At 37.6% G+C, this 72,089-nt stretch overlaps 3 protein-coding genes across 3 annotated transcripts; all 3 read left to right on the forward strand.

The window, feature by feature from the left end:
• Nucleotides 1–3,399: 3,399 nt before the first annotated feature.
• Nucleotides 3,400–6,348, forward strand: LOC149181000 (histone H2A variant 1-like). The gene is made up of 2 exons (XM_089416398.1): nt 3,400–3,678; nt 4,788–6,348. The coding sequence occupies exons 1-2, from the start codon at nt 3,667–3,669 to the stop codon at nt 5,085–5,087; spliced, it is 312 nt and encodes a 103-aa protein (XP_089272524.1). The 5' UTR covers nt 3,400–3,666; the 3' UTR covers nt 5,088–6,348.
• On the forward strand, nt 5,261–5,785 carry LOC149181001 (brassinosteroid LRR receptor kinase BRL1-like). The gene has a single exon (XM_089414059.1). The coding sequence runs from the start codon at nt 5,261–5,263 to the stop codon at nt 5,783–5,785; it is 525 nt and encodes a 174-aa protein (XP_089270185.1).
• A 12,655-nt stretch (nt 6,349–19,003) lies between the features above and the next one.
• Nucleotides 19,004–20,127, forward strand: LOC149181002 (MLP-like protein 43). The gene is made up of 2 exons (XM_089416399.1): nt 19,004–19,459; nt 19,597–20,127. Exons 1-2 carry the CDS (start codon nt 19,288–19,290, stop codon nt 19,902–19,904), a joined length of 480 nt encoding a protein of 159 aa, XP_089272525.1. The 5' UTR covers nt 19,004–19,287; the 3' UTR covers nt 19,905–20,127.
• The last annotated feature ends 51,962 nt before the right edge of the window (nt 20,128–72,089 follow it).

Below are 72,089 nucleotides of genomic sequence, written 5' to 3' on the forward strand. Positions count from 1 at the left end.
ATTTTTTTAATAAATAATCGAGTTGACCTACCGACCTCTGCATCGACAGACTGTAAAACTACCCAACCAGATGAGTTCACCCGACTATGGTCTACTCCTAGTAACGATAGAATAAACGAACGATAAAACAAAATAAAAAATGATTAATTGTCCGGCCTCCCGACCGTACATTCAGCTCACAAAAAAAAAAAAAAAAACTCATGGCAAACCCAACAATAATCTTATGCTTTTCATACCTTTAGAACTAGTTACTGAAAGTCAAGTCTCCTTTATTTGTTTGTTTTGCAATTTTTTCTTTTGTTCATCACAAAATGCATAAAACAAAATCCTTAAACAATTTTTTTTTTAATTAAGTTGCAAGTTTGATCCAGAAACATTTTGTAGAAAAGAAGGACGACCTTTTGACTATGCAACCTTCCAACCACATGACTACCAATATGGAGTGACTACGAATTTTTTTTTTTAAATAATCGGTCGGACCTCAGACTTCAACATTGTCGACTCTCAAACTACCCTAGTTCCCAACTTGAGCAATGCCCGACTGTGAAACTACCAACCTAATGATACCACCAGCCTATCAAATGACCCGACCTTCCGACCAGCCGACTTAAAACCCTAAGTGACTACGAATTTTATAAATAATCGCCTGAACTCCCGCCCTCAGTATTTCTCAATTGTCAAATTGCTCGACCTCCAAACCTCGGCATTGCCTAACTATCAAGCTACCAGACTTTCCGACCTCAACATTTTCTGACTTTGAACTACCGACCTAATGAAACTGCCCGAGTATGGTATAGTTAGGCCCACGATAGAATAAGTGTCATAAAACAGAAAAACAGTTGATTATTTAACCTCCTAACTGTGCAATCGGCCCAATACTAAGTCAGACATCGAATCCAAAAAGATTTTGAAAAAAATATAACCTCCCAACCACGCGACTAGAAACTCAGAGTCACTACAAATGAATATGGCCTAACCTCCTAACCTTGAACTAAATGGCTTTCGGCATTACTTTTCTTATGTTGTTATGCAATTATTACTCCATCCTCCCAACTCTCCATTACCCACCTCGTTGCTTGAATCGTGCAGATAATCCATGTGCGATCTGCAATCGTACAACAGGAGAATCGTGTAAGACCAATCACAAGTTTTCCCACCCATGGTCCTAACTGCAACAGGATAAGCCTTATCCAATTATTTCTATAAATTCAACATTTTTCCCCTTTGCTCCACACTGAACATCCTTTCTTATTTTCCAAGAATGGTTGTTCCATGGCCCTTTAGCTCTACACCATACAATCTTTAGTCAACATTTTTGCATTGTCCTCAAAGACCAAGTTTGTTGTTGCATGAACTACCTCCAGCGAATGCTCTTGATTGGGGGTTGCTCCTACGAATTCATTCTGCGCGTAGATCTAAGTGAGCATCTCACCGCTCTGTCGAAGACATACTACGACATTCCATGGCGTTACCCCTTCTGAACTTGGGTGATAGCTACATTGAGGGATTACTATCCAGTGGTGCTTCTTTGCCTTTGGGTAGTGAATTCCTCGCATGGTGGCACAGGCACTTCTGCATTTCTTATCTGACAGAATCTTGGAGCCACCTTACATCAAGCTTCCATCTCACCTGCCACACACCAACTATTCTAGAATGCTCGCGAACTCTTTTAGAAGCTCCTCGACACCGCTCATGAGTTACCGAGGCATTTGACTATTGGCATGGACTTTTGATCCTCATTGCAAAGCTCGTTGTGGCAGGAATGGAGGCTCGTGCACAATAAAGGCTAAAGTCTGTAAAATCACTATAGCGGGACATAATCGACTTGAGTACATTCGTTTGATCTTTCGCAACAGTGTTGTGTAAATAGATATCTTAACGTACACATTGAGCGTCTCTGCTATAGATTTGTACATTAATACAAAGAATCTCAGAACCCAATTGTTCTAACTGAACTTGTTTTGCAATTTGAATAGATCGTTGAGGTTCTTAACTTCATTTATTGATTTTTTTATGATATCATTAAGCATTTACGAAAAACTGTTATGGGATTCTTCCTCAATCTGAACTTCAAACACTCTACAATTACTATTGTTTACTATATTAACTTATTTACTTTTTCATGAAACCATAGGACACATGTGCCCATGCATAATCATAACCACAATCAATATACAAATTAGGAAAATATCAGTTCACAGTTGCATTGCAGATATATTCAAATCAACACATATTCCACTTGTTATTTATCCATATTTATCACAATGACAACGCAACATAACCCATTAATTGCAAATTGTAATCATACAATATTTATCTTTTTTGTTTGCAGTAAAATTGAATCTTTCCCTCTATCAACATTGTCTCTTCCAAATGCTTGTTTTTCTTTTGGAGCAAGTTTCTTGTCCCTCCCTTACAACTGCATCCTTGGTCTTGCAATCAATGCATAAATTATGTTACCTTTTGCTCCTTGTATTATTTCAGACAAGCATGGGCATGAATATTTTCCTAAGGCCATTTAATTTCACGAACCATCTCCTTTACTTCATGGAGCACTAAGCCTTTAATTCCTATCGTCAAGTTCAAGTTTCTTCTTTGCACAATAAATTGTATCATCCCTACCAGGAATTCTCCATTCTTAGCTCTACAATCCATGTCGTCAAACTCAGTCACCTCTTTGTTTTGTTATTCCAAATATTACAACATATGTACATTATTTTTACAATGCAGCTCATACTAGAACCTTTGGTGAGACTATGACATAGACAACAAAACTTCTAAAAACTAATAACTAGCAAATATCATTTTCTACTGTCTATTCTTGTTTGTTGATATTATGCAAAGTGAAGCAAATGTCAAACTATTGTAGTTGTTTACTTATTTGTTTTAGAAAATTAGCAAATGTCAAATGTCAAACTAATAACTGTAAATATCAGTACACAATTAAACCAAAAAAACAACAACACAAATGTCATTTTGCAAAAAGATAGCTAAAAGTAATTCTTGCAAAAAAAATTGTTTTCTCATTCCATGTAAATATACACCAATAAAAATAGAATGAGCTCAAGAAAAAAAAATGATATTATCAAAACACCATGTTTTTCTTCAATTAACAACAATTAATAAAAGTACACTTAGAAATTAAGATTCAATACTTTGAGATTAGAAACTAAAATGGAATAATTTGGTTTTAGTTTCAATTTTTTTTTTAGCAATTACTTAGGTCTAAACATTCCTTGTTAGGCCGATAGGCCTTCCTATGAGTGAGACTTTCGTCGTCTTTTTCCTTCAGAGGTTGACACCTGGCGTCCTTCAGTGACGAGAGTATGTCTGACATCTGTGCACAATGTTTTATTTCTGAGGTTGACACCTGGTCTGTGCGCAGTGTTTTAGGGCCACCCTTATGCTCTGTACTGACATCTGTGCACATTTTCCTGATATTCATCATGGTCTTCCTCCTTCAGTTACTCGTCATGGCCCCGGAACATGGCGGAACATGGCCTTCATTTCTGTTATGGGCGGAGGGTTGTTATGGAAGTAAGGGGTTCATAATTATGCTTTCCATATTTTGATGTATTCCCAAACATGGTGGCAGGGACCAACCCACGTTCTCATCACGACTGAGTCTTTGCGATTTGTTTATGAGCATCCTGGAACTCTGCCGCAATGGTTAGCCAGGTAGGTTTTGTTCAATCTTGGATGCTGTTTAGCAGTTAAACCAGGTAGGTTTTGTTCAATGTTGGATGCTGTTTAACAGTTAAGCAGGTAGGTTTTGTTCAATGTTGGATGTTGTTTTTGAAAAAGAGAGTGGGGACCGAGATTGCAGTGTTTGCTTCAGAAAAAAAGGCGTTGTCTTCAGCTTGCTTGGTACGGATGGAGTGTAGAATGTGGGATGCTTGTGAATGAATGTACCGCTGTTCTACTGTTTAGTCAGTGATTTTGGGTTACGGAATGAATATGGGTTTGCGTGTTTTGTGTTTTTGGAGTAATGTTGTTAGGTCCTCATGAAATGTATTTGGGATTTTCCTGGTTTTTCTTCAATGCCGGTGGATTAGAGCCTGGTAAAGCTGGGATTATGCATGGGGGACTTTTCGGTTCAGTGGAGGGAAATGCAGAGTTAGGTTTGTAACATCTTCAAAGCTGAGAGAATGAGAGTAAATGCGTTTTCTTAGTTCGGGCCTGTTGTTGAGATGAATTTTTGACGTGGGTTTTCGCTTTTCTTGATCGATTTCTGTCAAATAGAATGTCTGCTATTTATGAGAGATGAAAGATGCTGCTGGTTTGTGATGCATCGTGAGATGGTTTTGTTGAGTATCGGGGTTACACAAACACATTTACTCGAGGTTTTGATTTTTGGAGAAATGGAAGATTTTTGTTTCTGTTAAATTTTTGAACTTGGAATTCCACAAATCTTTCCCTTTTTACATGTCCTTGTAAATCGTTGAGAAGTAAATTTATAGAAACATCTTCAATGAAGCTTTGTAATAGTTCAAATACTCCTTGAGAAAGAACTCCATAAGGTTTCTGTAATATCTTGAATTCTGTGAGACTCTGTTTTATGTTGAACTCTCTGGGACTCTGTTTTTGGTTGTTTGACTTACAGTTGTATCTATTTATTTTCTATAAATTTTCTTGTTAAAATCTTGAATCAACTGAAGTAATTCTAGCTTCTTTTTTCTCGGGAGAAACATCTTCATTGAAGCTTTGGAACAGTTCAGAATTCGTGTGAGCAAGAACTCCATAAGATTCCTGTAATAGGTGGACTGAATTGTTTGTTCTTGTTGTAGTTTCCTGTGGGACGGATCCACTGTCTGTTGAAGTCTCGAGTATCTGCAAATGGAAGGGTGGGAGCAACTGGAGCTGTTTATTCTGCAATCATTCTGGAGTATCTCACTACAGAGGTTTTAGAACTTGCAGGAAATGCCAGTAAAGATCTCAAGGTTAAGCATATCACCCCAAGGCATTTGCAGCTCGCTATTAGAGGAGACGAAGAACTTGATACTTTGATCAAAGGTACCATAGCAGGTGGAGGTGTCATCCCTCACATCCACAAGTCACTTATTAACAAATCCACAAAAAAAGATTAGTTCTTTGTGTGGGGATTGTGTCAAGCGTTTTATTTATTGTAGGATGTGGGCTGAAATGTTTAGCTCAACGGAGTGCTGGGATCAGTACATGTGGATTTAGGAGTGCACTATATTCTGCAAGAGGATTAGCATTTCTTCACCACAGTTGCATTCCCCATATCATTCACAGGGACATGAAGTCAAGTAATGTCCTTCTGGATGAGAATATGGAGGCTAGAGTTTCTGACTTTGGAATGGCCAGACTCATGAATGCACTGGATACTCATTTAAGTGTCAGCACTCTGGCTGGCACTCCTGGTTATGTGCCACCAGAGTACTATCAGAGTTTTCGCTGCACAACAAAAGGAGATGTTTACAGCTACGGGGTTATTTTGCTGGAACTTCTCTCAGGGAGAAGACCTATAGACCCTGTTGAGTTTGGGGACAACAATCTAGTTGGATGGATGAAACAAAATGTGAAGTTAAAGAAAGCTTCAGATATATTTGATCCAGTGCTAATAAAAGACAAACACATAGAGATGGATCTGTATCAACATCTTCGAATCGCCTGCGAATGCCTTGATGACCGTCCATGGAGAAGACCCACAATGATCCAAGTCTTGGCCATGTTCAGAGAGCTTCAAACAGATGGGGAAGCCGAACTAGATGGATTCACTCTCCCGGAGGATGTGGATATCCATGAAGAAAAATCATCCTGATTGGTTCTCCATCTATTCTAAGCTCCTTGTCTTATTTATTTTTCTGTATAATGCATTGCATTCCTATCTTCTCATTGTTTTGTTGAGTGGATGTGTAAATAATATAATAGAGAAATGAAACAGACATCTGCTAATCCTGATAATTGCATCCATGCCCCAGCACTTGTCTTGTTTGTTGAAAAATGCAGGAGATATGCAGAAGAAAATACACTTTGACTACCACCATCCATGAATTATTTATGGGTGGAATGTTGGGCAGAAGAGGAATGTGCACAACAAAAGGAGATTGATTGACAGCAGATACCAGGCTATGATGCTTTGGATTCTCTGATTAATAGTGGTGAGAATGATATTGGTAGCTTACTGTCCATGCGAAAATTTTGGATTGGGAAGGCATTGGTTACTCAATTCATGAAAATTAAAAATGAAGATGGTTATTATACTATGTATATGATGAGGCAAAACATATACAATGTATATGTATCAGTCTTTCTTCCCATTGAATACAAGTCAATGTAATAAGAATGCATTTAGTTCTGTTATATTCAGTATATATTCAGACACGAGAAGATGTGCTTATGTCCAAATATTAACATTTATTTCTCACGTGGAATCAATTTGTACAATTATAGCAGAAGTAAATGATTACAGAATATATAAATGAAGAATATAAGGATGGAGGATCCATCGATTTACCTCCAATTTATTAATGGGTGAATGGATTTACATTGCATAATTTTCTTATGTTTCTATCATTTATTATGTTGGATTGGTTAAATAAAGTTCTTAAATGTAATTCTATGTTTTAGGTAATATATAAGCATATCCACGTTCTCTCTTTGGGTGGGAAGCTTAAAGTGTCTATATGGCTTTGGAGGGTTACTGACCATTTACAAATTGTCTCTGGGACTTGGAAGTTGTTGCTTGCTGCTTATAAATTGTATCTCTGGTTTGTGTCTCTGCTTGTAGATTGTGTCTCTCGTTTCGATGGCTGCCTTTATGGCTTAGGAGGTCCACATTAACCACCTTTGTAGCTTGCGAGGTCTTCATCAATTGCCTTTGTGGCTATGGTGGTCTGCACCATTACTAGAATATCAGTAGTCATGTGACTTTTACCATGTACTGTAATATAATTGAAGATAATATACTTTCCAGATTGTATTTTTGATATTGATAAGTTGTTTGCAAATGAATTTTCTATTATGTGTTTCTTTGATTGTATAACTGATGGCTGCCTTTATGGCTTAGGAAGTCCACATTAACCATCTTTGTAGCTTGCGAGGTCTTCATCAATTGCCTTTGTGGCTATGGTGGTCTGCACCATTACTAGACTATCAGTAGTCATGACTTACCGGAAAGCTAAAGCTGAACCACTGTTTTTAAGTCATAAAGCACAACTTATTCCTTTTAATTGCTTCTGGGCAAGTAAGTTGTGATGCTGGATTGATCAACCTCTGTGAAACTTCCTGCCTCGTAGATAGCACTGTTGGGCAGTGGAGGAATTACTGTTGGGCAGTGGAGGAATTACATTGTAAAGGTAGAGGAGACAACAACTGATAATCCCCTGAACCAATATAAAGCCAAGTCTCTGTTCAGCCAGAAGGAAAGATTATTGCAGACGTTCATTGTTGAACATTGGAATTAGTGTAGGAAAGAAAAACACTACTAGAAAAGAATATAGAATGCATGAATGAACTGGGTAACCTTCCCCTTGAACCTGCAAATTATTTGACCAAAATCGGTCTTCGCAATTGTTTTGATGCTGTTTATTTGATTAGCATTTTTTAATCATTAAAGATTCTCCAATTGTGTAGCATTGATGATTTCGGAGCATTGATGATTTTGGTTATTTGATTCCCATTTCTTAATTATTAAAAATTAGTCCAATTGGAGAGGACCGCTCACTTCCCACGTATTTGAATGAGATTTTCATACACATGAAAACTTGCATTTTTATGAAGTATATTTATACCAAGAATGAGATTTTGATACACATGAAAACTTGGATTTTTATCAAGTATATTTATATCAAGAAAACTTTTAACTTTCGCATGTGTGCTTCAAAATATCCATTAAGATCTCACATTTGTTTCCAAATGTGATGTGTGTTTCAGATCTCACATTTGTTTCCAAATGTGATGTGTGTTTCAAAGATGTGTGTTTCAAAATATCCATTAAGATTTCACATTTGGAAACCAATGTACGAATGGGTTCTTTGTCCAATTTAAAAAATCTTTAGAATTTTTCTGATTTAAAAAACATCCATTAACTTCTCACTCTCACAGTCGGAAACCAAAACCAATGTACAAATGCGGTCCTTGTCCAATTTAAAAAACAACCTATCGGTATGTTTTGCACTTTTTGGAGCAAGGGCAATTGCAAGCAATAATTAGTCATGCCGGTTTACCCTTTGTTGCTGATTACATCTTGTCAATGTTACCTATCGGTATGTTTTGCACTTTTTGGAGCAAGGGCAATTGCAAGCAATAATTAGTCATGCCGGTTTACCCTTTGTTGCTGATTACATCTGTCAATGTCATTGTGTTACATCTCTCAGTTCATCGTGTACCTTAAACAATCAATTATTATAATATAATGGATTAATTTGAATTAAAATTTACAATTTTATATTTATTTTATTTGATTTGATGAAAAAAAACATTTTTATAACTTATTATTATAATGGATTAATTTCAATTAAAATTTACAATTTTATATGTAAATTTTAATTTATTATATTTGATGGAAAAAAAAAAACATTTTTATTACTTATAATTATAATGAGTTAATTTCAATTAAAAATTACAATTTTATATTTATTATATTGATGAAAAACACATTTTTTAAATAAAATTATAAATTAATATATAATTATAAAAATAAATATCATATAATTCAATATAAAAAATTAAATTTCTTTAAAAAATAATATATTTAAATTAATTTGAAATATATATTATTATATATAATACTAACATAATAATAATATCTAAAAATATATTATAAAAATATAATAACATTTATTATATTCAAACATTTAATTTTTTTTATTTTTTTAATGGATAGTTCAACTTATGATTTTCAATTTAAAATTAAAGATTTTAATTTCATACAATGAAATGCAAATGTTTGAGTTCATGTTTTATTGATGATGATGGTTAAGGTCCACTGAAACCAAACTTTCCATAAAACTTTCCATTACACACCTCGCAAATGCCAATGAGGATGTTAGACTTTAAGCTTCTCAATATTATTGAAGTGAGGCTTCTGTGATCCATAATAGTTGTAATAAGAACTTCGGCGTAAATCAAAGGTCTTTCTACATGTGATTTACGCCGAAGTTCTTATTACAACTTCTCAATATTGTCAACTAACATCTCCCATGCCACATCTTATCTAACTTCTCAATATTGTCAACTAACATCTCCCATGCCACATCTTATCTATAAAGCATGGCCGGCTAATTATTCTATGTTTTTCATTTGATTTGGTTGTGTTGCTGGATTTTTTTTGAAGTAAGATGTTTAAGAAAAGTAGGGTTTCTTTTTAGCTTATTTTTTTATTTTATTTAACATGTCTCTAAAATTAGATTCTTATTTTTATACAGTTTATTAAAAAAAATTATTTAAATTTAAAAATATATAAATGATTAATATTAATATTTTCTTTTCTTTTCTTTATTTATAAATATTAATATAAAAAAAATAATTTGATATATCAATTTGAATAGTTAAATATTATAAATTATAAATAAAATCTTCCTATTGTAACTAAATTCTAAGTATAATAAGTAATTTAATACTATTTATTTATATTTAAATAATTTAGGGTTAATAATAAATATAGGTTATTTAATAAATTCGAAGATATAATGACCATTATATTTAAAACAATAAATTTATTATATTATTAAATTAACTTCTATTAATAATAAAATCAGTGGTTTGACTTTGATCCTCAGGTCAAATTTAGCCGTTGTAATATAACCGTTGGAGTCTCTGCACACTCTATTTAATCAGCTAAGCCAGATCAGTTCTTCAACTTGTCCTGACGATGAACCACACTGGTTGGTTCTAAACGCGTCGACAAAAGATTGATCATGTGATTTTGCCGAAGATTATCTAGACAATGTTATGGATCACAGAAGTCTAAATTCCTTAAAATCTTCCACTGTTTAGCAAGTTCTTTTCTTTTTAATGTTGACATTTCCAATGTTTGATTTATTATTAAAAATAATTTTAATTTGGGTGAAAAAAATGTGTTCCTATTATCTTAAAATTTCCACTGCTTAATCATAAATAGTAATTTTTAATTTCAGTGGTTTTAGATTTATTTAAATCAATTAGAATTTTTTACTTTTTTTTTGTAACATATAAATATATATTTTTTTATTGGGTTATACATATATATTCCCAAATAATTTTTGATTAGTTGGGATTTAATTTGGGAAATTTATTGATTTGATTTATTTTAAATGATTGATTGGATTTTATTATATAAATAATGGAGAGAAAAGAAGAATAATAACTTGTATAATTTTGATTAAAGATTTATTTTATTTTGGGCAATTTATTGATTAGGTTTAGTTTGAATGATTGAATTATTATAACATTTATTATTTTAAACCAAAATACAATTATTTCAATTTAACACTACTATCGGCCTCTCTTTGCACCTTTTGGGGCAATTGCTAGTATATCTGAACTAGAGCTATAAATTCATCGTCTCCTTCAAACATAACATCATAACTAAATGAACTAAAAACTAGATGCACATGAATCATGTATATAAATAAGCAGTGACATGCCACCACAGGTGGATCTTGTTAACAATGCGACCAAAAACAATTCATGTGGTTTTTACGCCACTATTCAACGACGGTTTTATCACGAGTCCAGAAATTAAAGTAATGAATTTAAAAACTCTTGATTAACCCTTCTGCGCGTAATTACAAATCCATTTTCAAATGAGGTAAATTTGCTCATGTAACTCAAACTAGAATTTTCCAAATGTATAGCATATTGATCATCTTTGATGAATGACACAAATAATTTCAAATGGTATTATAGTTGGTCAAAGTCTGTTGATTAAATTCAGGATTTATGGTCACTTTGCTTGTTATGGTTGGTATTAAACTCATAAAAATAACTCCAAAGTCACACAGGTAAGATATATTGTGTTGTAACAATTTGCCACAATACAATGTGTCAACGCAGGATTATGAGTACTTTTTGCAGCATCTTCATCAAACCAAATTCCACAAATCTGCCAAACAAATGCCAAGAATTCATTACGTTTCAACCAAGTGGAGACTAGCACAATTTCAACAAAAGGCGGCAAGTGAAGACAGTAGCCACGAAGAGTCGCAAAGCTTCAAGATATCAAGCAACAACGCTCAATATTTTCGACTTCTACACTTTTCCACACCCATCTCGACCAATTTCAAGTTTCCCAAAAACAAAGCAACGTCAGTGACAGAGCCACGACCTACGACCTACTCAATCTGAAGTTCTAAGTAAATCGGCGAGTTTTTCTATAAATATACCCTGGAACTTTGGCCTAAATGTGTGTAAATATGGTGCACAAATGTCAAGCGCAGAGGTGGCGTGAAAATGTGTGCATGTGTCACTCGGAGAGAAGAGAAGAAGGGTAGATGAAAAAGTTTCGTGTACTGATTTAAAAGAAAAGCCTATCGGTGTAATTATATTAGTGGTACGAGTGGTTATGCATCTGCAACTTATAAATATCCAAAAAAATGTGATAGAGTCGATAACATGCATTCCTCTTTCTTGTTTTACTTATCTCTCATATTTATCTCCTTCATAATAAAGCATATTTTGCATTTATCAGTCCGATGAGTGTTATGTTTAACATTATGATATGCATTCCTCTTTCTTGTTTTACTTATCTCTCATATTTATCTCCTTCATAATAAAGCATATTTTGCATTTATCAGTCCGATGAGTGTTATGTTTAACATTATGATATGCAATGAAATTAAATGAAAAATAAATATGACTACAGAATATGATATGATTTGGAGGGAATAAATTTGCAGTGGATAAATGGGAAGGTTTTTTTTACTGGAGGGAATAAATTTGGAGTGGATAAATGGGAAAGGGTATTTTTCTATTATATTATTATTGTAACATAACTATAAGTGTAATAATTATTATTATAAATTTATTTTAAATATGGATTTAGTATGCGTTGAGAGGGATGAAATCTCTTCACATGTAAACTTTTTTTAGAGTGCAAAATTTGAATAAAAAAAATTGCATTCCTCTCATTACTTATAAATCACAATAAATAGTGGTTCTCTATCTCTATATATAATATATCTTCATTATTTAAATTGTATTTTTAATGTAATATAGAGTATATAATTTAAACTTGTGCATCCTTCGAGGTAGGCGTTCCATTTACTTTCAAAGGGGCATCTTTGGACCCTTCCTTGAGTCTATTTTTGTCTAGTTATTCATAAACTCAAAATCCAATTTTTTAACTATTGTTTTAGGGTCAACCTGATCCTCTACTGTTAAGGAGAGGAAATCTTAAAGTGCAAGCCCAAAAGATTTTTGTTGGATTTCAGGGAAAATTGACCCAAAATACTATATCTAAAAAAACCAAAATGTAAAATATTGAGACTACTTCAAATTTTTTAACCACAAACTTTTTTTATTTTTTTTAAACAATATGTAATATATACATAAATTGTTTTATATGATATATACATAATTTTTTTAATCAATATATAATATATACATAGTTGACATCAAAATATTTCACACAACATGTGCATTGAGACTTTTATTTACTAACTACATTGTTCATATTAAAATGGTTTTTTTTTAATATTTTTTTTATTAATATATTTTTAAGCATATGTAAATATTTTTTTTGGTAGGTAAGCACCCACGGGGGATTTGAACCAGTGACCTATCACAAGGAGTGCCTATCACAAGGAGTGCCTTAACAGTGCAGCCATCCACCATCAATCCAAAGCCCCGTGGGCAAGTATATGCAAATATTACTTAATCCTACATACTAAAATATTTTATTCATACACACTTCGAAATTTCTTATTAGAAAATACTTTGATATTTCTTATTTTATTTTTAGCCTTCATTTACCTTTTTTTGTTACATCAAATATTTTATTATATATAACATTAAAATATTTATTATTAACATTTTCTTTCTATATATTACATATAACATGTGGATTGAGACATTTTATCTATGGACAATATTGTTCACACTAAAATGGTTTTTTTGTTATTAATAGATTTTTTAAGTTTATCTAAATATTACTTAATCTTGTATATTAAAATATTTTATTGATGACACACTTTAAAAAAATATATTATTATGAATATTTTTAAATGTCACATGTTAATTTTATATTAACAATTGAATGAATTACACGTCTCCCTTGTTATTTTTATTAAAAAATACTTTAATATTTCTTATTTTATTTTTAACTCTCAATTACAACATTAAATATTTCCTTTTAACATTTTCTATATATATATATATATATATATATATATATATATATATATAAAGTTGAAATCGAGATAAATTAGTTAACATATATCTTCAAATAATGTATTTAAATCCTCTAATGAAATATTTTTGAAAAATATGAGGTTTAAACTGACTTTTTTTACTTCTAATTATTGATATGAAATTATATGACATCAAAATATAATAATTATGCAACTCAAATATTTAATTAAAACTAACTAACTAACTATATATATATATATATATATATATATATATTGCTTTTTAATTATATCCAACATTGCTTTTCTATTTCGAGAATAATATAAGAGGACAAGTGTCAACTCTCGTTGAGCATCACCCTCATATTGAGTTGTAGGATGCTCTTCTATACACAATAATCTTTGTAAAAATTTAATATATTTGTTTTAAACATGTCATGATAATTATAATAAATGAAAGGCCAATAAGAAATCATACTAACATGGAATAAGAGCATGACATAGGGAAATGAAGCGAGAAAACATTTCAAAATATGGAAGCAACATTATCACTAGTATAACAAGAATAATTTCAAACATACACATACATGCACGTGAGCAACAACACATGCATGCACACATGTTTTTTTCCAAAGGGTACCCTCATAGGAAGCTCCTTTGAATATTCAAATGGAGGGTAGCTCAATAGCCAACCATAATAACTAGTAACTCAATGAGACTTAGTCAAACTTAACCTTAGTGAGTAGAAATATAGACCTCATAGTGAAGTCCATCTTGAAACAATCCATTCAAAGAAATAAAACTCACTCACTCTGACCTTTTCAAGCATAAACCTCATGGGATCTCTCCCTTTCCCATAATATCTACATGGAAGGTGATGCCTAGAAAAAATTAAGGAAGTGATATAACATCTTAATTGCTAAAAAAAAATTATGTAAGCATGGCGGGATCAGGGTTGGAATTTCAAAATAGACGCACCCATCAAATTTGACGGTTTTCACACATTTCCGGCTTGTTTCCGCAATTTCAACAAAGAACCTTGACGGGCAAATCACCCCATGACGGGCAATTTGCCCGTCAAATTCCATCCCTGGGCGGGACCTTTTCATTCATATTCTTCAAAAAGCAAGTTACAACCATAATTCAATTACTTCAGTGGCTTCACCCGGTTCACTATGTAGGTTAGTCGTGGAAAGGATATAACACAACCCAACATTCTCCCACTTGTTGTTTTCTTTCCACAGGGGGCCACAGGAGAGCTTAGTCATTTTTCTAGCCCTGAAACGCCCATTGTTTCTCTACACCAGGAGAACTTCTCAGAGCTCACAGATTTTGTTGGCCACCGAACAACATTATAAGCCATCCAAAAACATAAAAGTTTAAGTTTGTCTAACAGTGCCTTATATGTTCAAATTTCTAAGTTTGACACGTTAGAAACCCTTCATACACTTTACTGATTTATTCCTACCTAATTGTTCTATTGGTTAACAAACTATTTACCATGTAAATACTGAAAATAAACACAAGTACATGCTCAACGCATTACAGATCATCAACTGAAGGAAACAGAAACAAGCACACAAATGACACCGTTATTTTTGGACTAATGTCCCTGGAAAAAACCAATGCGGGAAAACCGGTGCAACTATCTGAGGGTTTGATTTATTAAGTAGTTTCAGAATACAATATGGGTGCCAATTCCGGCTCACCCAATAGACAAAAATCTCGGCAGTAGTACCTCTCCTTCGGAGACAGATGCTCCGGCTGAAAACCCCGAATAAACACTCCAGCAACTCCTTGGTTGCAATCTGCCCCACAAAAAACCTCAACGTCAGCCTCTTCTGCCCTTTGCGTCAGCCTCTTCTTCCCTTTGTGTCAGCTTTCCCAGCAGTTCCGGCGGTTCTGACTTTTGCCCTCTGCGTCAGCGTTCCCAGCAGCTCCAGCAGTTCTGACTTCTGCCCTCTGCGTCAGCTTTCCCATCAGCTCCGACAGTTCCCGGTAGTTCTGGTTGTTCTCGACAGTTCCGGCTTCTGCCCTCTGCGTCAGCTTTCCCGATGTTTCAGCAATTCCCGGCAATTCCAGATGTTCCCGACAGTTCCGATTTCTACCCTCTGCGTCAGCTTTCCTGGCTGTTCCAGCAGTTCCGGCTATTCCCGGCAGTTTCGGCTTCTGCCCTCTGCGTCAGCTTTCCCGGATGTTGCGTTGATCCTCCTGACACTATCTCTACCTCTCTGCTTCTGTATTCACTGCCCCTCAACTGCAACTCCATATCTCTCTCAACTTTCTCAGCAAACCCAACCCCAGAAAGTTAAAATCTTGATCTCTTGGTGTGTTCTCCAAGTGACCCTCAAGCCTTCTCTTATACTTTTCTCGTTGACAAATCAACGGCCGAGATTAAGTCCCTAATCAACGGCTAAGATTAGAACTGGCTTGATCCATGACTTTTGGACCATTCTAACACAGTTTTATATTAATTCACATTAATATTTTAATTTCCCTAAGTTTAGACTTAGGGACTCCATTAAAAATATTAATTATTTTGATATCTCCCAAAATGTTTAGAATCTGCCCAAACCCTTTTTGGGTATTGGAGATCTCATGTGCCTTAGCCTCTCCACCAATTTTTGTGGCTAGAACACATCCGATGCTACCCCAAATCAACATTATATCACTGAATGCCTTGAATCCTTCTAAGATCTAAGTAGCTTAAACATAATATCATAGCCAACAGATTTACTATATAGTGTTAATCAAAAATTGAAATAGAAACAAAGCCAAGCATATTGTTATTCATCAAAGGAATCCATGGGCGTTGGATCTTTCGCACTCAAACCAGGTAATTCAAATTGGGGAGACGGAATGTGTTTCTCAATGTGACTGAGGTGAACATTCTGTTGTTGGATTTGAAACTGAGTAAGTTGAAATTTCTTTTGAATTTCCTGAAGACCATGATCAGACTTAGAAGAGCCAATTGGAGGGTTCATTATGACTTTGGCCACAATGTTTTTCATTAACCAGTAGAGGTGAACAGTCTGCTTGTATTGAGAAATACGACCTCTGGAGTGGCCAGGGTTGGGAACCAGGTCTCTCCAATCTTCCAATTGAATCTCAGCATCCACCTATTGGTTAAGTTATGTCTCCCAATTTGAGATAAGTTGACGAACCTGTGATGGGGTACCTGTCTGATAGGACTAGGTAGAGTTGCGGATTAGCCTTGAGGCAAATTTGCGGCCCCTACCCCTCAACTAGCATGGTTGGGCTTGATTATTTTCACCTCGCCTCCCAACATTTCTTCCACGACCTTGACCACCTCTCGCTGAAGAGCCAAAACCGAAGGAAGGACGAACCATTTTGCCACTTGAAAAACCTGTATCAAAATAGAAAACCCTATAATAAACCTCCCAGACCTCAAGTTTGAAGCAGCTAGACAACTTGAGGTCTCAGGAATTACACTGTAAGTTGATACCTGGCAATTTATCACAACATAAAGGCATAGACTACTTAGCATTAGGCCTGAACTCAGCAATTGACTTGAGTATGAGATGGGTCTGCTAGAAACAACATACCCAGGCTCTCCAAGCCCTCTTAAAACCAGACACAAAAAGTAAAACAATACGAACCATACGCAAGAAAACCTGAATCTTACAAACTTTCATAGACAACGAATAGACCAAACAAGAAGCACAGACATCCACACACGCGACATGCAAAAATATCTATGCCAAAGAAATACAATGCATCCCCATGCGAGATAGTAATATTCCAAAGAAAATAGAAACAGTTATATAGTAAGTAGACAACTCATAATAAAACCCAGAGTGATCCTTCCAGAATTCTTGACAGAGTTTCCAATTGCTTGTAGGCTCCATATTATATAAACTTCCCCATCGAATTGACACAGGAGTATAGGTCGCAAGGAGTGAGCGATAAGAAGGGCAAAGAGAAATAACATACCTGATGACTTTAGACATGTAGCAAGAGGAACCGGCAACACCAGGGTGACCAACCATGAAAGCTCCCTCTCGAACAACATCGAGCAACCTAGGAACACTAAACCAGTACCAGAACCCAGAACAAGGTAACAATCGCTTGAGAATGAAGAATGGTCATCACCAAACGTCCACGATAATGTGTCGCTTCGGCCAATCCTTCATGCATTAACTAGTTGCATGCACAATGTCGCATTACCACCCTTACCAAACGTGTGAGGGTTATGGTTAAGACGCCCTCTACCCTTATGACTTTAACCTCACTCATGACCCAGATCCTCATAGAACCTATCTACTAACACACCCCAGTCGAGGAATCTTAATTGCTAATTTTATATGCATTTTTAAATTATTATTTTTATAAAACTATTATTATTAATATTAGTACTAATTTGGTCAACTTTTATCACTAAATTTGTTGAGTGAAAAAAACCTTTATCAAGTCTGAAATTTGATAATTATGTAAATAAAACCCAATTTAAAATAATGTATAACATCCATGCTAACACATTGAAGATGTCATAAATACTTTGCTAAAAGTTGTTACGTGATGAAAATCAAATTCAAATAGGAATAAATATTGGTGGACAAATTTATCCAATGTCTCACTGGTCACCATTCAAGATTCTAGACGTTTATCATAAATTAAGATTTTTTTATACATATATCTCACTTTGTAAGATTTTATGGATTATACCCGGTTCATAAGATATTTATTTGAAAGTTGTGATTTTGAAAGAATAAACATCTCCACAAAATCTTTCAAAAGTAAATTAATATTTTAATTTAAATATACTTATATTCAAAATTATGATTAATTAAATAAGTAAAAAGTATATTTTACAATAATATTATTATATTATTTATTTAATTATATATTAAAATAAATCACATAATATTTATTTTTCTATCAACTAGTTGTAATATTAAAATTGTATAAATATTTTTCATATAAAATAAAAATAAGTTTATTCACTTTCCTTTCTTAAAATTATATAATTTTTATTTTCTAATTAATTAATTAATTTAAATATTTAAAGATATATATTAATTTTTATGGCGATCAGATAATAAAATAATAAAATACAAGTTAAGATAATAAAATATGGCGATCAGATTGAAAGCAAATACGTCCATCCAGGGACGCCTTGACAACTACTATAGGGGTTGCTACTATTATTTCTAGAAAAGATGTTTTTTTTTTACATTTAGGTTTAGTTTAATGAGTCCCTGAAAATTATATTAGTTACGTTAAATTTAGAAATTTCTCTTCTAAATATTATCCTTATTCTCAATCAGTCCTCATTAATTTGAATCTAAAATTGATAAAAAAAACTAAACCCACATCAACTAATTCTTCAAAAACTTTATACTAATTTGCTAATTACAACGAAGCCAGTAATACGGCCATGGTTTTGGTTTTGTTTACCTAGTTCAGAGAAAAACGAACCAGAATTTCTTTCACATAGATAAATTCATTGACGTGATATGCTGCATGCAGTCTTTTCATTAAAAAAAACTGATTCCATCCTTCATTTTTTCTTTGTAATTCAATTTTTCTTTGTAATTGTATAAGAAAGCATCTATTGTTATTGTCTACGCTACCTATATTAAAAACGATATTATGCATTCTGAATAAGCAATAGGTGGGTTGGTATCTCCTTTTTATGCCCAGGAATTTGCACATGAGCAAAACTATTTGGCCAGCCCCAGAAAAAATTGCATGAAACAGAGACTTCGCCACTGTTACAACACAAGGGCAAATCAGAATCTGATCTAACTTTTTCAGTACCGCCAGCCTGCAGACAGCATATTTCTGTAGTCCTATAGCTTTGAGTGGCTATAAAATTCCAACCATTATTCCCTCCACATTCATTACAACCATTTCTTCTGGTTCCAGCCTGTTGATATTTGTTATTCGGAGTGAGGAGAAAAGACATTCATTACAACCATTTCTTCTGGTTCCAGCCTGTTGGTATTTGTTATTCGGAGTGAGGAGAAAAATGGGAGTAATGGATGGAAAAGTGGAGCTCAATGTTCCTGCAAGTAAAGCATGGGAAATATTCAAAACCAACGAGCTCATCAAAAAAGTGAACCCTAATCTCCTTGCCAATGCCGAATATGTTGAAGGGGACGGGCGCCCAGGTAGTATCAGATTGTTCAAACTCGGACCAGGTAAGGAGATTTATTTTTTCATCGTTGTTTTTGTTTGTGCTTCTGAACTTTGGAAACCTTCTCTCTAGACTTATACCCAACAATTTTTGTGTTTAGTTATATGTTGTTAGATAAAATTGGGGAGTGGGTGATGGCAGGTGTAAAGACATATGTGAGTGAATCAAAGCAGAGGATAGAGGAGGTGAAGGGCGGGCCTGGGAGTGATGTATTGCAGATGAAATACAGAGTGGTGGAAGGGGAGCTGAAGAAGATGTATGACTCATATACTGTTACTTTCTCTTTCAGAGGTGATGAGGAGAATAAATGCATCGCTGGTTGGAGAGCCGAATATCAGTCCCTCTCTCCCAACGTTGCACCTCCCGAGAAGGCCAAGAATTTTGCGCTTCGCTTCCTGAAAGCCATTGAGGATTTCTACCTCTCCTCCAATTTCCTGTCCGCCCAGTAACTAGAGTGCAAGACCACGGCAGAACTATCTTATATGTGATATGGCTGGTGCCATATTTGGCCATAGCTTGGATATGGACAAAAGTATATCAAGCTTCATGATCTTGTACATTTGGCCTTCTCTTTTATTCACTCTGTCCAACAGATAATGTCTTCTCTTTTTTCAGGTTGTCCAACTGTATATGTGTACTTTCATAATAATAAAGTAGAAAGGTAAAGATGTAGTTTGTGGTATGCTGTGTTAAGTTAAGGAATATGTTGAAATGTCACTAGTTTTATATGAATTTTGCTAATTTTCAGAAAGAAAAAAACACTTGCTTTCCTACATAGGATTTTCTCCTTTATGCCCACTGATACTACAGGACTAATACGTAACCTGTGACTTCTGTCATTGCAAAATACTATCTCTCTACCCATTCCTGAGTCTATCTTTATAAGTGTTCTAATTTACCAATACACAAGGAAGGATTCTGTTCTACAATGTAGTCCCTGAAAAACCGAACAAAAAACATACAAAAAGTCTGTGTAGACATTCCATGAACTGAAGATAGATCCTGATAAAACAAGAGAAATGAGATACCCCATCAAAACTTAATATTTCCAGTCCTCTGACAAATGCCTTTTTCGAATGCCGAGTATCTGATCATCCCCAGCTCTGAGCTGCAACCTTCTTTGGACAGTTTGTTGGGCTCTAGATTTTACTCTCTATATATGTGGGAAAAGGATACCCTTATGAAAGCTTTAATCATCAATCTGATCCTGCATTTCCAATTTGTTAGTTCAGGAGTCTCTAAGTCATGCTTCGAATTTTCCCACTCCACCACCACTTTGAGTTTGGAGTAACCGAAGACGTTGCCATTTGGAGCAATAAAGGACACCCCACAGAGCAAGAATCTCAGCTCTGGTATTTGTGCTTTGCCACTAAACCAACAGGACTGATAGAAATCCCTAGGCCTCAAAAAGATGATCATCCCACTACCGCAAGATTCAAAGGATGATGCCCCATCAAATAAGCCCACAGGATAATTAGCCCAGATGTCCTTAGGGCACCATTTACGTTTTGGTATATTTTCCATATTAAGACCAATCTCCATATAGAATGCCGAAACTTTTGTGCATGTTCCCTCACTTCAGACATCTGCGGCTCAAAAACCCATGCGTTTCTAGCTCTCCATATGCCCCACATGACATAGAAGGGCAGGGTCCTGTACACTTTATGCTCCGAAAACAACAATGTTAGGCATACCCCTATGTCAAATCTGTCCCACGCCACTCTAATATTCAGCACATTAAACACCCCAAACCACACAGAAACCAAGAATGGACATCGCAGGAAAAGGTGTTGCTCATCTTCAGAATTTGCTTGGCACAGGCCACATCTACCCAGGCCCTGGAAACCTCTCTTGAGTAACTTATCTCACGTTAGAATCTTGTTGAGAACCACGAGCCACATGAAGCACTCCAGCTTCTGTGGAATGTTCCATTTCCAAGTCTTATGGAATTAACTGAAACTATGGTCCACTATGAAACCCTGTGTGATGAGGGAGTCAGCATCTTTAGCAGAAACCTGGCCTTTATTCATACCTCCGTTCCATGACAACCTGTCATCTTTATCTGACAAAATAATTCCAGCTACTTTCAAATGCAGCATGTATTCATTCCATTCAACAGCTAACAGTCCCGAGAGGCCAAGGTCCCCAGCCTCCTTTCATGAAACCGAAAACAGGTTTGTACTGCGTTCTGCTACAATGTCCTTTATAATGAAAATTCCTTTAAGATGTAAATAGGAAAGCAAAGGGAAAGCCAAAGTGCGTATACCTGCCACACCTTTGATTGCATCCAGCCTAACTTCCACTATGGAGCCAGTGTCTGGTAGTCAGCAGACTTCTCCAAGATTGAGAAACCTCCTTAGAGTCCAGAGCCCCTTCTCGGAGCCATCCAGTCAGCTCTTTGTTCTTAAGGTATTTGGCTTTTATAATCAGATGCCATGAGCCATCACCACATACAGCCCTCCATAAGTTCTTAAGCAGCAACACCAAATTGAAACTCTCTAAATCTTTGATGCCCCAGCTTCCTTTATACACCTGTCTAGCCAAAACCTCCAGGTGAGTGAGGTGGAATCACCTATCAGAACCTGTACCAGCCCACAGAAAGTGTGAAACAATGGAGTCAATTCTGATAACCATCGCCTTCGAAAGTTTGAAAATATGCATCCAATAAATGGAAATACTTTGTACTACTGATTTTATCAATACCAGTCTACCACCCAATGATAACCACTTATGTGACCAAAAATGTAACCTCTTTTCAAATTTCAGAGTTAATTGTAACACACCCCCTCCTAATCCTTACCATAACACTGATTAAGAGGAGACAGTTACTATGTTGATCAAAGATCCAAGATACTGTTATTGAAATGGGGTCTGAAAATTTCGATCTTTCTCAGCTAATTTAAAACTGCAATTAGACCTCTCCATTGCATTCACCTTAACGGGACATTTCCGGTGATATAAAATACCGTCCAATTTGGACTCTGGGTTACACTATATATCTATACTCAATATGTCTTGGCATTCTATATATATGGCCAATAGTTCATTTCCACCGTTCATCTGACAGTCCACAACGTTGCGCTCTATTTTAACAGTTTTGCAATGGGTCGATGTGCTTGATCGTTAAGTGGTGGGCACCCGTCGAATTCATGGTTCTAATCTAGGGTTCCAATGCTTCCATATGATGGTTCCCCGCGCCTTTTCCCATCCAATGGCTAATACCAAATTGCGCCAACCCTCCCCCCTTCCTCCCCGCTGACGTCACAGGGGGACTGGGGGGTGTCGCAAATCACCTTTGCCTTTAGATCCCTAGTGATCTCCGTCGTCCATTGGAACTATGCTCCGCCATGGTCACTGCGCATGGGCATATGGATTAAGGCCCAAAGCCTCCATCGTGATCTTGACTGTCCACTCACAAGGTAGATCGACAGTAAGCGCAGGGGGTACCCTCCTTGTTGACATCACGAGGGGGGGTCCACATACCGTCAATTTTTGGCGGTGAATTACCACTGTCCGATTGAAGTGGGGGCCCGATCCTTTAACTCTTGTCCAGGGATTACCCGCCCGGGTCACGTCATCCTTTTTCAATGGTCTTGTCGACCAATCACGCTGACCCACGTCGTCATCCTCTTCACGTCACCCTAATGTGCAAGGATTACCTTCGAAAAACAAATTTCAGGATAGATCTTTCGAGCTTGCATGTATCATGGGTCCGCCTAATGCCCATCTTTTTATTGGTCTACCACTCTGACTCCACTGCCACCGCAGCCCATTGCATTGTCACCCTTCTTCCCTATTTGCATGCGCCCTTGAAATGCTTCGGGGTCCATATGTCAGGTTGGCCTATCAGGTGTGTCCACCTTTCAACCAATAGCAAGACTATTGGGGTCGCATGTCTACCAACAACAATTCGAGGTTACGTCATCCCGTCCATTCGTTTGAGTGCTCTGCTTTATCCATCCGGGAAAATGCCTTCGGGTTCATCTATCTCGTGGCCCGCTCTTCATCAATGAAATAGCGGGCGGTTGGGATGATGAGGAGGCCACTATGTCCCAGCCCCACGTCATGTCACTCCCTTCGAAGCACTCTTCATCGCTATCAACCCGTAGGGGTCTCACTTATGGGCTTACATATATAGTGGGTTCGCCTGGAACCATTTTCATTGGTCCTCTGATCTGACTCGACCACCACCCTGTCCTGCTATATTCTCATCCGCTTTCCCCATTTATGTGTGCTCTTATATTACTCAGGGGTCAATTTGTCAAGTTGGCCTGTCGGATGGGACCACCCTTCATCCAGTAGCAAGACTGTTAGGCCCACATACCTACCAACACGACCAGACCCAAATCATCCCACCCGCTCCTTTGTGTGCTTTACTTTACTCCTTCCGCAACTAAACTTCCAACCAATGAGAACGCTCTCCACCTCTGCACTGTAAGTCGAGCTAGCCCAGTGCCTAGTGACCCCAGCCACTCTTTTGTGCTACTAATTATAAGCTTTCGCGATATAGCCTCTGGACCACAGCACCCCTCCATTTGCCTGACTACGATAAGACGAAATCTCAGCATCGAATCCATGGTTTCCACGATGGGGCTCTCGTCAGAACCTTTGGATAAGGTTTCTTCGGTTAATGTTGATTTGGGGTAGCATCGGATGTGCTCTAGCCATGAAATTTGGTGGATAGGTTGGGGCACATGAGATCTCCAATACTCAGAAAGGGTTTGGGCAGATTCTAAACAGATCAGGAGATATTAAAATAATTAATATTTTTAATGGAGTCCCTAAGTCTAATCTTGGGGAAAGTCAAATCTTAATGTGTATTAATATGAATCTCTGTTAGAAGTGGTCCAAAAGACATGGATCAAGCCAGATCTAATCTTAGCCATTGATTAGAGACTTAATCTCGACCGTTGAGATGTCAACAGGAAAAGTATAAGAGGAGGCTTGAGGGTCACTTGGAGAGTACACTAGAAGATCAGTCATTCTATTCTCTAGGGCGGGGTTTGCTAAGAGAGAGAGAATTAGTGATCAGGAGATGCAGCTGAGGGGCAATTGAGTACAGAGAGACAGAGGCAGAGATAGTGCCGAGAGAGCAGCGCAGTAGCCAAGAAGAGTGACGCAGAGCCAGCCAAGGCTCACGCAGGGCCACGCAGAGGCAGCCGAGAGCTGTGCAGAGCCTCAGAGAGGCCAGCGTAGCTAACATAGAGGGCCAGAGAGCTGACGCAGGGCATCCCAGCGCTGACGCAGACCCATTCGGAGTGATGTAGGGCCAGCGTGAGACAGAAGGGCTGACGCAGTCCAGAGAGAGGCTTACGCTGGGGTTTCTAGGGCAAATTTGTGCTGAGTAGCTGCCGAAAGAATTTTCCGAGGTTTCAGCTAGAAGATTTGTCAAAAACGGAGAGGTATTACTGCCAAGAAAATTCTTTGTTGGGTAGGCCAGCTTCGGCACCCAAATTGTACTCTGATATTGCTTAATAAGAAAACCCTCAGATAACTGCACCGGTTTTCCCACATTGGGTTTTTCCGGGGACATTAGTCCAAAAATAATGGTGTCATATGGTGTGTTTGTTTCTGTTTCTTTTAGTTGCTGATCTACAATATGTTGAGCATGCACTAGTGTTTATTTTCAATATTTACATTGTAAATAACTTGTTAAGGAAAAATAACAAGTAGGTAGGAATAAATCAGATAAAGTGCATGGAGGGTTTATAGCTAAGTACACTTAGAAACTTCAACATGGTATCAGAGCGTGATTGCAGATCACAGGAGGACTAAAAGACATCAGCCGAGCGGAGCAATAGTAGCAGAAAACAGTTGTCTTGAGGTGACAGAAGTTGTTTCTAGCAATGCAGAAGCCAAGAAGTGACGCAGAGCCAGCCCGAGCCAGCGTGAGGGAGAGAAGGGCTGACACAATTCACAGAGAGGAAGTTGTTGGAGTCTAGAAGGCTGCAGAAATATTGTAGAGTGGAGATGGTGAGGTACTGTAGTCAGAACAGTACCTGACAGAGCAGGGCCAGAGGAGTTGTTACCAAGGATTTCTAGTCGAGGAACCTGGATCAGCAGTGCAGTTGCACAAGACGATCAGAGTAGGGGGCATCTCGACAAGCGGCAGAAGGATTTCCAGAAGGGAAATCAAGACTCCAAGGGAGTCTAAAAGAGAACTTCCAGACAAGAAGTAGAGACTCAAAGGAGTTGAATAGAGAACTTCCAGGAGGGAAGTAGAGGAGTGTCATGGCACTACACGGGGTAAGAGACCAGGATAGACTGGACAGAGCATCGAACTTCGCAGTCTGGAAGGCCAAAATCTTATCAGTGTTTGATAGGAATCGTGTCAAGAACTTCGCCTTGAAGGTTATAGCTATCCCAGTCGACCCCAATGATAACGACAAGTATGAAGAGGCGATGGCGAGGGCCAAGTGCATTATCCTTGACGGGGTCAAGGATCATGTGGTACCACATATAGCCGAGAAGGAAACAACAGTTGAGATGTGGGAGGCTCTCAAGAACCTGTACCAGCATACTTTTGTGCAGAGAAGAATGCTGCTCGAGAACCAGATGAGGTCGTATCAGATGAAGAAGGGTCAATCGATTGACTCCTTCCTCGGAGGACTGAATGAGATCCGAGATCAGTTGACTGCTATAGGAGCGACACCGTATCAGGAGCTTATGGTGAGGATAGCCCTGAATGCTGTGTCAAAAGAGTGGGAAGTGTTTGTCCAGAGCATCCTAGGCAGAGGGACTCTCTTACCTTGGGACGACATGTGGGTAGCTCTTCGCCAAGAAGAGATCAAACGGCAGTCAAAGATAGATAGCAGCAACAAAGGGATCAAGGTCAAGCAGGAGGACGAGGATGTGGCCCTAGCATCTGAGGGAAAGCAGGAGAAGCGGAAGAAGAAAAATCCCCCCAAGATCAAGTGCTTCCACTGTGGAGAGATGGGTCATTATGCGACCCAATGCCCAAGGAAGAAGAGTAAGGGAGAGTCTTCCGAGACCAAGGCAGCACCAACACGAGCAGAGAAGGAAGTTTTGACAAATGATGACTGTGCCATGAGTGCACACGCACCACTTGAGCAGAAGTGGGGAGACATCGAGTTATAGTCAAGCAAACTACAAGCGATGAGGGGCAGGATCCTTGAGGTACCCAGCCTCTTGAGACTTGGATTAGACCTTGCTACGGGAGCCCCGACGACAAGTAGCAAGACTGGCTGAGTGGGTAGAGATGCATGTAGATGGAGAAGCAAAGAGATCTATAATGCAGTAGTCTCGAGACAATGCAGAGCTAGCAGGGTGCAGCAGTGCGAGAGGCACAAGAGTGTTGCACCAGTGCAGGAAGGAACAGAGAGGTGTGCAACGGTGCGAGATGCAAGGAATTGTTGCAGAAGCGCAGAGGTCAAAGAGAGGGAGCACTTGTCAGTGGCAAATGGAGCTTCACCATCAGTGGGTGTTTCTAGCCCAACAGGGAGGTCAGTTGGGAGATCAGTTACTTACTTCTTAGTAACTGAGTTGCAGTGCAACAGTGGGCAACACGATGCAGCATAATGAGAGGAGGTGCAGTGCGGATGCAGTTCTAGGAGAAAGGACCAACAGCAGCACGGATGCAGAGGGATTTGTCGTACAGATGCAGCAGTGGCAGCGGCAGAACCATGAGCAACAGTACAAGAGGCGGCAGTGCAAAGGATGTTGGGCAAGAAGGCCTAGCATCAGCACAGGTATCGATGCCGGATAATCAGAGTAATACTCAGTGAGGAGTATTGCTAGAGCACAATCCTCGCTAAGAGGGAGTGTTGATTTGGGGTAGCATCAGATGTGCTCTAGCCACGAAATTTGGTGGAGAGGTTGGGGCACATGAGATCTCTAATACCCAGAAAGGGTTTGGGCAGATTCTAAACAGATCAGGGAATATTAAAATAATTAATATTTTTAATGGAGTCCCTAAATCTAAACTTAGGGAAAATAAAATATTAATGTGTATTAATATGAATCTGTGTTAGAAGTGGTCCAAAAGACATGGATCAAGCCAGATTTAATCTTAGACGTTGATTAGAGACTTAATCTCGGCCGTTGAGATGTCAACAGAAAAAGTATAAGAGGAGGCTTGAGGGTCACTTGGAGAGTACACCAAAAGATCAGTCATTCTATTCTCTAGAGCGGGGTTTGCTAAGAAAGATAGAATTAATGATCGGGAGATGCAGCTGAGGGGCAATTGAGTACACAGAGACAGAGAGGCAGAGATAGTGCCGAGAGAGCAGCACAGTAGCCAAGGAGAGTGACGCAGAGCCAGCCAAGGCTCATGCAGGGCCACGCAGAGGCAACCAAGAGCTGCATAGAGCCTCAGAGAGGCCAGCGTAGCTGACGAAGAGGGCCAAAAGACTGACGCAGGGCGTCCCAGGGCTGACGCAAACCCATTCAGGGTGACGCAGGGCCAGCATGAGATAGAGAGGGGCTGACGCAGTCCAGAGAGAGGCTGACGCTGGGGTTTCTGGGGCAGATTTGTGCTGAGTAGCTGCCGAAAGGATTTTCTGGGGTTTCAGCTAGAAGATTTGTCAGAAACGGAGAGGTATTACTGCCAAGGAAATTCTCTGTTCGGTAGGTTAGCTTCAGCACCCAAATTGTACTCTGATATTGCTTAATAAGAAACCCTCAGATAGCTGCACCGATTTTCCCACATTGGGTTTTTCCAGGGACATTAGTCCAAAAATAATGGTGTCATATGGTGTGTTTGTTTCTGTTTCTTTTAGTTGTTGATCTACATATGTTGAGCATGCACTAGTGTTTATTTTCAGTATTTACATTGTAAATAACTTGTTAAGGAAAAATAACAAGTAGGTAGGAATAAATCAGATAAAGTGCATGTAGGGTTTCTAACTAAGTAAACTTAGAAACTTCAACATGGTATCAGAGCGTGATTGCAGATCACAGGAGGACTAAAAGACATCAGCCGAGCGGAGCAGTAGCAGAAAACAGCTATCCCGAGGTGACAGAAGTTGTTTCTAGCAGTGCAGAAGCCAAGAAGTGACGCAAAGCCAGCGCGAGCTAGTGTGAGGGAAAGAAGGGCTGACGCAGTTCACAGAGAGGCAGTTGCTGGAGTCTAGAAGGCTACAGTAATATTGTAGAGTGGAGATGGTGAGGTACTATAGTCAGAACAGTACCTGAGAAAGCAGAGCCAGAGGAGTTGTTACCAAGGGTTTCTAGCCGAGGAACCTGAATCAGCAGTGCAGTTGCACAAGACAATCAGAGTAGTGGGCATCTCGACAAGCGACAGAATGATTTCCAGGAGGGAAATCAGAACTCAAAGGGAGTCCAGAAGAGAACTTCCAGACGGGAAATAGAGACTCATAGGAGTCGAATAGAGAACTTCCAGGAGGGAAGTAGAGGAGCGTCATGGCACTACACGGGGTAAGAGACCAGGATAGATTGGACAGAGTATCGAACTTCGCAGTCTGGAAGGCCAAAATCTTATCAATGCTTGACACGAATCATGTCAAGAACTTCGCCTTGAAGGTTGTAGCTATCCTAGTTGACCCCAATGATAATGACAAGTACGAAGAGGCGATGGCGAGGGCCAAGTGCATTATCCTTGACGGGGTCAAGGATCATGTGGTACCACATATAGCCAAGAAGGAAACAGCAGTTGAGATGTGGGAGGCTCTCAAGAACCTGTACCAGCATACTTCTATACAGAGAAGAATGTTGCTCGAGAACCAAATGAGGTCGTATCAGATGAAGAAGGGACAATCAATTGACTCCTTCCTCGAAGGACTGAATGAGATCCGAGATCAGTTGACTAGTATAGGAGCGACACCGGATCAGGAACTTATGGTGAGGACAGCCCTGAATGCTATCTCAGAAGAGTGGGAAGTGTTTGTCCAAAGCATCCTAGGCAGAGGGACTCTCCTACCTTGGGACAAGATGTGGGCATCTCTTCGCCAGGTAGAGATCAGACGGCAGTCAAAGACAAGGAGCAGCAACAAAGGGATCAAGGTCAAGTAGGAGGAAGAGGATGTGGCCCTAGCATATGAAGGAAAGCAGGAGAAGCGGAAGAAAAAAGATCTCTCCAAGATCAAGTGCTTCTACTGTGGGGAGATGGATCATTATGTGACCCAGTGCCTAAGGAAGAAAAGTAAGGGAGAGTCTTCTGAGACCAAGGCAGCGCAAGCACGGGCAGAAAAGGAATTTTTGACAGACGATCACTGTGCCATGAATGCACACGCACCACTTGAGCAGAAGTGGAAGTGGGGAGACATCGAGCTATAGTCAAGCGGACTACAAGCGATGAGGGGCAGGATCCTTGAGGTACCCAGCCTCTTGGATTAGACTTTGCTACGGGAGCCCCGACGAGGAGTAGCAGGATTGGCTGAGTGGGTAAAGACGGATGCAGATGGAGCGGCAGGCAGAGCTACAGTGCAGGAGTCCCGAGACAGTGCAAAGCTAGCAAGTTGCAGCAGTGCGAGAGGCACAAGAGTGTTGCACCAGTGCAGGAAGGCACAGAGAGGTGTGCAACGGTGCGAGATGCAGGGAGTTGTTACAGCAGCGCAGAGGTCAAAGAGAGGGAGCACTTGTCAACGGCAGAGGGAGCTTCAACATCAGTGGGTGTTTTTATCCCAATAGGGAGGTCAGTTGGGAGATCAGTTACTTGCTTATTAGTAACTGAGTTGCAGTGCAACAGTGGGCAGCACGATGCAGCATAATGAGAGGAGATGCAGTGCGGATGCAGTGCTGGGAGAAAGGACCAACAGCAACACGGATGCAGAGGGAGTTGTCGTACAGATGCAGCAGTGGCAATGGCAGAACCATGGGCAGCAGTACAGGAGGCAGCAGTGCAAAGGATGTTGGGCAGGAAGGCCTAACATCAACACAGGTACCGATGCCGGATGATCAGAGTAATACTCAGTGAGGAGTATTGCTAGAGCACAGTCCTTGCTAAGAGGGAGTGTTGATTTGGGGTAGCATCGGATGTGCTCTAGCCACGAAATTTGGTGGAGAGGTTGGGGCACATGAGATCTCCAATACCCAAAAAGGGTTTGGGCAGATTCTAAACAGATCAAGAGATATTAAAATAATTAATATTTTTAATGGAGTCCCTAAGTCTAAACTTAGGGAAAATAAAATATTAATGTGTATTAATATGAATCTGTGTTAGAAGTGGTCCAAAAGACATGGATCAAGCCAAATCTAATCTTCGCCGTTGAGTAGGGACTTAATCTCGGCCGTTGAGATGTCAACAAGAAAAGTATAAGAGGAGGCTTGAGGGTCACTTGGAGAGTACACCAGAAGATCAGTCACTCTATTCTCTAGAGCAGGGTTTGCTAAGAGAAATAGAATTAATGATCGGGAGATGCAGCTGAGGGGAAATTGAGTACAGAGAGACTGAGAGGCAGAGATAGTGCCGGGAGAGCAGCGCAGTAGCCAAGGAGAGTGACGCAGAGCCAGCCAAGGCTCACACAGAGGCAGTCGGGAGGCTAGCGTAGCTGACGCAAAGGGCCAGAGGGCTGACACAGGACATCCCAGGGCTAACACAGACCCATCCGGGGTGACGTAAGGCCAGTGTGAGAAAAAGAGGGGCTGACGCAGTCCAGAGAGAGGCTAACGCTAGAGTTTCTGGGGCAGATTTGTGCTGAGTAGTTGCCAGAAGGATTTTCTGGGGTTTCAACTAGAAGATTTGTCAGAAACAGAGAGGTATTACTGCCAAGGAAATTCTTTGTTGGGTAGGCCAACTTCAGCACCCAGATTGTACTCTGATATTGCTTAATAAGAAAACCCTCAAATAGCTGCACCGGTTTTCCCACATTGGGTTTTTCGAGCGACATTAGTCCAAAAATAATGGTGTCATATGGTGTGTTTGTTTCTGTTTCTTTTAGTTGTTGATCTGTAATATGTTGAGCATGCACTAGTGTTTATTTTCAGTATTGACATTGTAAATAACTTGCTAAGGAAAAATAACAAGTAGGTAGGAATAAATCAGATAAAGTGCATGGAGGGTTTCTAACTAAGTAAACTTAGAAGCTTCAACAGTTAAGGCTATAAGTTTGAGCTTAACCCTGGATCTGAAGCAACACTGCTCATTGCAAAACACTGCCATGGCTCAATTAGGGATGTCTTACTAAATTTGGAGCAATACGCCCAATTTTGAATCAGGGGTTTTTTCATAAGGGCTTGCTCCCTTCCTACATCAAGCACTGTTCTCAAAAGAAATCTAACATGGCTCGGCTATGGTGGTTCTTTAAACACCTAGACTTGCGCCAGAAACCTGCCATGGCCATTAAAGTTTACTAAGGCACCCACTGGCGCTATCCCTCCTGAGCATTCAACAGAGCTTCCTTCTCTCAATTCACAGCGTTTGTATCAAAAGAGCATTGATCAAGGACTTGCCCATTCAGGCCAGAGACTTGTCAACTGTGTCTCTTAAGGTTTTATGGTCCCTTGGGTCCTCTGCGTCCTCCTGAGATCAGATAGATCCCGGCCTAAAAATCTGCAACTCTCCCTCAAGGACCAACTAGGCACCACAAGCTTATAATAGCCACCATGAAGCACATGGTGCCAAAAGGACCACACAAAGATTGGCATTCCCTCAAGGAAATGGGGATTCCTCCCTTTGATTCTGAATTCAAGCATCAAGCTTATATACCGGCATACGATGGATAAGATGGCAGACTTATGAACACTCCCTTTTTAGGGATAGGGAATCCTAGGCATAGTTGCACCAATGGTTGTCTACCACCCTGTGTTGCATGCTTGGTGACTCCTGAAGAGCCTCCAATACTCACATTGCATGCTGCAGTGCTACCTGGCGTGTGTTGCAGCTACTCAGTGACCATATGCACACATGCTTGTGCGTAAATGTTCTCTTACATCACAAGCAGAAACATAGCGACAGATATGGCTCTTAAACCAACGAGGTTCATAGCAAAGAATGCATAGCAGAAGTGAAATCTTGTGTGAAGCGCAAGAATATAAATTCGAGTCTCACTCTAGCTAATGAGGTCGTGCCTTACACAACACAGAATATAGATTTGTTGGTCAGAGATCTGAATAAAATAAATGTGTCGACCCAACACCAAAGCCTACATTACTAAGGCTTAGAGAAGAACCACATATAGGTCAATAAGAGTAGAAGAGGAAATCCTCCATATTTCTATATAGTAACACAACAATGAAATGCAAACATGCAACCCACATAGCTAACATTCTGCAATATGAAAGAAAGTGCTCGTGCTAATAGATATGTGCTTAACTATTATTCTCATGCACTATCTCAGCTCCTTCAAGCATTAACACAGCACATTAGTCCACTCTATGTAATGGTAGCCACAAACATGTCTAATGCACTCATAACATCATTTCAACCAGGATGTACATACATTTATTTATGAGTAAGAGGAATAAGAGCACTTATCTTAACAATACAGAGGTGTTCCAACTGAGAGTGGGACTCTAACTCTCCACCCAACCATAGACAAGCTACAACCACTATTACTTGTAGTTGTCACCCCCGAGCCAGATTCCAAAGCTTGAGGTGGAGTGCTTTCAGAGGGAAGACTTGAACAAATATATCACTAAAAAGAATACACCATGACACCCTGCCTTCATTCCCAAGGCAAGTCGCAGCCCTCTTTGCAATACTTACGCTCTACAAGTTTCAATAAGGCCTTTAGCTAGTTTATTACTCTCATCGGAGCTCAGCGATGTAGCTCCAAATCCTGCTTTCTCTGCCTCTGCTCTAGCCTCTACGTGCAAAGAGGTTTTTCCCTCTCTGCCTATTCTGCCTGGATGTGTGCTTCCCCCCATCTTCTTTTGACCGCTCTCCTGTCTTCTTCTCCTTGACCACTCTCCTCCCGAGCAAGATGTAAGCTCTCTCCTTCATCACCATGGTTCTTCCTCTCTCCCCTTTTCCAACCACTCCCTACTCTCATGTCTCTTCCTATTCTTGCTTGTCACATAAGCTAAAGGAAACCTACCTCTATCCTTTCTCTTTCAGTTAATTTATGGCACAGTCAGCCCCATTTTAAACCACTCAACCAACCAAGGACTGATATTTAAAACAACAATTCCCTCAAGCAAACCCCAAGAAATGTAATATAAGTCCCTCTCTTAGCCTTTTTATTTATAAAAGTATTTATATTGCATACATGAGGATAAGCAATTGGGGTGTTACAAACCCCTCCCCCTTGGGGGAACACCGTCCTCGGTGTTCAATGACACATACAAATAACATACTTAAAAAACAGCCATGTTGTTTCAGGGAGCTTTATAGACTCAACTCTTTACAACATTTACATTGTTCCATGTGCCATTTGCTTCAACCATACTTAAAAAACAGCCATGTTGTTTCAAGGAGCTTTATAGACTCAACTCTTTACAACATTTACATTGTTCCATGTGCCATTTGTTTCAACCAGTGACAAAATATGATATAATCAAATTAGAATTCAACCACCTTTCAATGGTTCTCCCTATGGTTTTTGAATGCTTTAAATGTGTCCAAACCAACTTGGATTATTCCTTTCACCAATGCTGCTATGTTGAGCCCTTCGCTCCCTCAGCGAACAGTTTCCAACTTATTGATTCTAGGCACACCCCCAATGTGTTTTTGACCCCAATCATACTAAGAAACCCAATTTATTTTCCAGCTTCCCTTCTCTGCTTCTTAGTCCCTCGGGCGATCCGATTACTTCCTCTTTGTGCAGTCACTCACCTCCCAAGTTCAAGCATCCCCTTCTCTGCTTCTCAGTCCCTTGGGCGATCCATCCCTTGGCGAGGCTTCCTCGCATCGGAAGGAATTCAAATCCAAGGCACATCCTTGCCTCCAAACTATCATACAAGACATAGCATGCTTCATGGTCATTAGTAGGCACCATTGAGTATTGGTGTCCCACAATGGCTTTGTTCTTGAAGTCGTGACTTTAACATATTGTTGTCATTCTGCCTTATGGTCGATTTCGTTCATTTGGATGGAAATCCCATATCCTTTCCTACACCATGGACACACAGATTTCGTGAGACTCGTCATGAGGAAAATACAGTAAATTTAAGTCATGCCTCATCAATAGTTTATTCATGAGGTGAACTCAGAATTCTTCTTCAATTCCTATCATAGCAAACCAGGTTAGCTCATAACCCAAACCATCATAAATCAAAATACTGAATTTAGATTCATAATTTAAAGTTCAAGATCAATGAAATATTGATACTTATCTTAATTTGCTCCTTGCTACTTGCTTTACACCTATCGCATCAGTTTCCCATCCCGACAAGCATCCAGTAACCCTTTCTTTTTCCCATACACACATTGGATTGGTTGTCAACCCGGAAAACATCCAATGCCTTCTCTTCTCTTTGACCACATACACACATTAGATCGGTTTCCAAGCCCGACAATCACCTAGTGCCTTCTCTTCTCTTTGGCCACATACACAAACTAGATCGATTGCCAAGCTCGCAAGCACCTAGTAACTTCTCTTTTCTTGTCTTCAATTTCAATTTTACTAAGTGGCTCATCGGCCCCAAGACGAGCACTTAGTAACAAATAAGTATGACTAACCCAATCGCTACCCTGTGAATATGAAAACTACCAAACCTGGTAGTTATTACCCACCAATTAGTCTTCTATCGACAAGAATATAGGTGTGTTCCACACCTTTGTAGGCCTAGGCAGTCCCATACTTGCCTATTCCATACACATTACACAACACAGGGGCCCATATACACAATGTACCAAAACACCTACACATATACACAATGTACCACAACACATACACATGATATTTACCATGAATACACGTGCAGTACAACACATACACATACACATGATACATACCATGAATACACATGTGCACTACAACACATAGCACAAAACAACATGTACACAATAGTATTGACAATCTAGAGACCACACTATCTCCATCCATAAACATCGGGCAATACTGCCTCTAGTGTCATCCCCATGCTTTACTGCGTGCATCCATAATCCAATCCAGATCTATGGTTTCTTTAAGTATTCCTGTTTTTTCCTTGCACACCACAAATCACACTATTGTCGTTATGTTGATATATCCTTCAACATTCCTTGTTCACAATACAACATGGGCATAATTTATATATCATGTTCACATAATGTTAAAATTACAGATCAATCAGGGCTACTTTCACCCACTTGATTCCTCATACAACCAGGAATCTTGCATGCCATCCACATTTACATAAAAATACATATAAATCATCATTCTTCCACAAGAACGACTGTTGAAAAAGCCCATCAGTCACAATGGCATTTACATATGTATATAAATATAGACTTGATCATGGGCATCTTCACATATTCATGTATATCTATATCAAGTTAAGGTCAGAAACCTTCCCTTGTGCCCTTCTCATGGCTACCGTGCCACTATCCATCATTCTGCTATTCACTTAGTCATGAGCGTAACAGAGATTGACTTGTGTCAATTGAAACCAAGCTTTAGATAATCCTATGTACATAACAAGGCATGCATTAGTTAATGGAATTCTCTTCCAGAATTCCTCTTTTTACCTTTTTCCTTTCATATTGCTGTTATGCGGCAACTTCTGGCCATTTATGTTTTCGCCTATGCCACTACCGTGTCTAGGAGCAGTTCCCCAATGTGATTCAACATTGGCCTTCTTCCAACCCCTCTGCCCAACTTGAAGCTCCTCGTTGCTTGGAACTTGCTTAGTTGGTCGCTATTCAAGCCCATTACATGCGGCCCTCTTCAAAGCCTTTTACCAAGCTTCGTGGCCTCTCTACCACCCTCAATCAATTCGACTCGAGGCCCTAGGCCCCAAGTATGTAAATCAAAGACCTATCATGGCATTAATAACCAATTCAAGAGGCGAAGTGAGAGGCAACAACACAAAAGAGAATTAAATCCATGATTGCAATCATAAAGGAAAGCACACTCAAAACAACATGGCCATGTACGAATATGAAATCAGAGTGATGTCAATCATAAAAACAATAGATTGAAACCACCACTTATAGGCGTCAACATAAAACAATCAAAGTTAAAATTTGTCCCCTTGAATCCAGCGTCATGGCACTTCCAGCCATCATATAATGCACATGCGGATACATATGCATGCACATATTCATATGCCAAAATCAGTTCAAGACTTCTTTACAAGGCTCACAATGACCCCAAAAGTTCACAGAGGATCTTTTCAACACATATATGTAGATATGTCACTAGAGCTTGAGGGAGTGCCCCCTCCTCCTTCTCGGCATCATGCATCGTTGTTTTATGTCCTTGTGGTTCACAGAAGCTATTTTCCTTCTTCTTCCTGCAAGGGCATTCCTCTTTCAAATGCTCTTCTTCGTAGCACCAATAGGAAATTATCCTCTTCTCCTTTTCAGCCTTATGAGGCCTCTTCCTGCTTATGCCATCTTTCCTTTTTGAGGATTCAGCTTGATATGTCATTTCAAACAAATGTTTTCATTGTTCAACATTCCACTCAGCCAGTCCTTACTGTTGTATGGTGAGTTTTCTAAGTTCTACCCTATAGATCTTCAGCTCATCTTCCAAGCCTTTGAGCTCAACCTCCAAATTCCTGAAGGTTATTTTCCTTTGGAGGGATGTCACTCCTCATTCTCGATGAACTTGGTCCATCTCCTGCTGCAACATGCCATGATACATGTTTCCTTTCGCTACCACTAAGTCTTGCTATGTGCTGCCACATACATTCAGTTGTTAGTGCATTAATAAATATAAACAATTATACTTGTTGCCTTGCCCTATTGTACCAAGCACGTTGCCCTGCAACTACACACATGCCTCAATTTACATATTAGTCACACATCTCAAAATCCAGGACACCAATATCTAAACATAATAAAAAAATTTGTCCAATATGCTACAAGAATACTTCAAACGGACAAAACAGATATTTATTGAAAAAGATGATGAAACACTAAGGACCCTTATAATTCGAGATAAATTTTGGCGTAATTACAAATCCTCCAGCTACACAGTGTATACAAGGCCTTTGTCTTTGAACTCATTTAGTTCAAATATTAAACATGGGTGTTTTATCTCATAATGAGATAACAACCCTTTGCAGTCTTCAAACAGCGATTTTTATATGTCACACCCCATTCCTTAAACAAGGAAGGTGTTGACCACAATGATCAACATTCATAAAAAGAACCATAATCATCATGAAGGAAAAGTCAAACTACATCGAGGTTCTCTACCATAAAAGAATCAGGTAATGGGACTCCCTCATCCTAATCAATATATTCATATACATATACTTACATTCAAATTTTCATGCTCAATGTTGAGCTCCATCCCTAAACCAGGGATTCATGCATTATTATCGTGCCACATACTTGGGTTACCATGTAACCATATCTTCTATGATACCACTCTGGGTTACCATGATACAACTTTGCGAGAATTATGCTATCACGTTGCCCATGATAGAGCCCATCCAGTGGACGTGTTGAACCTAGATGCTCTGATACCACTTTGTAACATACCACCTTGTAATCCTTACCATAACACTAATTAAGAGGAGACAACTACTATGCTGACCCAAGATTCAAGGTACTATTATGGAAATGGGGTCTAAAAATTTCGATATTTCTCAGCGAATTTAAAACTTCAATTAGACCTCTCCATTGTGTTCACCTGAATGAGACATTCCCAGTGATATAAAATTTCATCCAATTTGGACTCTTGGTTATATATATATATATATATATATATATATATATATATATATATGCACGCTATAACTATACTCAATATGTCTCGGCATTCTATATATATGGCCAACGATTCATTTCCACCATTCATTCAACGATCCACAACGTTACACTCCAGTTTAACAGTTTTGTGACGGGTCGATGTGCTTGATCGCCAAGTGGTGGGAACCTGTCGCATTCATGGTTCCAACCTAGGGTTTCAAGGCTTCAATTTGATGGTTCCCTGCACCTCTTCCCATTCGACGACTAATACCAAATTGTGCTACCCCACCTTCTCCCCATTTTGACGTCATGGGGGGGGTGGGCAAGCAAGGGTGTCCCAAATCATCTCCGCTGTCAAATCCCCAGCAATCTCTGTCGTCCGTTGGAACTATGCTTCACCCACAGTCATAGCACATGGGCATATGGACTAAGGCCCAAAGCCTCCACCACAATCTTGATCGTCCACTCACAAGGTAGATCGACGATAAGTGCAGGGGGTACCATCATCATTGACATCATGAGGGGGGGTCAACATACCGTCGATTTCGGCGATGAATTACCATCGTTCGATTGAAGTGGGGCCCCGGTCCTTTAACTCTTATGCAGCTACTACCCGCTCGAGACACATCACCCTTTTTCATTGGTCTCAACGATCAATCACGCCGGCCCACATCATCATCCTCTTCACGTCACCCTGATGTGCAAGGATTACCTCCGGGAGACAGATACCAAGATAGATCTTTCGGGCTTGCATGTATCATGGGTCCACTTGATGCCCATCCTTTTATTGGTCTGCCACTCTAACTCAACTACCACCACAGCCCGTTGCCTTGTCACCCCACTTCCCTATTTGCATGCACCCTTGAAATGCTCCGATCACAATACATCAGGCTGGCCTATCAGGTGGATCCACCTTCCAACCAATAGCAAAATTGTTGGGCCTGCATGTCTGCCAATCATAGTTCGAGCTTACATCATCATATCCATTCGTTCGAGTGCTCTACTTATCCATCCAGGCAAATGCCTATGGGTTGACCTGTCTCGTGGCCCGCCCCACACCAATGAAATAACATCTGCGATGACAGGGAGGCCACTATGTCTCAGCCCCACATCATCCTTCTCCCTTTGAAGCACTCTTCGCCGCTATTAATTCATCAGGGTCTCACTTACGAGCTTACATATATAGTGGGTCCACCTAGAACCATTTTCATTGGTCCTCTGATCTAACTCGATTGCCGCACTGGCCCGCTATATTCTCATCTCGCTTTCCCCATTACATGTGCTCTTATATTACTCTGGGTCTTCGTTAGGTTGGCATGTTGGATGGGACCACCCTTCAGCCAATAGCAAGATTGTTGGGCCCGCATGCCTGCCAACACGGCCCAGACCCAAGTCATCACGTCCGCTCTTTTGTGTGCTTTACTTTATTCCTTTTGAGACTAAACTTTCAGCGAATGAGAGCACTCTCCACCTATGTGTTGTAAGACGAGCTAGCTCAATGCCTAGTCAACTCAACCACTCTTTTGTGCTACTAATTACAAGCTTCCGGGATGTAGCCTCTAGACCACGTCACCCCTCCATTCGCCCAACTACGATAAGGCGAAATCTCGGCATCGAATCCATGGCTTCCACAATGGGGCTCTCATCAGACCCTTTGGATAAGGTTTCTTTGGTTAAGGCTATAAGTTTGAGCTTAAGCCTAGATATGTAGCGACGCTACTCATTGCAGAACTTTGCCATGGCTCAATTAGGGAGGTCTTACCAAATTTGGAGCAATGTGCCCGATCTTGAATCTGGTGGTTTTTCATAAGGGCCTATTCCCTTCCTGCATTGAACATCGTTCTCAAGAGAACTCTAACATGGCTCGGCGACGTTGGTTCTTTAAACGCCTAGACTTGCAACAGAAACCTGCCATGGCCATTAGAGTTTACTAAGGCACCCACTGGTGCTATCCCTCCTGAGCATACAACAAAGCTTCCTTCTCTTATTCATAGTGTCTATATCAAAGAGCATTCATCAGAGACTTGTCCATTCAGACCAGAGACTTACCAATTGTGTCTCTTAAGGTTTTATTGTCCCTAGGGTCCTCTGCATCCTCCTAAGATCAGATAGATCCCGGCCTAGAAATATGCATGTTTCCCTCAAGGACCAACTAGGCGTCGAAAGCTTACGATAGCCACCATGAAGCACATGGTGCCAAAAGGACCACACAAAGATTGGAATTCCTCAAGGAAACAGGGATTCCCTTTGAGACTAACTTCAAGCATCAAGCTTATATACAGGCATACAACGGATAAGATGGCAGACTTATGAACACTCCCTTTTTAGGGACAACGAATCCCAGGCATAGTTGCACCAATGGTTTTCAACCACCCTCTGCCACAGGCTTGTGGACTCCTAAAGAGCCTCCAATACTCACACTGCATGCTACAGTGCTACTCAGTGGGTGTTGCAGCCACCCAATGACCATATGCACACATGCATGTGCAAAAATGTTCTCTTACATCACGAGCAAAAACATAGCGACAAATATGGCTCCTTACCCTGTGAGGTTCATAGCAAAGAATGTATAGTAGAAAGGAAATCTAGTGTAAAGTGTGGGAATATAAATTCGAGTTGTTCTAGCTAATGAGGTCGTGCTTTACACAACATAGAATATAGATCTATTGGTTTGAGATCTGAATAAAATGAATGTGTCGACCCAACACTAGAGTCTACATTACTAAGGCTTGGAGAAGACCCACATACAGGTCAATAAGAGTAGAAGAGGAAATCCTCCATATTACTACATTGTAACACAACAATGAAATGCAAACATGCAACCCACATAGCCAGCATTCTGCAATAAGAAAGAAAGTGCTCATGCTAATAGATTTGTGCTTAACTATTATTCTCATGCACTATCTCAACTCCTTCAAGCATTAACACAACACATTAGTCCACTCTACATAATGGTAGTCGTAGACATGTCTAATACACTCATAACATCATTTCAACCAGGATGTACATACATTTATTTGTGAGTAAGAGGAATAAGAGCACTTATCTTAAAAATATAGAAGAGCTCAAACTGAGAGTGAGACTCTAATCTCCACCCAACCATAGACAAGCTACAGCCACTATTAGTTGTAGTTGTCACCCCCAAGCCAGATTCCAAAGGTTGAAGTGTAGAGCTTTCAAAGGGAAGACTTCAACAAATATATCGTTGAACAAAATACACGAGGACACCCTGCCTTCATTCCCAAGGCAAGTTGCAACCCTCTTTGCAATACTTACACTCTACAAGTTTCAAGAGGGCCTTTAGCTGGTTTATTGCTCTCCTTAGAGCTCAACAACGTAGCTTCAAATCTTGCTTTCTCTGCCTCTGATCTACCCTCTGTGTGCCAAGAGGTTTTTCCCTTTCTGCATATTCTTCCTGGATGTGTGCTCCCCCCCATCTTCTTTTGACCGCTCTCATGTCTTCTTCTCTTTGATTGCTCTCCACCCGAGCGCATGTAAGCTCTCTCCTTCGTCATCATGGTTCTTACTCTCTCCCCTATTCCAACCACTCCCTGCCCTCATGCCTCTTCCTATTCTTGCTTGCCATGGAAACCACTCCGCCAACCAAGGACTAATATTTAAAATAGCAATTCCCTCCAGCACTAGAATCTATGTCCCTCTCTCAGCCTTTTAATTTATAGAAGTATTTATATTGGATACATGAGGATAAGCAATTGGGGTGTTACATTAAACAATCCCAATCTTCGTTTTCACAACAATTCAGCTTGATGAAGAATTATTTAAATCCTCCTTCCAAGGGTACAGACTGTACACTGAATAATTCAGCAATCTCCTTCATTATGGCCTCCTTGTGGTCAGATGAGATTAACACTGATTTGTCCTTGCTCATGAGTAAACTCGATGCTTCCCCAAAGGAAGATATCTCATATAAAGCCTTCCATTCATTCATAGTGGCCTTCCCCATCACAAGAACATCATCCACAAACATAAGGTGGGATAAAGTGACTTGTCTAGACAGTCTGCACCCAAAAATGATCCCCCTTGCGCATGCATATGATATCCTCCTGCTTAACTCATCTATCACAATCGGGAATAGGAGGGGTGATAGTGCACATCCCTATCTAAGGTCGCAGGACACCTTAAAGTCTATCAGAAGACCATTTATGATGACCACATAATTCACAGTCAAGATGCATGCCATAATCCAGTCGACCATTTGTGCACCAAACCTAATCTTATGTAGGATTAGCATCAGAAATTCCCAATCGACACAGTCATAAGCGTTGATAAGATCAATCCTCATGATGCATGCTTCAATTTGTCGAGACTTAATAGAATGGATGCACTCTTGGGTGATGGCAACAACGCCATGGATCTGCCTCTATTCTGAAAAGCCAAATTGCTCAGATGAAATATACTTTGAGAGTGCCAGCTTAATCATATTTGCAATAGTCTTGGAAATCAGTTTGTAGACTGTATTGCACAATGAAACAGGACGGAAGTTAGTGAATGTAGAGGGCTTGAGAACCTTGGATATAAGTGCAATAAATGTCGCGTTCACCAATCCCAAGATCCTACAAAGACGTTGTGATTCCTCAACCATTTTGAATAGTTCATCCATCATAATGTCCTGGAAGTGAATGAAGAGTTCCACAGACTAGCCATCTAGTCCTGGACTCTTACCTCTAGCGAGATCTTTCAAGGCCTTTAAGACTTCTCCTTTGGTGATCGGCTGCCCCATTTGATCTTTGACCTCCTCATTGACCATGTCTGGAAAAAGATTGATGAAACCCATCTGCTTTTCAAAATGAACCTCTTCTCTTTCTCTATATAACTTGCTAAAGAAACATATGGCTTCCGTTTGAATCTTTGATTGTGAAGTAATGATTCTACCATCTCCATTACTGATACGCCATATAGCATTTTGTTTGTGCCTAAAGGATGCTTGATTATAAAAGTATCGAGAATTTTTGTCACCTTCCGCCACCCACATCACCCTACTTTTAAGTTGCCACTCCTCTACTCACATCATCAGAATCTGGGAGTTATGAGCCTCCCATTCGAGAAGCATTTTCTTTGAAGAAGAAGAAAAATAACCTGGATCCAAAGGGTCTTCAAGGCACTTAATCTTTTTGTCAATTAAGACCAATTCCCGCACCAGCTCTTTTTTCTTGCCCCTAGCCTAGGTCCATACGGATTTCTTCAGTACATTGAGCTTGTAAGTTACCACTTCCATGTTCAAGACCCCCTTGTATGGGAACAGTCTTTTGCCGGGCATCTCAGACCAGAGAATCGAAATCTTTCTCCTTCAACCAAAAGTGGTTAAATTTGAATGGAAAAAAATGTCTCGAAATGTTCTCAGACCATTCTAAGAAATTGGGAAGTGATCGGAAATAAGGGGTGGGAGGATCCATGAGTATAGATTTTTCAGGCAGCTAACCATACCATTATGGACAAAAGACTAATCCAATCTTTTCGATATGGCCTCACTACCCACCCTTTTGTTCCTCCATGTTGGACCAATTGTTCCAGGCTTGATTCCTTTAAAGATTTATGAGAGAAAAAACCCTTGAAAACTGACCCGAATTGTCCGGCCTGCAATGTGTGCCCCATACCTCGTCCACTTCCAATGTAACATTGAAGTTCCCAGCCAAGATCAACGAGCTGAGATCCATTATACCGCTACCATCGACTCTATCCCAAAAACCCTTTCTATCAGTGAAAGGGGCATAAACATCAATAAGCTGAAAACGCAACGTTGATCCTCTCTGAAACCCAGATAATATAATGCCTGCAACAGATGTAAAAGCCCTAAAATTTATAACATTTGGATTCCACATGGCAGCCAGTCCTCCCAAGTGGCCAGAGGGCACTGGTCGCATACACATACCATAAAGGACAATTCTGCAGCAAATAACCTCATGTCTTTCTATTGATCATGGTCTCTTGCACAAGTACTATATCAGGATTATAAATCCCGATGATACTTTTAAGGGATCTCCTTTTAGGGATCGATCCCAAGCCGCTCACATTCAAGGACATAATGATCATTCAGGGGAGTCCTCCACGGACATATCCCCTCTAGGGACCCGAGAACCGGGAAGAGCTACATCCAAGTGACCACAAGGAAGCAGGCTCACGATGTTGGAGGTTGTGATCCTCCGATGACTCCTGAAAGTAGGCAAGAAGATCAGACGGGGCCATAGAACAATTTGAGATTTTCTTATACTTAACGCCCATTTCCTCTCTTGTAGTGACGTTCTTCCCAGACGCATGACTCACATATACATTCTCGTCAGCAAAGAAGGATTTCTTAACAGTGAGTGGCTCCAGGCCACTCGACATATCCTGAGCCAAAACCTCCATTTCCACGTCATCCGAGAATGGAGAAAACGTCATTCATGATGGATCCCAAAATTGATAAGAGAAGAGAAATAATTCTCCTTCTTGATTTGGGCGTCCACCACCCGGCCCAAGTCATGTTTGTCAAGTGTACGCTCATTCTTGCGTGATGACAGACAAGGCGACCTCTCGAGGGGATCAATAATCCCAGACAAAGGACGTGAGGAACCCATAATACCAGGTTTAACGACAGTGTTAGAACGAGTAGCAGATGACTTGACCAAAGCAGCAGTCATTATGTGACTTAACATCAGCAATAAGCTGGGGAGAATGAAAATTGTTACCTGGACCCGAAGGAGATTCCGAGACAGAATCCCGAGAGACCGCCCTCCTCGAACCCCCATTGAAGCGCTCAATTTGGCATCCAAACCTGTAAGTGACTAGTAGCGTGACAACTTAGACACCAGAATGACACACCCTAGTAGTTGATACACTACCTGGAAGAACAAGCCCCCCAGAAAATATCAATTTTCGTCGGTAAACCTCCTGCATAGTCCATTTCTACAAGAACCCACATGATCTACTTGTCGAAGCAGCCCAGGATTTCTTCCTCCAAGAAATATAGTCTACCAATTTTATTCACGATGGCAGAAATGGCCTCCTTAGACCATAATTTCAGGGGAAATCCTGACAGTTTTACCCAAATAATGTTGCGCCTAGGCGTGTCCTTCATAGGATTGAATCCAACCTTTCACCTGTGTAGAGACAGAAGCCCTGCCTTTGACCCAATGGCTAACTGCTATACGAGTCGCGTCTTCAGTGCTAAGAAAATGAAAAGCGAACCAACCAATTAGAAGCACGCTCAGCGGCCTATATTTCAATATTGCCAGCCACAAGGCTCGACCCACCCCTTTCATCTTGTAAAACTCCCACCTGCCAACAAGGCCCTATTTTTAGGCATTCCACCTCCTCCCATTATTCATTCGCACCTAGAACCAAACTCTGTACATTATCATCTGTTTTATTGCCTTACGCCTTCGGGTATTCTTGTTCTTAGTAGAAATAGCACTGCCCCTAACCCCAGAATCCCCGCAACCACATTTTTGACCGACGGTACCACAGAAACAGGCTTGGAGGACGAGAGTTTTGCATTTTACTCCGCAAGAACCGTTATCTCAATCAGTTATTCCACCCCGGGAGAAAACTCCCGTAATAGTGACTTTTCCGACGCCATCTCCCTCAAAAAAACCACCACGGTACACCCGACCAGCGAAACTAAGGAAAACTGCGACAGCGAAACCATCACACGAAACATGTTCTCAGGCTTAGAAATGAAATGATATTTTAAAGTCCACGAGACTAAAAATAGTTATGAGACCATTAGCTCTATGTTTTTAGCATTTTGCAATTCAATCTTTTTCTAATTCAAATTAATGATGAGTTGGACCAACCTTTCAACAATCCCTTCGCTAAAAAGGCAATGCCAAGAAACTGATGCTAACATGATGTCTTTGAATGCATCACATTCCAAAATGAAATGTTTTTCCGATTTCACAGTCCCAGAGGTGCAAAATGCACACACCCCTTCTTCCCAAGCTTCTTTAGGCCTTTTCCACCCTCTTGTTTCACACCGAAGTTGATGTGAGTTGGTCCTTAATTGAGCAATAAAACCCTTTGCCCTCCACCAAATGCCAACTCCAATGAACTCTTTTGGTTGTAGATCACACGTAGGGTTGAATTCTTCAATGTAATATTTCTTCTTTCTACCCAACTCTTTTCCCCATACCTTTTAACGAAATTTCTCAATAACAAAATCCTTTAGCTCCTTGCTATTTGTGGGATAGTCATTCAGGTACATATTCCATTTTTGCACCCATGTGTAGTTTTGTTTCATTCATGTTTTTTTTCTTTCACTCATGCCTTCATTGAAGATAACATTAAACCATCTACCTACTCTCATTTGCTCAATTCTTTTTAGATACCTTATGAGCCGCACCATAGCAATTGCTTCAATGGGAGTTGTTCATGTTTCACTCAACATTATCTCATAAGATAGTTAGCTTTTTATTTTGAACTTGCTCATGATCAAGCATATTTGGATTTTCTCAATTTGTTTTCATTTTGAGACGAGAGTGTTGTTAGCCCACAATTTACACCCATATAGCATCACTAGACAAACTAGGAGTTCAAAAAGCACTTTAATCGTTTTCCAATCCCATAACTCTACCTCTCTATATCTATTTTGAAGAGCATATAATGTTTTCCACCCTCCTAAAATTCTCTTCTTTCTACAGTTCTCCCAATTGAGTTTATTGTTGAAATCAATCTCAAGGTACTTGTATTCATTTACTTCTTCAAGAATGTTGTCTTCAAAAAAGAAAGTACGCTGGCTCTATTTCCTTTTATTAGAAAAAATCTATTTTGGTCTTGCTAGTATTAACTTGCATCCCCACTGCTCTACAAAAATGCTCAAGTGCATATAAGTGCGTTTGCAATCCATGGGCCGATTTAGAAATCAATACAATATCATCAACATATAAAAGAAGCTTTATCACAAACTCCCCCAACCGAACACCATCTCCACCTTGCAAATTTAGCCACTCTTCCAATTTATCAATATATAGACCAAAAAGAGTAGGGGATAGAGGGAAACCTTGCTTGACTCCTGTCACTTCTAAAGCTCTCTAAAATCCCTACTGAGGTTCTAATTTTGACTTTCACTTCTTCATAAAGTCTATGGACAACGGCTCTATAATGCACGAGAATTTCAAGTTCTTCCATTCTACGCCACAACTTATCCCTAGGGACTGTGTCAAATGCTTTTTTGAAGTCGACAAAGCAGGAAAATACTTCTTCTTTGTCCTCCCAAACCTTTTCAACAATGTGTCTCTACGTGATGCCATGATCCACTGTAGAACGTTTCGGCCTAAAACTCGCTTGTCCTCTTGCCCTCTTTTCTTTTACTTCTACCCACTTACTAATTTTTTCTTCTACCATGCTGCCGAAAAGCTTTGCAAACAAAGGATTGATGATAATTTTTCTATAGTTGGATGGATTATTAATGTCTCCACTTTTAAAAAGGGGTATTGCTAGGCTAGTTGTCCAGTCTCTTGGGAATCCTTGTTGAATGATGTTGTTGAGTATTTTCATGATGTGCGGTGCAAGAGCATTCATTCCCCATTTTAGATACTCTGCTTGAAGTTCAACCAAGTCCTTTGTCTTTCTAGTTTTCAGCGTCTTAATTCCATTCTCCAACTCCTGTAATGTGAAGAGCTTTGAATTTGTGTTGATCCTAGGGGGGACTCTGCCTCGGATTATTTCTCATAGAGATGCCTTGCATATTCAAACCATTGATTGGTTATAATATTATTTTCAATTTGCTTCTTCCTTGGTTACAGTTCCTGCCAAAAAAGCTTTGGATTATTCTTGCTTAAATATATTAACTTTTCTCTCCTTGTTTGCATGAACTCATCTTTTTTCCTTTTTAGTATCTACTTCTTGCCATTTTGCATTCCTCATCAAACCAAGTATTTACAGGAAAACAATTTGATTCTGATTTCCTATTTTTTGTTCTTTTGAACTTCTCAAGTGCACTTTGAATTATATTTGTTAACTCATAACTGTTGAAGCTTTTGAAACCAGTTTTCTCCTTCCGAATTAATCTCTCTAACATTGTCTTAAAGATAGTAAAATTTTCTTGTGTTAGAAGAATTTTGCCCCTTAATAGTTATTGTCGAGAGCATTGGGTTTTCCTCCTATGTTGTCTTTCTTCTAACCATGATAACCTTATATAAATTGGGTTATGGTCTGATTTTAAGTCCCAAATACGCTCTCCAATACTAACTTCGTCTATTTTTTCTATCAAGCTTTGTGAGCACATCACATAGTCAACGACACTTGCCCCATTGTATGTGTTTCAAGTGAAGTTCTCAGATCTTTTCCATCTATCTGGACCATTGCAAATAATTAATTTGAAAGCCCCACACAGTGTAAGCAACTCCTCTCCAAAATGATTGCTAACTTTGTCATCTTCTAAACACCTCACCCATTGGAGATTCTCCTCTTCAGTGAGCAAAATATGATTGTTATCCTCTTTGCAACAAATAATGTTAGCTTGATTATTTGTTGTTCTAGCATTGAAATCTCCCACTACAAGAGCTTCTCCCTACTGAGAGTACACGACAATATCTTGTTTTAAAACTGCATACGGATCCTTTCTATCAAGCCCCTTATTTTTGTAAGTTTTTGAGACTTGAGAGGCAAAATAGCATGTTGCAATTCTTATATATTCTCATTAGTGAACTACCCCAAAAGCCTAGAGAAAGGCCACATCAATGTGCCATCCAGGACACTCAATTCACATACAAGCCCAACCTGGGGAAAACTCGAGAAAAACATGATGATAGTGCCACGTAAACTAGACTAGGAGGTAATATAATAGCCCAACGACCAATTAAATAGAAACCACCCATATCACCAGACTAAATGACGGGAGATCCCCCGAACGATCTTCAAAAGCCAACCCCAACTCTAATTTGAAACACAAAAAACCCCACACTGTCAGCGCAATCACAAAACTAAAGATCCATCTGTCGATCTAAATTAGAGACGTGCAAAAAGGCCCAAAGAAACCATCCAATCCACCCCGAGGATGTAAGGACCGTCGCCAAAAATCAAGGGAAGAGAAATAAATGACCCTAAGTAGGTATATTAACCCACACCACCCCAATGAAAGCAACATTCATCTAGGGGAATCAGAGAGGAGAAAGAAATTCCAGCCAATGGAATCCCAAGGAGCCCATAAATAGAACATGGTTTCACTCAGTGTTCAAAACCTAACAAACCAAACACTGTCAGTTCAATGGTGCTATCAAAGCACAATTGGTCCAGCTCACACCAGAGTGCTATCAAAAAATCCCATGCTACACCCTTTGATACAGACCACCAATAAAAAAATTCCTTCCCTGAAGGTCACCAATGTATCCACTCCTCAATCGCTAATGTGATACCACGTACCGGATGCCTCTCCACGAGCAAGAAATTCTGAGGTGGATCTTACTAATTTAAGGGAAAAAAATTATGAAGTATATATATTTTTTTCAACTTTGTCACCACCTTCGTGTCTAGTTATTTTTGTTTTTTCATAACAATTCTGATTATAAAAAAGTAAAATTTAAAAAAAACTATATACTCATATAAATTAAATGACTAATAAATATAGATAAACATCTAAGTGTAATAGGTATTAAAATACTTATTTCATCATATATTTAGTTCTTAAAAAAAAAGTAAAAATAAAATTAATAAAAATTAGCTCAATTATAATTTAATTGAAAATTACTATTATTAGCAGTTGTCTATAATGCAACTTTTTGGAAGCTTTTCCGGTGGGTTTTTCCAGTCAAAATCCGGCAGCAATTATTGGAATCGCAAGTTTGATAGCTAGTTTCTGCACAATCAAAGCGTCCCAGGGGTTTTTGAGGGTGCTGAATCCAAATATGGAGTTAAAAAACCATTTTAACTGCAGCAAACCAAGATTTAACCTCAATTTCTTCCGCCGGATTCCGTCACCGGAATTTCCAAACAGTCACATTATAGACAACTCCCTATTATTATAATTGTTAATAATGAAAGAATAAATATTATTATTATTTGTGTTAAATTTTAAGGTGACATCCAAGCAAGACACCAAATTGGTGTGACTCACTTGTTTGTGGGACAAGGGACCCACGATTTGATTGTTAAGACTACAAAGGCATACATACCCTACCCCTCATGCTATTAACCATTAGGCCCACTCAAGTTGTACATTTAAAAAAAATATGTAACAAGATTCTTAATTATAGAGATTCACCCCTACTTTATTATGGAGATTTTTAATCTATAAATAGACTTTGTTAGAGAACTATGGACCAATATCAAGGCTTATCGATACTACATGTCCAAAAAACCATAACCCATTTCATATGACATTTTTTTAATTAGTGAATTGAATTAAAAACAAAAAACAAAAAAACATAACTACTTTAAAAATAAATCCAAACTTTTATTTATATATATTATTAAAAACATTCTAAAATATCATATAAAAATTAAATTCCTAATTATTAATAATTTAATTAAAACTATAAAAAATCTAATCCAAATAAACATAATAATTTTAAAACATATAAAATTAAATTTATAATTCAAAATAAACCATTATTATAATTTAATTATTTTAACATTTCTTTTACATAGGTAAGCACCCACGAGGGATTTGAACCAATGACCTATCGCAAGAAGGGATTTGAACCAATGACCTATCGCAAGAAGTGCCTTAACAGTGCACTCATTCACCATCAATGAACCAATGACCTATCGCAAGAAGTGCCTTAACAGTGCACCCATTCACTATCAATCCAAATCCCCGTGCACTTATTTTTAACAATTTAATTACAATACCATTTATTATAAAAAAATTATAAATAATTTAACCATATATTTAAATTTTATAATTTTACATAATAATAATCTCATACATATAAAATATAAAAACTTAAAACCAATTACATTAGATCAAATCCAATCAAATCTATCTATATATATATAATAATTAAAGTTTATTTAAACACTCTCTAATTCAATCAAATTTTTAATAACTTCAACTATAATAACCGTATAAAATATAAAATATATGATAATCAAAATATTATATTTATAATATAATAATTAAATTTCATATTAAAATATTTTTTATAACTTTTTTAAAGTTGGTAAGATATTTATTACATATTACATATGTTTACATTGTTCATTGTTCACTCATGGAAGATTTGAACGTGGAACTTTGAGGGATTAAAGTTTTTGCTCACACGGCCCTTCATTGGAAAATAGTTTCTTACAACTTAATTAAAAAGGTTAGTGTAGCTAAGAGGTTTTTACTAATGTGATCACCTTGTTAATTATCAAAATAAATGTTTTTAGAAATTTTTATATTTTTATAATTATGTAAAAGATTTTTTAATAATTTGTTTGCTATGTTAATAATTAAAAAATAGTTAATTTCAATATATTAATTATGTTGATAGATGTGTTTATTTTGAAATAATAATTCCAAAAAATTGGTTTTTTATTTTAAATAAAAAATTTACTAGGTAGAAGATCTATATTTAATAAAGAGGATATGTTCCTAGTTGTATTTGCACAAAGGATCATATCAAACTCTAAACCTAATCTTATCTATATTTAGTAAAGAGGATATGTTCCTAGTTGTATTTGCACAAAGGATCATATCAACCTCTAAACCTAATCTTAATCTTGAAGGTTAATCAATTTTTTCCATATTATTTTATTTCAATTATTTCAATAATAACATATTCTCTTCACAAGTGTTTCTATAAAAATGTAGGATTGAAGCAAATAGGATCAAAAAGTAGGATTAAAGTTCACCCATATGAAAGGCAAGCTATTCTCTCTCGATGTTGCTCACCTCCACTCTGTAAACCCTAGCGTCGCACGATGTTTGCAGCTGAGGGGATCTACCTCCCACCGACCCTCTATGACATCCCTGATTAATATTTCTCACTTGAAAAATAATTGTAATTATTTTAAAATGGTTGAGAGAGGGACACTGATTCCATTGCCTAAGGAAATTGTTGTTTTTAAATATCAACCCTCGTTGGTTGAAAATAATTAAATGTGTTGATTGTGCATTAAATTTCACTGAAAGGAGAAGTATTGGTCCAAATGCCTTCAACTCAAACAACAAGCAAAGAAAGGACAAAACATTAAGGCAACATGGGTTGCGTTGTCAAAACATGGACTATTGTGCAAATCGTGGGAAGTGAGGGGATGTTAGTTTGTTTTTGGATGGATTCATACATGCTCTCTCGTTAATTCATGAAGGGGAGGTAGGGAGGCAGCGTTTGGAATTGTTGTGCGAGAACACAGGGCCAAAAGGGAGATCAAATGATCCTTGACATGGAACTGAATCCTAGAAAAAGAAACTATCCGAAGAACCCTCTGAGTGAGGATTATTGAGTGATTTATTTCAGAGAGTGTGGTTTGCTTGTAAGGCTAAAGAACGCAGGAGAAGTTGTGGATTGATGAACATGTTTGACTGGGAAGAATCACTCAAGTGTTTGTGATCGATGAATCACCAAGAGTTACCTTGGGGGTTGAAGCTTTGGTGCTTGACTCGTTGAGCAACCACCTGGAAAAGTGATTTCTTTACCCATTAATAGCCTAACCACTGAAGAACCTTCCTTATAGTGGACTCTCTTCTCCTGAAAGTGAGCTAAAGTTCTTCGTAGTGTGATGTGTTGGCATGGATGTGAATATGCCTGAACAATGTGATTGACAAGTGTGTAGTTGGTGGATGAAGGTAGTGTGGCCTGGGGGCATCCTATTTCAGTGGTTTTGTTGGTTAAAATCCTCAAAAGAAATCCACCTCAAGCTTTGGAATCTGGCTTTATGGTGACCGCTACAAGTAATAGTGGTTGTAGCTTCATTTAGCACATTTAACATATCCACCAACAGGTCCATGACATATTGGATGAAACCAATGCTAAGTACAAGCAGCGACATGATCAGCATTGGGTGCCACACAAGTTCCAGGTGGGCGATAAAGTTTGGCTACATTTGCAGAAGGAGCGCCTCGCTGGGCCCCACCACAAGATTCGCCTGCTTCGATATCGGCCATACACCATAACCAAGGTTGTGGGAGATAATGCTTTTGAGCTCTGCATTCCCCCATTCATTGGCCTACACCCAGTGTTCAATGTGGATCGCCTTCGACCATACTTTCCACCATTACTGGACACATCCGATGTTGCAGAACAACTCACACCAACAAAGTTAAATCCAGACTGCATGGAATAAGCTGCAACTGATCGTATCATGGACACGCAGATCAAGAACACTCGCCAGCAGAAGATCCAGCTGTATCGAGTTGTCAAAGCCGACCAACTCTTGCACCAAGGCAAATGACTCACCAAGGGCCAAGTTCAGCAGAAGTTTCCTCATCTCATGGAGGAACTCAACGCAATGGAGACCATTTCTTCCTACAGGGGAGGACTGATCCAGGTGGATAATCCAGGTCGATATTGGTGGTCACCCGCCTATTCCACTTTGACCCTCACTTCTTTTTTTTTGTGCTACCTTAATTGTAGCACAATTTACTATTTTTGGCAATTTTTCGGGTCCTAAACTTCCAGAGTCATTTTGAGGCCCTAAATGACGTTTTTTCGCAAAATGTTGTCAACAATTTCAGTAGAAATTACGTCAATTGTTGTAGTCCTCAAAGATATCTTTCCAACAAGGTATCATATGCATCAAACGGAGATAATATGACCAAGTTACGACCCCAGGAAGTTGGCTACCCAACTAACCCCAATGGGGCCCATAAACTCTTGGTGTTACATCTCCTTGGGTTAGGGTTTTCTCTTATTGTTCAATAATAAAAAGGCTCTTGAGCCTCATTGTAACTGAGTTCAGAGGCATGTAGCCACCACATCTCTTCTCAAAGATAAGCTACCATTGCCCAAGCTAGTCTTATTTCCATTATGTTTGTAAACATATTTCAGTATTTGATATTAATGAAATGAAGTGTTATTTCTGCTGCATCTCTGTGTTTATGGTTATATCTGTAATTTGTTGTGTTCTTGTTTAAATCCAGATCAAATGTGTGCACCCGTTGGTGGAGAGTTTTACATCTCACGCCTTCTGTCAATAACACCACAATGACATTGTCCATTTCTCCAAGTCTCCTATCTAGAACCTTCACGATGCGTTGTCTTTCAGTTAAAATGGACTTCCCATCAAGTACCTTCCCATCTCTCGAATTTTGTTAACTGTGCCAACACACCCATCACTAAAACTTTTCTTGACTTCAACTTGGCATGAGACATTGATGTGTCCTACCAACTATCATCCCACATCATCACATTGCCACATCTCATACTGTGAGCAGTGCCATGTGTCACACGAAAAAGGGCCACTTGTACACCTGAAAAATGCCAAATCTATATTCCATGTGTCCTTGCCATGTCATCATCATGTTGACGTCACTCCCACCTATATGCCAACTCATCCTCGTCATTCAATCACACTTTACTACTTGTAACTTGCCACATCACTAATGTATAGAGGAAATGACCAAGATCTTGTGATTTTCAACCAATTCCTTTATTAATTTAAAAAAAAAACAGAGGATGAACTTACATCAATTTCCATGTTGGGAAGACTCTCTATCTTGTTCTCTGTTAAGTGCGCAAAACACTTCACAGGGACCAAAATTAACCTAACACAACGCAACAATTGTTAATTAATGGGATATTTCACGTCCTACCCCTTTTGTTTGACATCTTATGCTCCCACACACCTTATATCATCCGAATGTTGATTTGAATAAGATTTTCTTGATCAAAAAATCATATTAATTGTGGGGCCCCCTTGCCTGCTCAATAATTAATAGAGGGGAAGGGGTGTCTGCGATTTGTCGCTTCTCCAACTATCCCCTTTATACTTTCCTTGAAGTGAACCATAACCCTATCTCATCTGCCTTTGATACAATGATTCACATCAATTGTCCCCCCGACTCTGACAATTAATAAAGAGGGGGTTCTGCAATTTGGCATTTTGTGGAACCAAGAGGCATAAAACCCTGCCAAACTTCAAAACACCATAACTCCTTATCCCTTGGGAGTTTTTGCAAGTGCCATATACTATTGGAAAATTTTCTTAGAGGGATATCAAACTATATAATTTATAAGAGTACTTGAGCTAATCTATTGCAGACAAAATTCCTTCAAATCAACAGTCTGCAAACAATACAAGACTCTGTAAACACCTAAAAACACATCAATAATGATTACTTTGACATCAATGACAACCATGGCAATATCCAACAATATTCCCTTGAACTTGACATTGCTTGTCATCAATGACTACTCCTTTTACATCAATAGCAACACTTTTCTTAACAAAGATAGGGTCTTGGAAATGTTTACACCCTTCTAGTCCTTCCCTAGGTTTCTACCAAAATAAGGAAAAGAGAAGTCATGTAACTCAAAATTCCATAGTTCTTATCAGTGGTTCCCTCATGGCAGGAACAATATATCTTTCAGGGAAATCAATCACATGTGGTTGAAATATATTTTTTGGGATACATTATGATTCAAGGGTCCTACTAGTGTTTTTCCATTTGTTGTGGATTCGACAACAACCCCCTCAATTCCTCTCAATGCCCTATGCTTAGAGGGAATGGAGGGGCCCCACCTTTCCACTGAGTATAGAGGTCACCCTATCAAGATTATCCAGGGTTTTGGAGCTATGATCATCCCTATAATAACATGAAAAAATAGAGGAAAACTTATGATATGAACTAGGGTTTATTGGGCAATCCAACAACGCAAACCCCCCTTTAACCCTTAGTTTTTTTGAAGAAACGCTTGGGGGAGGACTTAACCTAAGTCCTATTGAAAATTTTGATGGATTAAACCTTTATATAGTGAACCATTTTCTCTCATCTCGACACTATAGCACATCACTAACCATCATTGCAATGCTACAGGGTCTTCCTTAATCAAAATTTAGTGTTTCTTCCTCAATTTTGGCCTCCTCGGGCCTTTGTAGCGCAATTTTAATCACTTATATAGTGATGTAGTGATAAAATGTGCCTAAATAATTTGATACATATACTCCTTGGCCTCATCCTCAGCTTTTTAGCTCTATCTCAGCCATCTTCTTTGTGCCACAAGGTCTTCCTTGGCTAAATTTGGTGTTTTTTCCTCAAATATATGCCTCTCTAAGCCACTGTAGTGCATAAATGATCAAAAATAAATAGATATAACAATGAAATATGTCTTAAGTATGTGCTAAATTGACCCCTTTACCTTTCCCCCAACTCCGTAGCATTTCACTATCCATCTTCTCGATGCTACAGAGCCTCCCTTAGCCAAATTTGGTGATTTTCCTCAAATTTTGGCCTCTCTGAGCCTCATAGTGCATCATTGATCATCAATCCAGTACCATAGTTCCAATTTGAAACATAGTTCTGTTCCATACTACTCCCTTTATCATATACACAATGTTATAGGGTTGTCTTGGCCTTCTCCATAGAACTACAAGGTCAAAATTCACAAAAAAAAAAAAAAAAAAACTCATTTTTTTTGCCCCCTCCTTCACTGTAGCACAAAATAACAAATATTCCAGTGATATAGTGCTGCAATAATCATTATTTGAGTGGTACACCACTCTCTTAATATTTATTACTAAGTTAAGATGAGTTTCCAAAGGTTTTCTCTCACTTATGATGCCTTTTCCCAAACTTTCTTGGTGTAAACGTAACCTAATTTGGGGGAGAATTTAAAGGTAAAAGGGAGGAATGATTAAGTGATTTAAGACTCACGAAAAATGCCTTATTATTTTTCTATTAGATTCAAGGTTTCCCTTGATTTTCTGAGAGTTTCCCCTCATTAGAACCCCTATTGTTTCATCTTCCAGGGACCAAATTTCAACTTTTAAGCTTAGTTTTTGACCTCCCAAGCCATTGTAGCACAACAATAATCACCAAGATAGTGTTATGACGCTACATTAACCATTAATAAAATGCTACAACACTCTCTCAATATTCAAAGTTGATTCAATATGTCTCCATCAATTTTTTCTTTTACTTAAGGGGCCTTCTCCTAAGCCTTCCTTATTCAGAATTTGCCTTAACTAAAGGACAAAATTAAGGTAAAGGGGATGATTGTTCAAGAATCTTAAATTTCATGAAAATACTTCTACCGTGGCCCAAAAATCTCTTGGATTTTTTCCTCCCTTGGCTACCTAGTGTTTCCCTCACCATAATCCTCAGATTCCATGCTTCGAAACTGCTTCAATACCAATGCTCAACCTTCTGGATTGGATCTTGACCAACTCTCTATCTTCAAGATTGTGCACATAAACAAGTTATTTCATACCCAAGAGCCCTAAATTTTCTCCTAGCAACTCATAGGGGATTATTCATGGGGAAATGCAAGGCCATCTTGGTCAGAAATTTAAATATGCAATTGTGACGAGTAAGAGTGCTTCTTGGGTTGGATTTATTAGTATTTTGGTCTTCTCATCACTGAAGCTTTCTTCCTTACATAGCCACAACTAGTCTATAAAGTAGTCCCTCAAACCTTTTCATCTTGCATGTTATGCTAATATTTATAACAGGTATCTATTTTTTTCATTGATTGCACATAAGGTTTCAATCTAGCGATGAACATTTTGAGGGATAACCAAGGAGGGAATCCCTTAGCTATAAGGACTATTGCACATTGAAAAATAGATAAAATAATGGCCCATATTAGAAGGATGAATAACTCCCATTAATGGAGACCTAAGGAGAAAATAAACAAAGTGAAGAGGAGTAAGAATATAATTTGAAGAGTTGTTGAAGGCAAGGGGCATGCTTTCCAATATCCTCATTGATGCACTTGTTAGAGGTCAGTGAAGGAGAAAAGCATCTGGCTATAAGGTGTTGATGGCAGAGCTTCAATACTTTGTCTACAACATTTTCAAATCTCACAGGGCTGAGTGAGATAATGGGAACTAAGCCTGATTTCTTATAGCCCTATCTAACTTCTAGTTAATATATGTTACAATGATACAAGTACTTACAATAGAGAAATAAAATTTTAATTGTTGTTGTACAAAATAAACACTTTACAATTGCAGGAACTGAATAAAATTCATTATGTATGCATGGAAATAATAATAATTATAGGAAGATTTTTAAATGTACATCAATAGTTTAGAAACTCTGTGCCTATCTTAAAAATTGTGATATATGACAGCCAACAGTTAGGCAACATATGCCATGAATATGCTCAATATTCAAAAGATAAAAAAACATATGCCAAATATAAAGAGGCCATACACTAATTTTATTAATCAAATGTGCGTATACAACCAACTATCTTTTCAAGTTTCTACGAAAACTCGAACTAGAAATGACTTTGGAAGCCAAAGATGTTAAATGTATATACAAAGGCAATTAGGTGCCATGGAAGAAGCAAATAATAAAAGATTCCCTATTCGGGCCCTTTTGATAAGACTGTCTTAGTTAAAGCTTTGGAAAAAATGCACTAATTAGCATTGAAAATGAATCATACCTTCAAAAAAGGACATGAAGTTGCAAGAAAACTAAAACAACCTTAAAGGAACAAACAAGAATTGATGAGATTCACTCCTTCCTTGTCACTCTTTAAGACATTCCTTTCTATCAACAAGACAATTAGGCTTCTAAAAACAAAAGGAACTGTATGGTCAAAATAATGAAAACTCAAAAGAGTTGCATACCTCTCTTCACTTTTTCTCCACACCTTCCTTCGAAGGCCTCTTGCTCTTTTTGTAATATATTTCAACTAGTTACAAGGTAACTACCTTAAAAATCAATCATTTTCTTTTAATTTCGAAAGAAGAAGGTCATTTGAAGGAAAATTTATTTATTTTTAGTTTGTAAGTGTGTCCCCACTAGGCTCATATCCATAAAATATCATTAACATTACCTTGTGACTCCCACATATATAGCATAAATGTTAGCACGACATAAATGCAATGTCACCAATTATATATATATATATATATATATATAAAGCATAATACAAACTTATTAAAAATGGCATGCATGGCATCACTCTTGTGCCTCCCACATGTCTATAAAGCATCATAATAAAAACTAATAATATATATATATATATATAGCTCCAAGGGTTAGCTCAATTGGTCGAGTTCCCGTTGTTAAGTACCTTGCCGATCGGGAGGTCACATGGTCAATTCTCCTCGACGCCCTTGGGCTTAAGCCCTGCTAGTCTGGCCGAGGGGCTTGATTCCCTTCGGGGTTGATCATCCCAGATTTTCCGTGGACGTAGCAGCCACCCAGTGCCCATGAACCACTCGTGTATCTATATATATATATATATATATATATATATATATATATATATAAGAGTATAAAGAATAATACAAACTTATCAAAAATGGCATGCATGACATCATTCTTGTGCCTCCCACATGTCTATAAAGCATCATAATAAAAATTAATACTAACGTTATAATGTATGTATATGTCCATGTCTGAGAAGTAAATAAACAAAGTCAAATCAAAACCTCAATCATGACAATTTTGGATCCTTGTGTGAGCCAAAGACTTTTATCTTTTCATCACTACTACGTTCTTCATTTACTTGAAGATGCAAATCTAGGAATGAGGGTTCTTTTCTCCCCTCATCATCTATCTTGGGAGTGTTGGTGTGATAATGTGTTGAAGTGGCATGAGTGGAAGAGAAAACATGTACAATGATTATATGTTGTTTTGCTTTATCTATCTGCATAGGGGAAATATGAGGTTCTCGTATAGGGAAATGTTCATCATGAGACACAACACATGGAATATGAGGGAAAACAACAGGTGGAGTTATGTCATGACGAGAAGCATAGGGCCAATTAACAATCCTAGAGGTTAGTCTTGTGGTTTTGGGACCCCAACCATAATGATATTGGGGCTACTACTGTGGAGGAGGTTGAGGCTCAGGTACCTCCTTGATACTAGGATGTGGTTGTGGATAATTATAAGATACAAGAGGAGTAGGGGGAGGTACTCCTAGATATACGTGGCTAGTCTAGGTCAGCTAGTTAAAATCATCTAAATCACTACATGTATTTGAAATTAGTTGGTGATAGTATTGTTTACTTGGGCTTGTATGTGGATGATCTGTTGTTGATTGGAAATAAAAAGGAAATCATCCAAAGTGTGATAACTCATTTTTCCTTTGAATTTGACATGAAGGATCTTAGCAAGAAGATTTCATTTTGCACACAAAAATTAAAAGAGATTGGGAAAACATGAATTCTAGTTAGATCAGAGGAAATATGACAAGACAATGTTTTATAGGTTTAATATGCAGGAATGTAAATTGATAAAGATCCCTATTCATATAGGTATAAAATTATCCACAAATCAATGTCTCAAGACATGGACAAAGAAAGAGGACATGTCCCATGTTTTGTATGCTCATGCAATTAGCAATTTGATGTATGCACTGGTCTATAATAGACTTGACATTGCACAAGTAGTGGGAGTTTCGAGCAGGCATATGTCAAAACCGGGAAGATGCATTGGGAAATAATAAATATGGTTTTCAGGAATTTGTGTGGTACTACTAGTTATGGATTGTGCTACCAAGGAAGAGCAAGATTAAACAAAGTATTGGACATATGTTTCTTTGTTGATGGAGATATGGATTGTTGTAATATCTACAAGTAGGTATGTGTTTAACCTATTTGGAGGATAACTCAGTTGGATGACAAGAGATAGTCTGTAGTGGAACTCTAAACCACATAAGTTGATGTGCTTTTTGTTGAGCATTTTTCTTGGTATAATTTTTTCCTTTGGTGCTTTTATGATACTCAATTGTTTGGTATATGTTAATGTAATTCCAATTAAGGAACTATAACTGTATTCTAATCTAGGGTTAATGGATTATGGGTTTCATATGTCTTAGGATCATATATACTATATTGCAAATACTGAAGTTGATTTTGATGATAAAAATTAGAGGTGTGGCTCTAAAAGGTTAGTTGGCCTTTCTAGTTTGGGTTTCGAAGGTAAATATATGTGTAATATGTGATTGTCATTGTTTTACTTATTTTTTTATTAATAATCTATGTATGGATTGTATTATTATATAAGGCTTAAAACTTGAAGAATTTACTAGGGTAAAATGATAATATTTAGTTAGATTGTCAACCACCACCACGATGGAATCATATTGCCTTACAATCCTAGGTATCTTGTAATACAATCAATTGATACAAATTTTCAATTTCCACTCAAGAACGAATATTGGCAGTACAAATCTAGTTGGATGTCTATGCTTAGCATTAAATTTTTGGCACTCTAAATAGTTGGCAATGGAATTGTTTGGTTCTCTTTTCATACCAAACCAAAATATTGAATTTTTATAGATGAAATTGTTTTCTGATACCTTAAATGTCTAGCATAGGGTACATAGTGCATCTCATTTAGCACTATATTAGTCATCCCTTGAGAATTTGGAACACAATTTTTTCCACTGAACATGATGACCCCATTCTGTTTCAACTCATAATCCTTAAGTTGGCTACCAATTACCTTTTTGTAGCTTCTCTTTTATTTCCATGTAATGCTAATATGAAATTGTGACCTTTAAAATTCTAATTTGTAAATCATATTTACATACACTTATGGCTATAGTATGCATTTCATGCACCTTCTACTAAGTGCATTAACCAACTTATTTTCCTTCCACTTGATGTTCTTGATTTCAAATTCATATTGAGGTGGAAATTACAACCACCTAATTCATTTAGCATTCAAAGTTAGTTCTCCAAATAAATGCTTCAAACCACAATGGTTTGTTCTCAAATAAAATATCTTTCCCATGAGGAAATTCTTCCACATTTTTAAGGTACAAATTGTTATATATGTGTTATATTCTTTATACGACTACCTTCATGTGCTCTATCTTGCATCGAGCATAGTTTTTAGGGGGAGAGTGAAGCCTCCCCTATTTGGGGGGGTTGCAAGGGGGGTAAATCCACCCCTTCTTGAGGGGTTCATGGGAGGGTGGAAGCCCCTCTATGTGGGGGCTTGGTGACAACACCCTAGAAAAAAAAATGGGTGGTTTTTTGCAACTATTTTTGACGATTTTTGACATAGTTTTCTCTTTTAGTAGTTTTCTGGCACATGATGATTTAACCCATAGTTTTGTAATTGTAGTAAAGGAACTATGGTTGTATTTTACCTAGGGTAAATGAATTGGAGGTTTATGGATGACATGGGATATACATATTGTATTCTAATACTATAAAGAAGAGGTAAACTGAAAATATTTTTGGTTTTCCCAGTTTGGGTTCCTAGGTTTAAATATCTATGTTAATGTGTGTCTGTGTCATTACATATTCTATATTTTACTAAGAATCTATTTGTAGAAATCAAGTATGCAGGGTTAAAACATACATGTGGTATCAATAGTTTTTACTTCAAGGGGATCCTTTTATGGCTAAGGGGTTTTGCTCAAACTTATGGTAGAACTTGTTATAGTGGGAGATCTATGGAATTGGTTCTTATAATGAAAGGAAATAGAAAGAAATTCAAATATAGTGATTGATAAATTCAATGGGTAGACTTTTTAGCTACGGAAGATCAAAATAGGTGCAATTTTTTCATTGCATTGGGAAAACTTTAATACATAAAAACCCTCATTTGCAAAGGCCTCATTGACGATGTGTTGTGGTAAAAACACAACCCCCCAATTATTCACTTAATTATCATTGTGGGGACCCTTTGATTGAATGACTGGTTATATTACTATTTGATTTTGAGTATTTGGATGGCTTCAATGAGTTCAATTTGTTCCTATATTCCTATCATAACTCGTTTGATCTCATTTGGACATTTGGTTTTCAAATAACACCTAATTGAAGATTGGATGTTTTTTTACTGCTTTGGCCTTATATAATGTATTTTACCTTTTATTTTATAAATTTGTCTCTTCGTAAATAATTAGCTTTTTGGAAATGTTTATATTTGCAAATATTATTTTTTATTTTATTTTATATCATGCATTTCATAGCCCCCAAGACCAAGAATCATACCTAGGATTTAAGCCTAAATCATAAAATAAGCAGCACACACACACATATATAGTATCAGAGCTATATTAAAAATATTCAAAGTCCGAACTCATATTTATATGACTTATGGCATATATTCAAAGTTAATATAGCCAACGGGAGAACCGACCTGCGACATCATCACTGACGTTCCCATCAGGGTCAGTACTTATCGAAGATTTTCAACTGAGCAAGATTAAAAAAAAAAACTCTGATATAACACTCCCTCCAATATCTGATATTCAAATATGCCAATCCCGTCGATATTTTGATAGCAATATAACCTCCCGCTCTCATCTTCGATAATCTCTCCATTGTTGATATCCCAATGCGCCTCCTCCTCCGACTTCCGATGTCTGTTAGGCTCTGATATGTCGGAATTGATATGCATATTACCGATGCTCTAATCGGAATATCACATCCACCTGTATATCGAAACTTTTAAATGGTAACATTCATAAAACCCCCGATAATCCATTCACCTTCGATATTTGGACCCGATACAATTTAAGAAAAAATAAATTAAATGTGAAATCGCATCCACTCCATATCAAAGCCTCCCAATATCAAATTTTTTTGTTTGCACACATTATAAAAAGTTCCTATGTGATTACCTCTGATATCACTCAGATCTTGCCATGTGTATCATGCTCCAGCGACTGTTATAACCACTAAATTTAAAAAAGCCACTTAGTTATAAAGTTGGGCATATAAATGATGATTTAAGGATTGGTATCGTGTCTGCTCTGTAACACCCATATATGGTAAGATTTACTATGTGACTATGTTTAAACCTCCGATATGCATTTCTACGATGCCTATCAGTGCTTACCATTTGTCACCTCCAGGGGGCCATTGTCTTATTAATAAAAAAGTTGTAATATATATTGATTTCATGTTTAATGAGAGTTTGTTCAAAGTTTGTTTTACTCTATTTTTAGTATATAATGGTCAATTTTGATTTCGATTTTGACAAAGGGCTTCCAATATATGGTTGAAAATGAAAATGATCCAATGAAATTCCTCTAGGCAATAAATGAATCCTTTATTAGTAGAAAGTTGTTGAAAACCACCAGGTTAATTTTAGCACTGTGCAAACTAAATTGGGGAATTCGTTCTTAACTGTCCCATCGACGTTTTTCCAGATCCCAATCAAAGCAATCCTTCTGTTTAATTGTATTTTTAATAACTCTATTGTTAAGAGATTTAGGGAAATGGTTATTATTTCTAAATCATGTATAAAAACCCATCGTTGGGCTGAGTTAGGGAGGATTCGAATCCAGGAGAAGAGGCAGAATAATTTAGGAGCTTTCAGTCTGTTTGTAGAGGAGTTTCAACACTCATTTGCACTATTGTAGTGGGATTGAAGTCTTCTTTGCAGACAGAGATCGAGTTGCTGGCAGCGAGGGATTTGCACTACTGTAATATTTTGAGGTTCTGTAACTTGATTCATATTCATAATAAAGTTTATTTATGTAATTGTTGTATGGCACTATTGTTTGCATCGATTATTGAAATAAATGTTTTCAATTTTCAATTACATTTCTGTTGTATGAGTTATTTGTTGGCTTTAGCACTATTGTTAAATGTTAATTGTTAGCCCATTTAAAATTCTGATCAAGCTACCTTGCAGAATTAATCAGAAATGCATCTTGAAAACTGGAAATTGTATAAGAACAAACATTTATTTCTTTAGGTTGGCTAGCTATCTAATAGTTTAGAGTTATAGATTTTTTGCTTTTCTACATGGCATTTTATTTGAACTACTTGAGTACTATGACACAAATTTCTCGTTCTTACACATTTTTTTATTAGGAGTTGGATCTATTTACAATTAAGTGTCTGGTAACTATTTATTAGGCATTTAGCTGTTTGTATTTGTTTTAACAAGGATTAGATCTCGTGAACTATTTCCTTGGTCTATTTCCTTCATTCCAATTCCAATTCCTACATGCTTCTTTTCCTGTCATTTTAGCTTGCTCTCGATTGAGAGAAAGACTATTCTTTCCTTCAAACGAGATAGGATAAGTGCATCATAGGTTAAGTTTTGCATTTTAATTCTTGTTTCTACATCTTAGAAGTCCTCTTCCCAAAGAGGAAAACTTTAGTTGTGGCTTGGTTGAGCCCCAGATCAGCTTAAGGATCACTTTCTTGCCTAATTAACAAGAGGAATGATCTGCTATCTCTTCTCTATTGGTAGGTGAAAGTCATATTTTAAGCCAGTGGAGATAGAGAGAAGGTAACTGGACCTAGTTTAACAAGTTAGAACCACCATTTCAACAGAAAAGGAGAAGCTCTAAGTTCCTAACTAGGCGGTCTCCCTTATAATGTTGTAGGCAAAGATTTTCGAGCCTTCAATAGTTTTGGTGCTAGAAGGAGGGCCAGTGAATTGTTTTCTTCGAATATTTTTTCTATTTAATATGGCCCCATGTAAAAGACTTCCTTGAAGTTGCTTTATTGGACCTCATCCAAAAACCACTCCAGTAAAGGCAGTTAAGATCTTGTATCAGGTAAAATATAATGGTAATACATCTGCTTTTAATCATCTCCTTCAAGTTATCTTAAGTTGCAATAATTTCAATATTGACGAAGATATTATTTGCAGAAACTTTAACTTTGACAGGAAAAGCCAAAGACTGGTGCTTTTCACTTCCAGTTGCCACTGTACGTAGTTGTGACGAAATTTCAAAGATTGTCCTTCACACATTTCAGGAATATGAATACGAAAAGGTGTGTGATCAGTTAGAAGAATTGTGTATGATGGAAGGTGAGACTTTGGATATGTTTTATGTTAGATTTAAATTAATTTTAATGCAGTCCGGTCCAAATATTTGCCTCCTCAATTCTAATTGGTTGGATGGTTTAGAAATTTAGTGTCAAGTTGTCTTGTGATAACTATCAAGAACCATAAAGTATATCCTTTGTTGATAGTGATACACTTGATCAAAATGACAATTTTGATTCTTCACAAATTGAAATTACAAATGATAATGCCAAAAATGCTCCAAATTTACATAATGCTGATCAAGTAGAATTTCAAAAAAATGCACAATCTATTAGCAACAATCAACAAAAACTAAATCAACAACAATTAAATCAACCAAAGAATGTTGGCAACACACAGTCTATTGCTGAAATTAATTCACAATCCGCTGATAATAAATTGCAAATGATGGAGCAACTCAACAACAATTTGCAAATCGATCAAATACATGAAGAATATGATTTGTCTATTTTGGAAAATTAGAAACCATCTATGCATAGAGAAACCTTCACGTATATATCTTCAACTTCCTATTTTTCTCTCTAGCCCGATATTTTTAACAATATTAATTCAATTCATGATCATTAAGAAGACCCTTTAAATTCAAATTTAATTTTAAAGAGAGGAATTGATATTACTAATGAGTTATTAAAATTTGCTAGAGAAAATTTAATCGGTAATTTAATTAATAAACCTGAAGATTCTCTTAATTTGATAGTCAATAACTTGCTTCGTTTTGATTCATTTAATTCAAAGGAAAAGAACACTTGTGAAGTTACTTATGATGATGATTTGGAAAATGAAAACACTCAACCTCTTTTCTCTTCGGAAATGATTTTTCCTGATTCCTTAGGTGAATCTATTTTTGAAGATAAAGAGAATTTTAATCAAGGACTTACTCTGGTGCATTCTATTTTTCAAGCATTCAATCATCATATTTATTTTGGTATTCAAGAAACTATCCCAATTTATAATTCCTACGATGATGAAATGCCATTTTTCGATAATAAGCTTGAAATCTTCCCATTCCCGCAAAAAAAAGCAAACAACGAGTTTAATTTTATAATTTCTATTGATGCTCTTGGGAAAGAAATCTTCACAAATGAATCCCAGCCATGTTGTACCATTTCTTGCAACATTAATGTAAACTTGAATCCGCTCCGTTTTCAGTATCCTCGGTTAATTTTTTTTTTCTTTTGAATCTCATTTTTTAATTTCTAAGCACGTTGTACTGGTACTTTGAACATTCAAACTTTGGACACTCATCAGGTGCATTAATAAGCATATATGAGAATCAATTCAAGAGTTTTAGGCAAGGACATCGACTACTTTTTATTTTGAAATTTTATTTGTTCATGCTTGACCAATTTATTTATGATTTTCAAATAATTTCATCACAAATTCTAGCACCTGAGAGTGCAACATTTCATTCTGACCAACAATGGGACACTACTAGAAACCTTTTAAATATTCATCCATTCTTTATTGATCCATTTAAAAAATATCTAGAAGTTCGAGTGCTCATGAATATTTCTGACATTGCTATTGTTCGACAGGCTTCAATAATTAAAAATGTATCATTCAAGCCTGGCATGATGTTTCCTCATCCTTCAAACCTCTTCCAATCATTCACTAAAATTCATGCTTTTTTTAATGATCTTGTAAACATTTGGTTGAAAGAATTTCAAGATAAGAATTTTGTAAATATTTTTTTTCTTGCTAAATTTGTTAATTGCACATAATAGGTTGAAATTTTCTTTCTATAATTTAGTTTCAGTTTTACTCATGTTGTTTGACCTGTACATACATGCAAGAATTAAAATGAGAGAATGGTTACATTGGAAGAATGACTATACCTAGTGATGTTTGCTCTTCATTCAGTTAGAATTATGGATAGATTAATTTAGATTAGATTCTTTTTCTGTCTTCATTTCATTATTGCAGATTTTTAATAAGCAAGTAATGAATCCAAGTTTTTGGCATCCCCTTTCATTTGCTGGCAAAGTGGCTTAGAACATATCAGAAGCTCTTATGTAGTCAGATCACAAACACTTGTGAATCGCTTGATTGTCTTGTTTTTGAAAAACTTCATCACATTGATAAAAAATGTTTTTAATCATACATGAAGAAATTATAAGGAATCATTATGGCTTGGCAATCTTTGGTTCATGAGTATTTCTGAAAAGCTCATAATCACCACTCTTGTCCTTCAATGTAAATTTGAGGTGGATGCAATCTGAAAGTTCATTACTTAGCTTTTTAGATTAAATAATTAGATGATATTGAACATATGCGAATTTTGAGAAATACATGGAAGAACTTGAAGATTGATGAGGTAAACCTGCAGTCAATAGTCTTCCAGGTATGTATTATCATTTTCATCTTCATCTGTTGTTTGATTTTTTTTTTTCATACTTTATTTCTTATTTATGTTTTGTTTCTTTTTGCAGGTCTTCATTGGCTTGATTTTGGAGACTTGAAATAAGCAAGCAACCAACCTTTTCTAAATCTACAACATGTTCAAGGAAGTATTTGTTGTTTCGTCAAAATTTGAGGATTCTTTAATTTTGATTCTATTCATTAAAACCCCAATAGGCCTTTAATATAGTATCAGAAGATTCATATCAGATCATTATAATATCGTAACTCTTCTCATAAGAAAGTTCTGATAAAATGATTATCCTATCAAATATTTTTGATAATCAGTATAATTATTAAAAGGGCTTTTGGTTAAAAGGCAAAGCTGAGTTGGGCACTTTCTTTTGAATTAAATACTTTAAAAGGCCCGACCCCACAGGATTGCCACATAGTATTATCAGAGCTTCTGAATATCAGAACTTTTCATATAAGCATCACTCAAAATATCCCGATATCAAATCTTCGATACAAGACCTCCAATATACCTTCCCACTTATATTTTCAACCATTACGTTTTAATAATAAAAGCATATTGGAAGGTAAGAATATCACATGTTTCAAAGATACAACCATAAGGTTTCTCTGATATTTGTCTTCCGATACGATCATGTGTGCAAACCCATGTGAATTTACATTTAGCAATATTAAGTCAATAGTCATATCATGCCTCTCATCAATGCAACTAAAATGAAATGCTTACACTCTTTATTGCTCAAATTTGCTACAAACAAAGGAAAATTCACACAAAACGCTTGTAGTGAATGATCTTATCCACAATTTTATCTATGCCTATTCCAAATCTTACAATCGTTGAGTTGAGTTAAACCATTGCATCACACTCATTTATATTGTTTTCCCTTTAGTCATATTCCTTTCTTTCGAATGGATTCAAAGCCTCTAAAATGGTGAATTTTGGAATCCCGATCCTCTGTTTTTCATTTTTCTGAGATCTTTCCTCAGAATTTTAGATTTTCTAGCTTATTGGACTCTTGGGTTTGTATTATATAGAAGCATTTAAAACAAATTATGAGATTTACCTCTCTGAGATCCACATTTCCTTTTCCTTCACTATCATGTCCATTACACTTAGCAAAGGAAATGGCCTCTATTTCACTGTCTTCACTGGAATCTTGTGGTCTCAGAGTTTTGTAGGTTGATTTTGGCTTTAGAAAAGGTTTTCGAGATCTTTGACTCTCGATTTAGTCTCATATTTATTAAATATTGGACTCCTTTCCTTAGAAGCTTATTTTATAGGTAAATGTAAGTTCTCTTGCAACCATTTTTACAAAACTTCAAATTATCTCATTATTGGAATAAAAGTGATTAGAACTACTTTATAAACTCTACGGAACTTTTACCTGTGATGCGTAAATGTTTTATATACTAGAAAGGCAATGTTCCCACATTATACATTTAACAAGCATTTGTTATCAGGAATGATCAATATCGTAAGTTTTGTTTGTAAAAATTACACAAAAACTTTTGTTCCAAGATCTTGCTTCCCTTTAATATTCTAAATATCGAGACTTCCTGTATCAAAGGTGAAATTTAATTAAACTTCCGAAAAAAAAATGTCATCGAAAGCATTATGAAGTGAAGTCTTTATTTAACGGATTTTTTCTCATTAAGATTTTTGGAAAGCTTGAGCTCTTACCTTTCACTTTGATTCTCTCGGAAACTTGTAACTTCGTAATATCGGGTTAAGAATCTTTGTAGGTCTCTGATCAATTCATTTTGGTATTTCAATATGCTCACATGAAGTCTTCATTGATTATATATATATATATATATATATATATATATATATATATATATATATATATATGCTTACCTTCATGTTATCATGGTGGTTAAAAGCTTGGATATATTTTAATCATAATTTCAGAAAATCCAAGTATTCATTCATCGAGATGACTTTGTGACTATAGGGATATACATTCTTCATGGTGTATGCACATGGGCCTCTCTTACTCTTTTCAGCAATCTGCCTGGCTAATGAGAAATGTCATCACCTGTGGTTCGTTTACGTTTTTTCCTTTGACTCATTACTGGATGCACATTTTATTATCTCAATCATCTTTTAGTGAGCATCTTTATTTGCTTTTCAAGGCACTCTTGAGCAACCACTATGGTAATGCAACAATTGATAAAGAATTTGGAATAGGAAAAGATAATCGATCATGGTTAAATCATGTTTGAATTCTCTTTTATTTGAATTTTTGATATATCGCTCCATACTTATCATATAAAGATTCAAGTCCTCTTCATATACATAATTGCTACATTATTTAGGATTTTGAATCAATTTCAATATTTTGCGGCTTATATAAATTCAGGATGGAAAAGCAAAGAGAACAATCATCGCTGCAATTCATAAAGAAGCATATCTTCATTCTCATTTCTGATGGATTTGGTTTACTTCTGATTTCGTGAACATGAAACTTTGTTTTCTTTTAGTTGACTACTTGCTTTAGTTTAGATTTAATAAATGATGATTTTGGGTCGATAAGATTTCAGAAAATTCAACTTCTTCATGCTTTTAATTCTAATCAAAAGAAGAAGTTATCTTTTGTTGGAGAAAATGATATCTCCCAGGTAAGATTAAATGAAATTCTCTAATGGTAAGCTTCACACACCAACTTTCATTCATTTTCTTTTCTTTACTTTTGGTTTTAGTTTTTGCTGATGTAAAACGTTGTTTTGTAGGAATTCATGATCCTTTTTCACATCCTCGATGACTCAGATTTGGAGCTCATTCTCTTTGTTGTTTGCCTATGAATTTTGGAATAACAGTTACAATGTTTATCAAATCAGCTAAACTAGGGAGTTTCTGAACCTTTAATTTGTTTCTTAAGCATTCATTTTATTAGAAAATGGTTGAGATGCTTTTATGCAGGTTTTTCTTTGAAACAAGAAAATTTACAACAGGAAAAGACTTCTCATTAGTTTGTTATCTCTTATCATTGCTGTTCACCTTTTAGTTTCAGAAGCCTAATCGGTTATAACTCCTCAGGATAAAATTTACTAGATTCTCAACAAAAGATAAACATTCACATGATTATCTTCTATTACTTATTTTGTTGAGATATTTGTATAAGCAATCTTGTTGGGGTTTATCTTTTAAATTTGAGATTTTTCTTTTAGCTTTCATTTTCTTCATTTTTACATTTTTAGAGTTTGCTGAATTTTTTTTCTACTTCAGTTTGGAGTTCTTTTCCTTTTGCTTTCAGTTTTGGTTTGATTTTGGTAACTCCACCATGATTCATGTGGAAGGCCTTTTCCTCACCTAACAATGGTTGGCATACATAGGAAATATTTACTCTATCTATTTCAATGAATTTCATTTATCATTAAAGGTATATCTTTATGGAACCATAAAGCCCTCTTGCTTTAAATCTTTTTCATGGAGGAACACACATCCTTTCTAAGTGATAGGGTTTACATTTTCAAAGAAAAGAACTAATTTGTGTTTAACTCAATGGATCCCTCCCATTGTTGATTTGGGGTAGCATCGGATGTGATCTAGCCACGAAACTTGGTGGAGAGGCTAAGGCACATGAGATCTCCAATACCCAGAAATGGTTTTGGTAGATTCTAAACAGCTTGGGAGATATTAAAATAATTAATATTTTTAATGGAGTCCCTAATTCTAAACTTAGGGAAAATAAAATGTTAATGTGAACTAATATAAAACTGTGTTAGAAGGGTCCAAAAGTCATGGATCAAGCCAGAATA

Source organism: Pinus tabuliformis, chromosome 3_2, assembly GCF_031772625.1.
Source record: "Pinus tabuliformis cultivar Carrire ecotype Pingquan chromosome 3_2, CPIR1, whole genome shotgun sequence".
Classification (NCBI taxonomy): Eukaryota; Viridiplantae; Streptophyta; class Pinopsida; order Pinales; family Pinaceae; genus Pinus; species Pinus tabuliformis.

Coding starts and splice junctions, on each gene's coding strand:
- LOC149181002 (XM_089416399.1), top strand. CDS start 19,288: ATGGGAGTAATGGATGGAAAAGTGGAGCTCAATGTTCCTGCAAGTAAA. Junction 19,460..19,596: donor ATTGTTCAAACTCGGACCAG/GTAAGGAGATTT, acceptor GGGTGATGGCAG/GTGTAAAGACATATGTGAGT.
- LOC149181001 (XM_089414059.1), top strand. CDS start 5,261: ATGAAGTCAAGTAATGTCCTTCTGGATGAGAATATGGAGGCTAGAGTT.